Source organism: Pongo pygmaeus, chromosome 5, assembly GCF_028885625.2.
Source record: "Pongo pygmaeus isolate AG05252 chromosome 5, NHGRI_mPonPyg2-v2.0_pri, whole genome shotgun sequence".
Lineage (NCBI taxonomy): Eukaryota > Metazoa > Chordata > Mammalia > Primates > Hominidae > Pongo > Pongo pygmaeus.
This window is the reverse complement of record NC_072378.2, coordinates 87,809,222-87,881,310: the sequence shown is the minus strand read 5'-3', so window position 1 is coordinate 87,881,310 and position 72,089 is coordinate 87,809,222. Positions and strand designations below refer to the sequence as shown.

Below are 72,089 nucleotides of genomic sequence, written 5' to 3'. Positions count from 1 at the left end.
CCCTAGTTGGGTTCTTCTTCTTCTTTTATTTTTATTATTATTATTTTTTTGAGACATTGTTTAGCTCTTGTTGCCCAGGCTGGAGTGCAGTGGCACAATCTTGGCTCCTGCAACCTCTGCCTCCTGGGTTCAAGCGATTTTCCTACCTCTGCCTCCTCAGCCTCCCGCATAGCTGGGATTACAGGCGTGCACCACCAAACACCCAGCTAATTTTGTATTTTTAGCAGAGACGGGGTTTCACCATGTTGGTCTGGCTGGTCTCAAACTCCTGACCTCAGGTGATTTGCCTGCCTTGGCCTCCCAAAGTGCTGGGATTACAGGCATGAGCCACCGCGCCTGGCCGGGTCCTTCTTAAGGCTTCCTCATTCAGCATTTATTTTGGTTCTGTAAGACAGCCCAGTTTCCTTATAACATGATGGTTGTTACTAAAGTAGGATTCTGTTACTTGAACTAAAACTATCTCAACTGATACATCAGTACATTACCACGTATTTCCCCAAAACGTGAATTTTAATGGATATATGGTGGATGTCCCATATATAATCATTCCACTATAACTGATGATTGATTGCTAATGATTTTCAATAATAAAAATAATGCTTTAATAATATACTCAGACAATATATAAACTGTTTACCACATTTTAAATTATTTCCTTAAAAGTTGTTTAAACTTTTATGATATACACTGTAAAACCTAATTGCAAAAGGAGTGATACCAAATTTTCAAAAGTACTTCAAGTTTATAATACGTGTTAGTCTCATTATATCCTTATCACAGTTTACTATAATTTATGAGTCTCTACCAATTTAATAAAAGGGGGAAAGTTATGTCAAGGCAATTTCAGTTAGGGTCTTTGATTGTTAGTGATGTTGAACATTTTGAATATTTGTATATTTTATTTTGCCAATTTATATTCTTTGTTCATTTCTTATAGGGTTATAAATCTTTTTCCTGGTTTGTAAGATATCTCTCCCATGTTCTCTTCTGTAATAAATATTACAAATCTTTCTTTCTTGTTTCTTTCCCTATGTTTGTGTGTGTTTTTTAAATGTATGTATACTTTTAATTTTTAGGTAGTCAAATTTTCAATATTTTCTTTCCTACAGTTTTTACTTTGTTTTGAACATTCCTATATCCTCATTTTTATATAAATTTTCATATAATACTTTTCCTTTTTTTTTTTTTTTTAAGATGGAGTCTCGCTCATCGCCCAGGCTGGAGTGCAGTGGCACGATCTCGCCTCACTGCAAGCTCTGCCTCCCAGGTTCACGCCATTCTCCTGCCTCAACCTCCCGGGTAGCTGGGACTACAGGCGCCCACTGCCACGCCCAGCTAACTTTTATTCTTAAACATTTAAATCTCTGAAGTTTACTTGATTTTGTGATATGGAAAAGATTCATCTTTTTTCTCAAATGAGTAGCTAGATATTTCAATCCTATTTATTAAATAATCTATCACCAATGGCTTTGAAGTAGAAAAATTTATTATGTACTGCTGGGCACGGTGGCTCACGCCTGTAATTCCAGCACTTTGGAAGGCTGAGACGGGTGGATCACGAGGTCAGGAGTTTGAGACCAGCCTGACCAACATGGTGAAACCCCGTCTCTACTAAAAATACAAAAATTAGCCGGGCGTGGTGGCTCATGCCTGTAATCCCAGCTACTCAGGAGGCTGAGGCAGGAGAATTGCTTGAATCCGGGAGGTGGAGGTTGCAGTGAGCCAAGATTGCGCCACTGCACTCCAGCCTGGGTGACAGAGTGAGACTCTGTCTCAAAAAAAAAAAAAAAAAAGAAAAGAAAATTTATTATGTACTAAAATCATATGTTCTATATTGTCTGATTTTTTTTTACCCACCTCTATGCCATTTCTCCTATTATTTATAATTTTTAAATAAAGTTTATATTTATATTTTTAATCTTTTAATCTCATTAAAATTTTTTAAATTTTTATTTTGTAGGTGTAGGGGGTACAAGTGAAGTTTTGGTACATGGATATTTTGCATAATGGTGCAATCTAGTGTAGCCATTACCCAAATAGTGCACATTGCACCCATTAAGTAATTTCTCATCCCTCACCCCTCTCCTATCCTCTCACATTTCCGTGTCTCCAATGTCTGTTATTCCATACTCTATGTTCATATGTACACATTATTTAGCTCCCACTTACATGTGAGAACATGCAGTATTTGACTTTTCTGTTTCCGATTTATTTCGCTTTTTCTGAGACAGAGTCTCATTATTTTGCCCAGGCTGGACTTGATCCTGGGCTCAGGCAATCCTCCTGCCTCAGCCTCCAGAGTAGCTGGGAATACAGGTACACACCACTGAACTGGGCTTATTCATTTTTCACTCTATAATATATGTATTTTAAATTCTGACAAGACAAACCTCATTTCTTATTTTTATTTTTCAAAAATGTTGGCTCTTCTCATTAAGTAATTTTTATTTTACATAAGTTTAGAAATGTTTGGCTTTTGTCAAATTCTTTTTGTGTAAGATTTTGTTTGGAAAGAAATTGGCATTTTAATATCATTCAAGCTTTCAAGTACATGGCATCTCTACAATAATTCAAATTTCTCTTATGTCCTACAATAAAATTGATGGTAGTTTAAAAAATATATTGTGGTAGCACATTACTTGATAAGTCTATTCTTCAATATTCAATATATTTGCTTCCACTTGGAATGACTCTTTTAATTCTTTTAACTGAATTTAATGGTATATCATAAAGATATTGATTTCACTATGTTTATGGGAGCTAGCTCAGTTGACTGTCTGGTTTTACAGGAAGACAACCCTATCTTCTATACATAACAGGGATTTTATCTCTTCTCTGGTATTTATGTCTTTCATTTTCTTTTGGTCTTGTTGCATTACTCTTTGATGATACAGACAGTGGTCATTCTTTTCTTGGTTTTTATGCTTTGATGTTACATGTGATGTTGTCTTCAGGTTGAGATTTTATGAATAAATCATACATTTTATCAAATTCAAATAGTGATTGACACATATTTCTTATTTATTCAATTGGTAAAATAAATGTTATTAATTCGGTTCCCGACGTTGAAGTATTTTGGTTTCTTTTCCTGAATCTTACTAGGCCATAGTGTATTATTTTCATTAAAGGAAAAGGTCTTATTTTCCACTACTTTATTAATGATTTTTTGATTCCATATTAATAAGTGAGATCGGTTTAGCATTTTGGGCTACTGTTATTAAGTTTTAGTGTCAAAGTTATGCCACCTTCCATTGGTCATTTTGATTAGCCTTATGTTATATTTATAAATTGATTTAGAAAAAAATCCCATTTATTTATTTATTTATTATTTCTCTTCATATATTCAAGTCTTGATGTTGGATAACTTTATGTGAGGTGGGGCTCTTTCAGCTGAGAGCTGAAGAATGAATAGGAGTTAGTAGGTGAAAGGTTCCAGAGCTTTCCAGGAAGAACTTTTAAAGAGAGAAGTGGCACAATCAAATTTGCCTATTGAATGGGTCAATTGAGCTGCAGTGCAAAGAATGGATTGTAAGGAGATAAAGAGTGGATGCAGAGCAGTTGACCCCTGAAAAACTGGACAATAAAGCTGACTGTGGAAAGGAAGAAAACTGAGTGGATGCCAATAATACTTAGGGAGTAAAACAGGCCATGCTAATGGAAGATGTATGAGTATCAGGATGACACTCAGAGCTTCCTCAGGGCATGAGAAACCAGGTGGCTATTAATGCCATTTATTAAGACAGTTGAGCACTAAAAAGGATCAAGTTTTGGGGTAGGGAGAATGAATTTCATTTTGAACATGCTCTGTTTGCACAACCTGTATATATCAGTCAAGTTCCATTCAGAAAACCAGAAGCCACACAAGTTCTATTAACAGTATTATAATCTACAGAATTTATTAAATAAGTATTGGAAAATTTTAAAGAACAAAAGGGAAACACTGAAGCAATTCAGAGTTAGGAACAAGAGAAAGCAGCTACTCCTCATAAGGCTGAGTGGAAAAAGGGAAGAGGCTAGGGTTTTTAGAATCTAGAGCTTGAGGAAAGACCCTACAGAGCTGAGAGGCAGACCACCAAACCTCCAGACTAGCACTGGCTGATGCTGGACTCTTAGGGAGGAGGGGTTGGGGAATGAAGCTGGCTTTGGAGTACAGAACAAAATCTGGAACCAACTGCTGCAGCCAGGGTGAAGAACTATTAACTATCGCTGGTGATGCTGGGGCATGCCCTGGCAGAACTAAAGGCAGCCAGTTGGACAAGAAAGAATGTGAACAGCAGAGTTCCAGTCCTAGCATCACAAGAATATAAAAAAGTTGATCTGGAGCTGAAAGAATATGTTAATAACCACCACAATATGTAATATGAAAATGCAAACCTGTAAGCAGTTAGATTTTGTTATCTGGAGCTCAAACAAAAGGTCTTATCCAGAGTCATAAATTTTGAAATGGCCAATGTCTATCCAGATCAGTCCACTGCTTGATAAAAATATAATGCAGGCCACATACGTAATTAGAAATTTCTATTAGCCATACAAAATAATACATTTTATTTAATCAGTATATCCAAAATATTATTTTGACATGTAATCAACATAAAAATACCGAGATAGTTCACATTCTTTTTTATACCAAATTTTTGAAATCTGTGTATGCACTTACAGCATGTGTCAGTTCATGAGCCATATTTTAAGTTCTCAGTAGGTACATATGGCTGGTGGCTACCTCATAGGACAGCATAGCTCTCCTTTATAAGTTTCAGGTATGGATAATAAAACCTAAATAGAGATTACAAAGTGAGAACTGTTATCTGGGCACAAGTTTGAGAAATCCAAACATTTAGAAGCCAGACAAGTAGGATGAGAGACCATGAATGGAGGAATGCCAGTAGAGTGTGGTTCCCTGGAAAAACAAGGATTCAAGAAGGAAGTGATCGACAGATGTGATAAACACTGAAAAATGTTCATTACCTTTAGTGACATGGTGGTTATTGATGGTCTTTAAAACAGTTCCTTCTGAGGAGTAGTGTAGATGGAACCAGGTCAGAATGGGTTGAAGGACCAAGTAGAAGGCTAGAAAATAAGGGTGATAAATATAAATAATTTTGCCAGATTTTTGTAAAGAAGAAGGGGCCATGAAGATGAAAAACAGATAGAATTGGAAGAGAAGGAACAGGGAGTATGGAAAGATGGGAGAGACTTATCATATTTAAGAAGTAATTGAAGAGAAACAGGAGTAAGGAGAGGTTGATGTTGTTAAAGCAAGAACGGATAATTCATAATGTAAGGTTCCTGAGAAGGTGGGAAGGGATGGAAGGAGAAGGGTGAGATCACTAGGATTTTGTGGGAGAAGAAAGAGGTTGTGTTCAGATGCAGGTAGGTTGGTAGACTGAGTAGCAGGAAGTTGAGAGGGTTCCCATCTAATGAGAGAGGGGCAGATAATGTGCTTAGGCGGAGGAGGATACGTGGCTGAATGACCAGGATGGGAGAGAAAACGAATGAACCAAAGAACTGTGATAGGATTACTCAGGACTGTGTATGACACAACAGAAGTTTCTGACCTATAATCAAGTCATCAGTAAACAATAGTAAGCTGTCAACTATTTTTCATGTTTTAAAACATTTTATGTTTTGGTTGCTTTATATTTTATTTTATTATCATGAACTTAATGTATGATTTTGTAAAACAGCATTATAGTGGATATTTTTGCTTTGCCCCTGATCATAACAGACATGCCTCTAGTATTTTATCTTGAAATGTGATATTCTTTGGTGATTTAATAATGTTGAAAGTCTTCAACTTCTAGTTTTCTAATCCTTAAGAAAATAAGAATGGGCTGTATAAAAATCTCTTTCAGCATGTCTATTATCTACCCCATATTTTTTTCTTATTGAATTTATTTAATAGATCTGAATTTTGGGGATAAACTTCACTTGGGTGATTTATAACATATCCTTGAATTTAGTCTGCTAGCAATTTATTTCTGGTTTTGGGATATATCAAAAAGGGATTAGCTTTTCTTTTTGCTTGAGTATCAGAGCTGTGTTGGCTTTATAAAATAAATTATGTAGCTATCTATATCTTTTTGTTCTTAAGAGCAATTTGTGTAGCATTAGCTGTTCTTTGAACATGTGAAAAAACTCTACTTGATTTCAGAGCCACTACTTCTTTTACACCTTTTCTGTGTTAACTACAGGTGTGAGTCTATTTGATTTTGACTCCTTCTTCAGTCAATTTCAATAATTTATATTTTTTAAAAAAGGCTTATATTTCATTGAAATTTTCTAATATTAGCATTGAGTAATACAACACATTGTTTTATAATTTTAAAATTTATGTCTGTCATTACGTTCTCCATATTATTCTCACTCACATCTATTTACTCCTTGTAGTGCTCTTTTCTCTGCAGTTAAGTCGGCCAGAGCTCTGTCAACTTTATTCTGCTTCCTTTGTTGCTTACTTGTGTGACTGTTTAAAACACATCTTATTCACTTTAGTTCTTTCTTTAGGTTTTTTGATATTTTTCTCTAAAGAGTTGAATGATTTACTTGTTTTCCTTTTTTAAACATTGAGACTATTGTTTCCATTTTTATCATCTAAAACTATTATGTACCTATTGTTCTGATTTTAAAAAATAGTTTTTAAAAGTTTTTAGAGTATCTTTCTGAGGAGGATAACTATGTGTTTGTTGTTATAAAGAAGTTAAAATTTTCATTGTTTCTTAAACTTTTGTTATTTATCGTTTTAATACAAAGTAGACAGATTATATGTCTAGTTTGTTTTCTTTTTATTGGAAACTATTGAGGTTTCTGGTGGAGACTGTATGACAGTTTTTGTAAAATTTGCATGATATTGTGAAAGAAGTTTATAGAGCACAAGATGTGCTTTTAGCTTAGCACTCCAATAATTGGTTTTTGTCCATTTTTCTTGGCATATCTAATAGTTTTTAGAATTTATAATGATGCTATATTATATAGGGCTTACAGATTCACACATATAAAATCTCTTTATTATGAATTTTACCTTTCATAATATAAAATGATCTTTTTTTACTTGTTCCATGCTTTTGTCTTGAATCCTTTTGTATTATCTTTGTGATTCCCCCTTTTTCATTTACTCCAATTATGGTTAGCCTGTTTTTTCCCCTCTCAGTCTCTGTAATACGTTATTTCTGACCTTTCAGTATTATTTCCTTTATGTATATCTTTTATAAGCAGATATAATTGATTACTTTCCCCCCTTAACCTAAGCAGATTGGTTTTGTTATGTTTAAACAGGACGTCTTAACCCAATTAATTTTGGTTCTAACTAATATGATTTTGTAAAGGCTTGTCTGCTCTTACATTATAAAGATCCTGTGTCTAGTATGCAATTAAGAGTGCCAGTTTACTAATTTTCTTCTGACTTTAGTAGTATATTTGTTTCAGCGGTATGTTCTTTGTTTTTGAAATCTCTTCCCCAGGTTCTGCAACATATTTGAACTATTTTTTTTCTCCTTAGCCTCCATCAGAGAGCTCCATCCAGACCTGGACTTGGACAATAGACAGTTGTTTGCTTGCCTCTGGCTCTGCTCACTCTCCATGGGGGTCTATAGCTGGTGATCATCTTGTATACCTAATTCTGGCTTCATCTTCAGACTCAGGTAGGTGTTCATTGCACAGAGCACTGACAGAGGTGATGAGATTACCTTCTTACCTATTGGCTATTTTTCTGACACCCAAGAAGCCTCATTCCTTGCTGCTAGTCTTTTCACTGTTCTCTGCTCATTTTGTTCTTGAGGCAGCATTTGACTTGTTTGAATCACCCATGTTGGGGCACCATGCGTCATACCAGACTAAATCCTACTTTCTCGCCTTTTATTTTCTAGGATTTGAGGTACCGATATTTTGGTCTGGATAGCAGTATTTTGACCTCATCAAAAAGAGTGAACTGCTTAGTTTGTTAGCTGGCATAGACTATAATTCTGAGCCAGAGGCCATAGGTTGGGAGGGGAAAAAGTATCTTTTGTTTTATTTTTAACCATCAAATTTGCTCTGTTTCTGGCAATATGACATGCATTGAATACAAATTGTTTTATTCAACTTAGACCACAGGGCTTATATTTCATTGTCTGTTCTCTCATTATTTGCAATAGAGTATGTGTCAGTTTTAGTTTTCAGTATTGATAAGGAATTTTTGCTTTTGCATCATAGATATGTTTTGTCACTGGTGAAGAGATGCCATTGTAAACCAGAAACCACAGCAACTGTTTTTTTTTTTTCAAGGATGATCATGTTAACAATGGCCATTTATTAAGCGTGTGTTATATTCTAGGCATGGTGCCTTACTTGTAAACACCAATATTATTTGATGTTTTCCTTTCATTTAATGGACCTGTGGACATATTTTTGCCTGATTCTTATCTCAGCAATTGAATTGCCTCATTTTATGCACACTGAATTGATGTGTTATCACCCTGTTCTTTTGTCCCATACTGGAAAGACAAGAGCTTACTCATAGCAAGTTTATCAGACTGATGGTGTGCCCTTTTGGATTAATCTCAACAGTGATTTCATTTCATGCCACTATTTTTATTTATGTTGCATTTTTGTTGATGTCATTTCTAGCCTATTAAATCTGCTGTAAATACTTTTTTTATAGTATATAAGTAGCATACAGTATCTAAGTAGTAACAAGGTGAAATATTAATAAACAAGTTCAGGTTCTTACATCTGCCTCCAAAAAAGAATATTGAATCTGAAAGATATGAAACTGCATTTTATATTTGGCTACAATAAACCTTGTGATCTATAAAGCTCTGAAGATTGCATGGCTTAAACTCTTGCTTTTAGCTGATTTTTACATATTTCCTTAGGTGCTAAGTGTCCCGGATGTCAGAGATGACACCAGGCATTGTAAACTCTTTGTCCCCAGAAAGCTTCTCTTCCCTTTTCCCTCTCTCTCCTCACTGGGGACATCAATGTCAAGTGGCAAGTACATGAAATGGTATTGGACCAGGCAGCCATGCCCAGCTTGAGCTCTGGCCCTTGCTAACACCTCAAGCTTGGGCCAGTCCCTGAGCTTTGCTGAGCCTCTGTGTAGGAAGTGACACACATGGATGCCAGAGAGGTCATAAGGTTTTACGAATTTTAATACATAAAATTACTATGTCACATTCCTGAAACATCCTAGGTCCCTAATAAAAGACAGACATTGCTACTATGTGTGTGTGCTTTGTCCTCTTTGATGCCTCCCTAGGGGTTAGGGTAGGGTTCTCTTGGGGCATTCATTGCAGTTTTCCATTTGCACCTGTGCTTCCTATGCTCTGAATCCTATACTCTGACCTCCTCTCCTCTTTTCCCACATTTTGTTAGGGTCATGCTTCTTACTAATATAACATGGCAATCTATTAAACACAAATACGTTATCATCTAAAATAACATTTTTATTTAACAGAAATTTCTGGTGAACATGTCTTGGACAAAAAATCAACTGTGTTTATATATTTTTTGTCCAAGACAAAAATATAAGCATATTTGTAATTTCAAGTCAATAGGGGCAATATGTTTGTTTGGACAGCGCCTTTCAAATAACAATATTGTTAGACTTTTTGGGAATATGAGATTGCAAACCAGGGGATAGACACTTTTAAACTTTTCTGTAATTTTTTATACTTTTTCTTGCCTTTTCTATACTTTTAACCCTTTCTAAAACAAGACAGGTAGATCCAAGAAGCTCAGCCATGGAAGGAACAGCCTTCCAGGTCCTGGGTGAAAATGAGACAGGTTAAAAATGTGGAAAAGCAAATGAACTGTAGCTGTGGACACAAAAATTAAAAATACCTTTAATGATTGATAACATGGTACATCAAAGATCCAAACCAAATGAAGGAGATCAAAGCTTTGATGATTCAAATGCAATCATGTAGGATTTGGGATGTGGGAAATCTCATTTTATAGATGAAGTAAACCTTAAATCAGGCTCAACTGGGCTCAGACCATCTCACAAGAGGTACAGGGAGGAGTTGGCTGTATGTGAACATTCAAGCTGGGACTGATGAGGCAAAAAGAAATATTGCCAGCACGGTGTATGCCAAAAAGCAGCAATAGGGCTGGACTAATTTGAACTTCCTGCTGACCCCAAGAATGCAAACAAAGAGCAAAAAGATTCTCTGGTCACCCAGCAATACTGGCTGATAACAAAAAGGATCTACATTCCTTTTAAAAGCTTGGGTTTACAGTTCTTGGGATGTTCCCAGAAAAATAAATGTGCATTTGTGGCTTAGAATCCATGGAAATAAATCCAGGTATTTCAGCAGTAATTACAAAAATGTTGTATTTTGCAAAATTCTCTAGAAAATTGCACTATAACTATGCATCCTATTTTACCTATGTATGAAAGAGCCCTACAGAATTGTCCATAAGAGAGAAACTATGTTTATCCCAAAATCCAAGTGCTTATGGCCCATTGTGGTAGCTCACACCTGTAATCCTGGCACTTTGAGAGGCCGAGGTGGGTGGATCATTTGAGCTCAGGAGTTTGAGATCAGCCTGGGAAACATAGCAAAACCCTGCCTCTACAAAAAATACAAAAAATTTAGCCTACTGGGACTACTATATGCCTGTAGTCCCAGCTACCTGGGATGGGGGCTGAGGTGGGAGGCTTGCTTGAGCCCAGTAGGTCAAGGCTGCAGTGAGCCGTGATTACACCACTGCATTCCAGCCTAGGTGACAAAGTGAGACCCTGTCTCAAAAAAAAACCAAAAAACAAAAAAACAAAATCCAAGTTCTTAGATTTGGGTTTGAATACAATGGCATAGTCATGTTTGGATTCTCATCTAAAATTACCTACTACTTTTTTTGAGAGAGAGAGAGAGAGAGAGAGAGACAGTCTCACTCTGTTGCCCAGCTGGAGTGGTGCAATCAAAGCTCACTGTAGCCTTGAACTCCTGGGCTCAGGCAAACCCCCTGCCTCAAACTCCCAAGTACCTGGGACTACAGGCATGGGCCACTATGCCTGACTAATATATATATATATATATATATATATTCTTTTGTAGATGTGGGGTCTTACTAAGTTGCCCAGACTGGTCTTGAACTCCTAGCCTCGAGTGATCCTTCTGCCTTGGCACTGGGATTACAGGTGTGAGCCACTGCATCTGGCTACCTGCTACTTTGATACTTTGAATTTTACATTCCTTGAAAGTATACAGATATATATTTAGAATGGAAATATTTTGAAAATATATGATGCAACTGAGAAAAAGCTCTCTAATAAGCTCTCTGGAGATGCTATCTGTAACATGGTCTCAAGTCCCACTACAGTACCATCTGAGGTCTATGAAACCCACATCTAATTAGAAATGATGTTGTGAAATGAGTTTAAACCTGTCTATAAACCTTTTAAATATGTATGAAATATATACTTAATTTTTTTTCAAAAAGATAACTGGCAATATTGGTGAGACTGTAAGAAAAGAGGCTTGTCAACTGCTGGTGGTAGGTACGTTGGTACAACTTTTCTGAGGACACACCAGCATAAAGTTCAAAGCCAAAAATCTCAATGTCCTTTTACTTATTAACATATCTTTCAGAAATTTACCCTCGGAAAACAATCATTGATGTGCACCAAAATTTATTATAAAGATAATCAAGCAGCACTGTTTATAAATGTGAAAACTTAGAAGCAACTCTGTTAGAGGGCTGCTAAAATTAGGGACAATTTCTTCTTTGGGTAAGATCATATCTTTTTGGTAGACACAAGATGAAAATTACAGGACACTAGTAGACATAGACCCCTCTGAAAGCTTTCTACTCCCTGTAAGACACAGTGTCTGGCAATACCTAGTAACACATATTTCATCCCCATTGTCCCTGCCCTTGGCCCAAGGTGAGTCCATATTTCCCTGTGTGGTTCTGAGTCCTAGACGGCCTCATCTGATGATGGAGGTGACCTTGGCAAAATTGACTGAGTCACCTGGTCAACCTCTGGGTGGCCACTGCAAGAAGCAAAAGGAGTTTGATCTGATCCCCTTTATAGAAGACATTGTTTTCCTAGGGCAGAAATTGTGGGAAATTCTCTTATCTCATTTGGGACATTCAAGAGCAGGTTTTGCCCTCCTTTATAAATAATTTGAGGTAAACAGTCAAGCAAACAAGAAAACTTTTTGTGGACATTCTCTTGCTGTATTAGTCAGGGTTCTCTAGAGGGATAGAACTAATAGGATAGGCGTATAGATGAAGGGAGTTTATTAGAATAATTGACTGACACGATCACAAAGTGAAGTCCCACAATAGGCCGTCTGCAAGCTAAGGAGAAGGGAAACCAGTCCAAGTCCCAAAACCTCAAAAATAGGGAAGCCGACAGTGTAGCCTTCAGTCTGTGGCCAAAGGCCTGAGAGCCCCTGGCAAACAACTGGTGTAAGTTCCCAAAAGCTGAAGAACAGGGAATGCGAGGTTTGAGGACAGGAAGCATCCAGCATGGGAGAAAGATGAAGGCCAGAAGACTCAGCAAGTCTGTTCATTCCACTTTCTTCTGCCAGCTTTATTCTAGCCGTGCTGACAGCTGATTAGATGGCGTCCACCCAGATAGAGAGTGGGTCTGCCTCCCCTAGTCCGCTGACTCAACTGTTAATTTTCTTTGGCAACATCCTCACAGACACACCCAGGAACAGGTCTTTGCATCCTTCAATCCAATCAAGTTGACCCTCAGTATTAACCAGTACTTGCTTTATGGCATCTGTGCTGCTTATTTCTAGGAAGAGTTATGCGGTCTATGACACATCTTATTTAAGAAAGGAGACTTATTCTCAGTTTGTTTATTCCATATGCTTCTTATAGAGGAGAATTAGATACATGGCAGCAAAAAGGATTTTCAAAGAAGTCTCCTATAATAAAACTCAATAGTCTACTGGGCGAGGTGGCTCACGCCTGCAATCCCAGCATTTTGGGAAGCTGAGGCGGATGGATCACCTGAGGTCAAGAGTTCGAGATCAGTCTGGGCAACATGGCGAAACTCCATCTCTACTAAAAATACAAAGTTAGCCAGGCCTGCTGACCGGTACCTGTAATCCCAGGTACTCAGGAGGCTGAGGAGGGAGAATCGCTTGAACCCAGAAAGCGGAGGTTGCAGTGAGCCAAGATCGTGCCTCTGCACTCCAGCCTGGGCAATAGAGTGAAACTCAGTCTCAAAAAACAAAACAAAACAAAACAAAAAAACCCTCAATAGTTAACAAGTGACTAACTAAATACCTTATGGTATGGCTATACCATAAAATATTATGTACCCATTAAAATCATGTAGTAGAAGAAAATTTTATTATATGAGAAACTGCTTACATGTGAAAAACAGATTACAAGCCAAAATGTGCAGTGTAATCTTAATCAACGACAAATTGAGAAAAAACATTGGATATATTCATGCCACAATATTAACATTTCTGGCTGAGGGTGTTTTTCTTTTCTTCTTAGTGCTTTTCTGTAGCTTTAAAAGTTCTCATCTTTCTTGTACTATTTTTGCATTCTTCAAATGATTATGGAACAATTTTACCTATTTATTAGACTCAGTAATTACTTATTAAGTACCTATCTTGTGCCAGATATTATGCTAACGCTTGCTAGGCACGAAATAGTCAACACAAGAAAAAAATTTCTTTACTTTGAGAGCTCATTTCTACTCTGGCGAGAACATGGAAAACAAACCAATAAATAAATAAAACATATAATATGTCAGATGGTGAAACATGTTTTGAGAAAAAAAAAGAAAAGTAAATAAGAGAAGGGAGGTGGGAGTGCTTGGGACTGGAAGCAAGTGCAATTTTAAGTAAAGGAAGAGAAGGCTCTGTGCTGGATAAGTGTGCCACTTTCAACTGAGTGCATTTGAATTTCAAATCTGTATTGGTGGCCGCAGGTGACTAAAATAAATTACTATTATTTATAGAGTAACTCAACTATCATCATACAATCACAGAAAAGGCAGAGTCTCTGGTGCACATGGGAAGCAGCTTAGATGGGGACCTCAGTGCCAAGACAGCCAGTAACACCAGCAGACACCCTGTGGTGGGCCTGGATAGTCCAGCTGTGACTCTGTAAAGTAGCAGTCTAATTAAGATTTTTGCACAAGGATCTGTGACAAAAGCAGAAAATTGCACCTTAGCATATATCTCTTGATAAGAATATATATATTTTCCACACATGCACACACACACACAGAGGGGGAGAGAGGGTTCGGGGGGAGAGAGAGAGAGAGAGAGCGAGAGAGAGAGATTGAGAGAGAACCAAATAATCCTCCATTTGTAATACTTGCTCTTCCTGGGAGAGTGTGAACATCTCCCATCTTTCTCTTCCCACCCTGACCTCGCCTAGCCAGGAATCCAGGAATGTGCAGCATGGATGCCCAAGTCTGAGTAGAGGTTGTATCAGTTTCAAAGACATTGTGCTCTTCCCTGCCATGGTGGAGTGGTGAGCCGGTTGGCATCCAGAAAAAGCTTGTTAGGGGGTGGAGGTGGGTGGAAGGTGAGCAATTATTTAATGGGTACAATATATGTTATTTGAGAGATGGATGCCTCAAAGCTCTGACTTAACCACTATGCAATCTATGCCTGAAACAAAATTGCACTTGCACCCCATAAATTTATACAAATAAAAAAGAAGGTTGTTTAGAACCCAGACAGTTTCCCATCCAATAGAGACTTTCAGAGAGTGCAGTGCTATCATTTTGTTTAGAAGTAATCTTGAATTCCCAGAATAATGGGCACACTTACATTTAAACAAAAGCACAAGCACAATGTACATTTCAACCCCAAATATAAGCTATTTTGTGCTAATGTAAGGAACTGGACACTTAGAAGTTGACCAGAGAAAAACAACCTACTTGACTTGAAGAATTTTGCTAAATAATTTAAAATCGTCTTCCCCATGTATAACTGCTACGAATGATTTTAAATTTGTGTTTAAGCTTCTGTGTATTTACCACTTCTATCCCAGAAATGGCATGCCTGGAATAAAACAGGCACTCAATAAGCGATGGCTGTGAATGACGATGATGATGATAATGATGATGATGATGGTGAGAGGGATATTGACAAACCAATTCTTGCTAAAGTGTAACAGTATTCAGCAACGTTTTGTCTCCCGAAGCCATTTGTGTTTAAAAGGAGAATTACAAAGACAAGATATGCAGAACTCAAAAGAATAAATGTTGAATGGTGTCATTCGAGGCCCTGGCATTTAAGGATTTCAAGGTTGGCTCTAAAGCCCTCAAAACTTGATACATAGTCATCTATAAACTCTGATTGGATATAAACTCAATGCAGATTTTATAATCTTGGCATCAATCACCAAAATAGTCAGCCTTGTTCCTCATTCCCCAGAGCATAAACCTCTGGGAAGAACCTCTCTTCCCACCCTTACAGGCGGAGAAGATTCACCTCTCTCCAAAGGACATAGTGCAGGAAGCTAACTCTCCTCTACTGACCCAGGCACTTCCTCACTTTTGCCTACATAAAAGGAAGGGGAGGATAGGGGTGAGGGTAATTACATCTGATGCCTTTTAAGGGACATCAAGGCTACTGATTTCAAACCTCTGGACTGGATATTCCTGTGGCTTTTACTACATATTAAAGATGAAAGAGAAATGGACTCAGCACCATTCCACATTAATTTATCTGTGGCCTTTTGGCTCCCAGCGCAGTGTCAGAAGTTTAGAGAGCCTCAAACTATATTCTGCTGATTTTAAAAAGAAAAATATAGCAAGTGGGATAATAACATTTGTCAGTTTCATTTACAGCTCTTTTAGCTTGGCTGAATTAATGAGTATCTATCTATTAGGCAGACTTGCAAGGATCCCTTTACACGTTCTTAAAGAATCCCATACAATTAAATATCACTGTGGTAGAATCATAAATAGTAGAAGCAAAAAACATCCCTTAAATTACTCAGATTAGCATTTTTTTTAAGAGCAGCTACTTTTTACCAGTTCAGAACATTGCGGGTAAGGGACAGAAAACCAGGCATTTATGGGACACCTTTTATGTGCACATCATTGCACTGAGCAGGAATGTGCAAGAATGTGCAGCATGGATGCCCAGGGCTCCTCCTCTCTGAGACCTGTGTGTTCCCCCTCCATCCACTAAACTCTCAAAGTATTTTGTATATGCTTCTCCCGGGTCACTTCGTATTTTCTGTCATTGGGTCAGTTTTTGGTCCATGACTTATCCCTCCTTTGAATTACAAACTTTAGTCCACAGACACTGCATTTTACAGCTTCATATTCCCCAAAATAATTAGTTCAGTGTTTCACACATAATAAGGTGTTCAATAAACAGTTTTTGATTAATAAATTACAAGAAAAAAAGAGATGTTGCTTCTCCTACAAGCTGATAATAGCTAATAATGATAAGCAAATACTTTTTTTATAAGTACTTTCTATGTGCCTGACATTATGCTTGACACTTTAAATCATTTAATCATGTCCTCATAGTAAGAGGACAAAACTCACCATTATGGAACTTTAGTGAGTATTAGCCTAACATTACACAGCCAGATCCAGGATTTAATCACAAGTGTGACTCTAGATCATGTGATCTTAACTTTTATACCATACATTCCTATATTTTTTAATGGTTGTTATTTTAGCATGACTATTTTATCATTATCACTGTAATACCCAGGATGCCATAATTCATTATGAAAATTGCTGAATGCTCTAGAGCCAAAGATCAAAGACATGCACTGAAGTAGGTTGGAAGAATTCAGTATTGTCCTTGAGTCTGGTACTACTGTGGCCTGAAGAATATTGGCATCATTCTGAATATTCAAGACAAATTTAGATGGAGTAAAATAGTGGGGTCTTGTTACTTTTTCCTGCATATCATGGCGCTTAGTAGAGGGAGAGAATTTTGTGGTACAAGATTACTAATCAACAAAGTGTCTCTCAGGTCTTCTGAGTAACTGGGGATGGTAATATATTGTTTAGTAGAGAAATTTTTTAAGTATTATTGTACCTCAGCTTTACTATTATACACATTGACTGACTATCTATCTATGAAGGTTCAGAAGTATTCATAAGCACTTAGAATGTAAGATGAATAGAATTCTGTGCCTGAATTCAAGGGGCTCACAGTCTAGCAGGTAAGCCAGCTGGGTAAACAATTTTAATGGAATTTGTTAAATGCAGCAGGGAGGTGAGGCTGGGACTGCATGCTCTGTGGAGCTGGGGACAAGTGGGAGCCCTGCCCCTTATGAGTTGGGGTGGGAGCTCCTGGGGTGCTGCTGAGCCACCAAAATTGTGGCTGCAGACCCAGGCCTCCTGCTCCATGGAGCAGGTAGGAGCCCCACCCCTACCCCAGGTACAGCTGCAGCTGCTGAAACTGCAGCGGCAGACTCAGAGATCCCTTCACTCTTGGAGGTCCAGGAAGGCCCCCCTGACCTGGCAAGCTTGGAAGTGCCTCCTCCTGCTGCCTGGCTTCTCCCTGCTCTCTGAGCCCACTCAGATCTCAGAACATCAGGCAGAGCCCGGGGCACCATGAATAGCAGCAGGAGGCAGACAGACTCCTGGGTGGAAGAGGGTGGGTTCCCATTAGGTCCCACCTTCAGGCCATGGAGGGCCTGAAGGCTGGGGGCCGGGTTGCAGTCTCACAGACCAGAGTGGGAACTTGTGGTGCCTTTCCCGGTGCCTTTCCCATGGCCCAATCCTTTCACACTCCCTCCCCTCTGAGGCCCATAAAAACCCCAGGCTCAGCCAGAGCTGAGGAGACAATGGGATGACCAGCTGCAGAGAGGAGCAACACTTTCTGCTGATAGCAAGAGACATGGGGACAACTGGCAGCAGAGAGGAGCAATCCACTCCAGGGCCTCCTCTCTGCTAGGAGCTGGGAGGTGACAAGACAGCCTACCTGTAGACCCACTCCACGGCCTCCTTTCTGCGGAGAGCTGGGAAGACAACAGGACAACCTGCCTGCAGAGAGGAGCTTCCAACTCCAGATCTCCTCTGTGCTAGATGCTGAACACTTGTTGCGACACTCTGGCTGTGTAAAGGAGCTACCCACTGTGGGTAGAAGAAGCTCCTCTTCATCTTCCATTTATCTGCCTACCTCACTCTTCCTGGTTGCAGGACAAGAACTCGGAACTCACTGAATGGTGGAGCTAAAAGAGCTGTAACACAAACAGGGCTTAAATATGCCCCTTGCTCACCATGTTGTGGGCGAAGAGAAGGAGAGAAGAGCTGCAGCCCCCTGGGGAGCCCAGACCTGGGAGCTCCCTGAGCCAGGGCTGTGACTCTCTCTTTGGAGGTGTGCGGTGCCTGGCATTTCCAAGCTTTCGGGTTCCACTGTGTTCCCTGGTGCCACCAAGGGAAGCTGCTTGTGGTGTGCCTGGTCCATCCACACCCTCACAGCCTGGCAAATAGCTGGCGCTCATGCTGGCCCACCCAGCTGCAGCAGCCAGTGTGTCTGACTGTGCAGTGGCTGGATCCCATGCTCACTCACACACCCCTCACCACTCCATGACTGATTCACCCTTTGCAGGCATGCGATCTAGGCCAGTAGTGTAAGCTGAGTACAGCCTGCCAGGCCAAGTGGGCAGAATGAGCCCAATGGGCCTGAGCAAAACTTGGGCAAAGGCACCACAGGCCAGAGGTTTCAGGCCAGAAAAGCGACATCCCAAAGGTCCCATAACAATAGGGCCCAGATGCAACTACCAGGGTTCAGGGACAAGGCTCTGGATCCAAGACCTATGGGATTAGGTGGGTTCCTCATCCTCAAGGGCCATGGAACTTTACTGGACCCTTGACAGGTAGAGAGCTGAGCCTCAAATAAGAAACAAGATTAGGGCAAGAATAACCTTAAAGCTGACTTAACCATAAACCATGATTCTGCTGGTGAGGGGCTTTTAAATTCCCCTTAAACTAGAGCAAGAATAGGGTTGGCTTCAGAGTCTGAGTGAATGTGGATTTAAGATGAGGAAGATATTTTAGGAGAAAATAACAAGACCTAGTTATGTAGATTTGAGCAAAAGGGGCTAATGAACATTCATATATTATTACAGGTAATTCACTGGGCTCTTCTTTGCCATCCTAAAGCATTAACTGCTAAAGGTTTTCTTAGCATTTTTTTTAGAGTAATGACATTGCTGTAATGATGGTATCACTAGTAAGTCATTTGGCAGTCTGATCTGTTACTATTGAAATGCTTGTAAGACTTTTCATATTCTAGAAAATCTCTGGTTTCTAATTATGGTAGCTTATTCTAGCACCTGAAAAAATTTACTACTTAATTAATACATAATTTTAGGTAATTTGACAGAGGCTAGCCTGAAGTTTATCTTTGATGGACTCATATTAACTGTAATTTACTAGGCTAATTAAGTTGGGCAAGATTGCACGGAAAATGTTTAAACAACTTTCGAAACTAGTTTTCAAGTACCTTAAATACTTTAAAAGCTATCATTTACATAGCAATACTGAGTTGATTATAATAATAATCATCATTATCTATTCATGAAAGTAGTGTCTCTAGTAATATTTACTTGGCAGCCTACAGATAATCCTCTTTGAATCATTAGGGACATTTATGATAGTTAGATCTTTTTTGGGTTTTAAATGACAAAAATCCAGCTTGATAAACATAGCAAAAAAGGACAATTTTGTCACCCTGTTAACTGCAGGAAGAGCAAGTGTCTTAGTCTGTTTAGGCTGCTATCGCAAAATACCGTAAACTGGGTAGCTTATAAACAATAGAAATTTATTTCTCACTGTTCTAGAGGCTGGGGAGTCCAAGATCAAGACATCAGCAGATTCAATGTCAGGTGACAGCCCCACTTTCTGGTTTGTAGAGGTCCCTTCTCACGTGTTCTCACATGACAGAAGGGGCTAGCTGGCTCTCTGCTTCTTCCTGTCTATGAAACAGAGCCATGACTGCCCTCAGTAGCAGAGCCCTACATCTTACTGCATCCAGCACCTCAGAGAAACTACAACTATTTCTCTCTTTTCTTGAATTTTCAAGTTCTTATAAGAGCTATGATTGTCACAGCTTGAGTTAAGTGTGCATCCCTGAACAAATCAGTTATGGTCAAGGGAGTCACAGTGTCATTATGGTTGGCTCAATTGAAACCACTCATGTGTAGATTAATTACCATGACATAAGACTAGACTAAATATTTTTTAAAAGAAAACTTAAAATATGTAAGTAAATAGAAAGGCATAACATCTTCCACTATGGGAACTCTCAATAGTACAAATTTCTCATTCACCCAATAATTATTTACTAGATGCCAGGCATTTTATTTAGCAGTGGTCATTCTCCCCCAAATATTTATAACTTTATTGAAATCCAATCAAACCCCAGATGAATGTTTTAAGGACACAGACAAACTGATTATAAGGTTGATAAATAAGTAAATGTACATAAAAACGTTTGAACATTTATTATAAGATGATGTTTTCAACATATGTAAGTATAATTTATAAAGTACAACATAAAATGGAGGAGGGACCTATAAAATGGTAAGATTTCCACATTCCATTTGAAGTGGTAAATCACTAATTCTAAGTAGATTGTAAAAAGTCAAGTGTGTATATTGTAGAGTAACCACTAAAAAAGCTATTGTCCTAGTTTGGGCTACTATAATAAGACACAATACACTGGGTGGCTTATAAATGACAGAATTTCATTTTTCACAGTTCTGAAGACTAGAAGTTTGAGATTAGGGTGCCATCATGGCCAAATTTTGGTGAGGGCCCTTTTCCAGGTTGCAGGCTGCTGACTTCTCACAGTATGGTGTAGAGGTGAAAGAGGAAGGACGCTCTCTCATGATTTTTATGAGGACACTAATCCCATCTGAGGGCTTCACCCTTCTGACTTCATCTACTCCTAATTACCTCTCAAAGGTAATTTCCTCCCAATACCACCACAGTGGAGGATAGGGTTTCTACATATGAATTTTGGCAGACACAAACATTTACTTCATAACAAAGATACAAAAAATATAGTTAATAGATAAATTAAATGGAATAAGAAACGTGTTCAAATAACCCCACAGAAGGTAGAAAGGGGGAAACAGACGAATGAAATACTGAGGACACAAAAAATGCATAATAAAATGGTAGTTCAAAATACAAGGAAATCAATAATTAAATTAAATGCACATGGTATGAACACATCAATTAAAAGACAGATTATCAGAATGAATTTTTTAAAATGTGACCCATCTATATGCTGGCTACAAGAAACACACTTTGGATATATGATGTAGGTAGATAAGAAATATGTTTGTAATAGTGTTATGCAAAAATATAATAATATATGGTGAAAAGGTTAAAAAATAATCATGCAAACACTGATAAAAAAATTGTAGTGGATATATTAATATTTGGCAAATAAATATTCCAGACATAAAGAGGGAAATAATGTAATGAAACAATAGTCAATTTAATAAGAAGACATAATGATCCTAAATATGATTACATTTGGCATCAGTGTTGTAAAGCAGATGAAACAAAAACAACAGAACTGAAAGAAGAATAAACAAATCCACAATTATATTTTGAAACTCAAGTACTCCTTTCTCAATAATCAATAGAACCAATAGACAGAAGTCAGTTAAGATATAGGGGTGCAGGCTGGGCATGGTGGCTCACGCCTGTAATCCCAACACTTTGGGAGGCCGAGGTAGATGAATCACTTGAGGTCAGGAGTTTGAGACCACCCTGGCCAACATGATGAGGGTTAAAATACAAAAATTAGCCAGGCATGGTGGCGTATGGCTGTAATCCCAGCTATTTGAGAGGCTGAGGCAGGAGAATCACTTGAACCCAAGAGGCAGAGGTTGCAGTGAACTGAGATCACATCACTGCACTCCAGCCTGGGCAACAGAGTGAGACCCTGTCACACTAAAATTTGTAGGTAAAGTCAAAGTAACTAGAAAAGTCAAACAATTTTGGAAAAAAAATGAAATTGGAGGAATCACACTACCTAATTTTAAGATTTGCTATAAAGCTATGCTAATCAAGACAGTGTGGTATTGGTGAAAAGATAAACACATAGATAAACAGGAGAAAATAAAAAAAGAGATCCAACAATTATGGCCAATTGATTTGGATAAATGGTCAAGGCAATCCAGTGAAACAAAGACAGTCTTTTCAACAAAACAGAAATATTGAACATCCATGTGCAAAATACATAAAACTTGAGCCAAACTTCACAACTTACAGCAAAAGTTAACTCGAAATGGTTCATAGATTTAAGTGTAAAAGTCAAAATTATAAACCTTAGGTAGAAAACATAGGAGAAAATCATTGTAAGCAGGGGTTAAGTAAAGAGTTCTTGGAGATGGCAATAAAAGCAAAATCCATAAAAGAAAAAAACTGATAGATTGGATTATGTCAAAATTAAAAATGTCTGTTTATTTTCACACAACCTGTGCATGAATATTTATAATCATTCTATTCATAATCAACAAAAACTGGAAGCAATCCAAATGACCTTCAGTGAATGAATACTGTAACTATATCCACACAATGGAATATTGCTCAGCAATGAAAATGAAAGAGTTATCAATACATGCAATGTCTTAAATTAATTTCAAAGACATTATGCCCAGTAAAAGAATCAATCTCGAAAAGTTATATACTCAATGAGTTCATTTAAATGAAATTCTGGAAAAGATACAAAAATAGTAATGAACAGATCAGAGGTGCCACGGGTTTGGGGTTAGGGAAAAATGTAACTAAATAGGAATAGCACAAGGATATTTTTGGAGTGATGAAGCTTTTCCTTATCCTGAATGAAGTGATGGGTATGCAAATCTACACATTTATGAAAATTCATAGCACTGTATACCAAGGAAAACAGTCAATTTTAAATTATGCTAATTTAAAAAAAACACACACAAGAGGATTAGGAGACTTTACCTCTTTAATTTTTTTTTTTTTTAATTTTACTTGGGGTTAGAAAGAGAGAGAAAAAAGGTACTGATTTTACTTTACAAAATCGGTAAATTCTGTATGCCAGAAAATAACATAAATAATATTAAAAGATAAGTGACACACTAGGAGAAAATATTTGCAACATATTTAATAAGCAAAAGATTAATGTATAAGACATACAAAAACTCCTTTATATCAAAAAGAAAAGACAAACAAACCAATAGAAAAAATACACAGAAGATCTGAAGAGCCAATTCCCAGAAGAAAAAATCCAAAAGGCCAATAAACATATGAAAAGATGCCCAACCACAATAGTAATCAGGAAAATGTGCATCAAAACAACGAGATATTTTTCACCCACTAGAATGCCCAAATTGAAAAAGATGAATAATGTAAGCAAGAATAAAGAAACTGGCCCACTCTTCCACTCTTCCATGTTGGTGAGAGTGGAAATCAGTGACACTCTTTTGGAAGGCAATTTGCTGGTTTCAGTAAAAATTTGAAAGCAATGCCCTTGGACCCAACAATTCCATTTCTAGGAATTTTTCCTCTTAAAGAAATATTTACACATATGCATAAAGATGTATGTGTAAGGATGTATATTGTGACTTTTTTGTATAATAATAAATTATAAATAAAGCTAAATATTTACCGATAAGCAGTTAATGAATTATGGTAATTCATATTCACAAATAATATTTAGCCACTATAAAGAGTAAGATAAACCAAAACACATTGACATGAAAATATTTACTAACAGAGTAGGAGTAAAAAGGCAAATAACAGAACTATATATATATATAAAACATGATAATTTATTAAAATCAAAACAATTACATGTTTACATATATACATATACGTGTGTACATGTATATGTATACACATATATAGATGTGTAAAGGTAAGAAAAACAGTCTGGAAGGCTATTGATGTCTATAGTTTTCCCTGTGGTAGATAGCTGTAGTACAAGTGAGCCGTATGAATGGGCACAGTATCAGCTTTCTAACAGGAAATTATTACATAGCCTTAAATCAGAATAATTTAAGGAGTGTTGAATAATTTATAAAGCTGTGGGCTGGCTGTATGGAAAGAGATGGGGCAATGCCATGGGGTTAGAAACTGCTGAAGCCATCCACAGACCTGAGAAATAAGAGCAGAGAGTAGTTTCTGGAACCCAGTAGAAGAGAGTGGTGGGAAAATGACTGTTTTGAGAGGAGTCACAACGTTTGGTCAAGAGATACAGTCTCTGATGACTGCTCAGGGAAGAAGTCAGACCAATAAAGGAGAATCTTACCCACTTGCCATAAGAATCTAAATAGTTCATGTTCAGTGGAGTGTGCTAGAGACTTTTGGTTACCCACCTAGAATCAATTGCCTCTTCATCGTTCTTAAAGGACCCTGTTTTTGTTTAGGCATTCTCCAGTCTCCCATGTAGCTGAACAATGCCTCCAGGGCAGCTGCCTATCCTGGTGCTGGTGAGAATGGTCTAAGGGTTATCCAAGTGCCCTTTCCAGTGACATAGAATAGTCAGGTGGCCCAATCCAGCCAACAAGGCAAGAGGGAAAGCCCATTGGAGAGCCTCTGAGAAAGTCTTTCTCATTACAGAACCACAGAGTCAGATAGTCTGTTCTTCTCTGAGGGTGTCACTTCTGGATAGAGTGGCTGGAGGTACTGCAGCCAGCTTGCTACAAGCACAGGGGATGGCAGAGTTCAGAGATGGGATGACCCTGTGTTCTTGACAGAATCAACCAGTCATGCGGATCCTGCTTTCTGGACTGGCTGTTAGGTGAGATAATGAATTATTTCCACAATGCATGCTTCTTGGAGCACAGGGAGACTCTTACTTGAGGACCTCATTACTTCTCACTGGAGCCATGCTGACAGCGTTCAAGTCAGGCTGCTCTCAGGCTTCTCCAGAAGGACCTCACACCTCATGGCCACTCTTCTGACCCTATCCTTAACAAGTAGGCCTACTTTATAGGTACTGACTATATATTTTCTATATTAATCTGAAAAACATGATGGTTTTGAGGTGTCACATTTCCCAAGATATACCTTAGAATTGAAGCTAAGCTTTAATGAATAAAAAAATTAACACTTATTTTTGAGGATAACATATTCTATATATTTTTATAAAATATAGAACATGGAGGAAAGTGAAAAGAAGGAAATAAATATTTTGTATTCATAGATAATTTGTGTGTAGACGTATACTTTTAGGTTTTTTTCCAGAAAGCTATCGGAAAATCAAACCCTGCTTACCACTTTATAAGATACTGTTCTCATTTAGTCTGTAGCATCACAAACAGCTCACCTTTGGTTGCACAGTGCCCAGTTGAATGGATGCAGCGCAATATGCTCACCTACTTCTGTATTGCTCAGGATTTGGGTTGGTTCTAATTCTTGAAGTCTCTTTGATAACAAAGGAAAGGGAGAACAAAGAGAGGGGAGAAACTGGGAATTTAGTATTCAAATATTAAATTTGAACACCTCTAAACTTGAATAGTAAATTGGAATTGCTCCTCAGAGTAAAGTACCCAAAGAACTAATAACTTACTCTTTTCTGCAAATGGTGTCTCTCTATTGGTTTATCACATTAGCTTGCCTTTGAGTTCACGCAGGCAAGGCACAGAGGCAGGTCCCTGAACCACAGCACTCTAATTTTACATGTCAGAGTTAATACCAGTATCAATGTCAATGTGGGAAGCTGGGCTTTAAAGTAATCACCTCTTACTTCTGGTTTGTTGAATAGGATTGAAAACCCAATGTTTTCTAAAGGCTCGCCACTAAGACTGGATTGGCATTCCTAAAAGTAGGAGGCTCAAAGACATTTCAAGCATGTTTCTGCCATAGTGATTTGTTGTGGTGATTCATTAGCAAAATCTCTCTTCTGCCTCACTCTAATAATAACAGTATAACCTATGATATCTCTAGAGAACTTTACAGTTCACAAAAGGGATTTCACCTCACTGTCTGACCTGATTACCACCATAGACCTTTGAAATCAGTTGGTAGCAGGGAAACCTCCTACCCCTCCATCTCCTGCCTCTGTCTCCAAATTCCATTCTGACTGGACTGTGCTTACTGGCGATCAGGATAACCGTGTTTTAAAAGACATGTGCATTACATGAATCCTCTGTCTTTGACCTGTTGCATCCAGCCTTGTGTGGCAAGCTTGCCCAGTGTCTGGATTGGGAAAGTGGGCTGGCATTTCTCTAGCTTTCTTTTCTGTGTGTGTGAACTCTGAATGCTCTGGTCTCCAGGGACTGGCTGGCAGTAAGAGTTGGATTTCAAGCAGAAGGAGAAGATCCATTAAGCTTACCTGAACTTAAGCAACAAGCAGTAGTCCAGATTACTACAGGGTACAGGCACTAGTTCAGCTAGTCATAAAATGGTTTCTGCTCCCATTTTGACACTGTCATTTATGTGTGTGTGTCCCTGCAAATCTGCATCACCCCAATATCACCAATACTTCTAGTCTAGTGGTTTATGCTCATATTATAGAGAAGGAAACCAAGACTCAGACCCCAGTGTGACTTGCCCAAGGTCACAGGGCTGGTAATAATGGAGCCTGACCTAGCTCTCAGAATTTCTGATCTTCAGTCACCACACCAGGCTTCCAACACTTTACCTTTCCCCAGGAATGACCCACATCTTGGCCACTCTTCATTTTGTCAATAATAAGCAATGGGCAAGCTCTTCCTCTGGAGAGACAGCTTTTCCTGTTATCACCCAGTCACATGCAGGCCTCCCTGTTATCATGTCTTTTCTCCTGCAACAGGAACAAACAATAATGCTACTATAGCTCCCTCTTTTCTAGGAGAAGGAAGTTTTGGTAACTATTGTTCAGCCTCTGTGTTCGGGAGTGACATGGACAATAGGTAGATTTCTGCAGCCTTAGGGAAGTATCAGAATGAATCTGTTGAAAAAACCGTGGTTCCAGAGACTCTTTCCTGTAATTCTCCCCAGCACAGTCTTTTATATTTTATTGCCTTGCATGACTTCTTCTGCTTTCATTACCACTGAGACAAAGGTATTTTTTTGTACTTACTGAATTTTTTCCGTAAGTATTATATGAGTGGTGTACAAACTCAACTTTCAACCTCCTGCTATTCAACTTGAGAGCTGTTTTATATGTTTTGCCGTAAGTATTATATGAGTGGTGTACAAACTCAACTTTCAACCTCCTGCTATTCAACTTGAGAGCTGTTTTATATGTTTTGCCAATTTCAAGTTACTTTCTAACTGACCACAGAAAAAGTTCTTTATGTCATTCTGGAGAAGCAACCAATTTTCACTGAATGGTAATACAATGGAGTCCTTCTTATTTGCTTTCAGTCTTATCACAAATAGTTAGCATTTTGTTCCTTTTGCCAGAAATAATGGCCTTATGTTTATAATAAAAACAAAATGTATGTGTTGCAATATAGATTTAAAAGTCAACACTGAAATATGCTTTCTTCTCTTAGTAATATTATTTTTTATTACTTCTCTCTAGGTATTTTTTAAACCCACATGATACAGACATCTGACTCATGAAAAGAAAAATAGAAGTGAAAATTGCCATTTTTCTCAAGAAATAGCACTTTCTTCCCACAATTATAAGGAAGACCGTTTGACTTTTATTACTAAGCTTTCCAAACCACTGAGCATGCACCTCCACATGCCTGCAGAGTGCACTTGTTGCCATTGGGTTGAGTGAATTCCAGTTACACATTACTATCACAGACAGGTAAGGGGTCAATGAAATACATATTCATGACCCCACAAATAATCCTTTCAGTAGTCTGTTTCCTAGTTACATGATTTCCCTTTTCTTAAATCCTTGAATTATTTGATAAAAGTCTCCACAGTGGTGTTTTTACTGTGGCTGAGCGTTGGTGGGTAAAGAGAAAAGAAAAACTTCAATCTATGGCCTTGGGACACACATGAGAAATTTGCTACCCAGGTGAGGCACGCTTGTGGAAGCCAAAGATCTTCATGCATATCAAATCCATGAATGTTCTGGCTTCTGAACATGGCCCAAGTACGGGAGGGTTATGTGCAGTAGTAAACAGATGACTAACTACATCTGATGCCTAAGCAGTGACTTTGTGGTGGACACACAACTTTTTCACCATGCTATCATGCAATCTTTTTTAAAACTTGGGATGTCATCTTCTTCCCTTGTAAGTTCAAGCCCCCAGATATGGCTTATCAGGCCACTTATAATATGTGTGCTTTCAAGTTCACGATATACATTGCATTACATTTATAATATCAGGTGAGGTGACACAGCAAATGATACCTTCAACTATCTCTAGCCCCAATCTTGGGAAATGTTTCTGGTAGTCCCAGTAGCAGGGACAGCAAGCTAAAATAAGGAGGCTATCGTTTAAGATCTCTAAGAGCTGATACCATTGGGGCAAACTCCCTCAACAATGAGGTTTTCTCCAACCTCAAGAGAAAGGCCAGTGAACAGTCATCTGGTACAGGTGGCATTGCCGGTGGGAGAAGCGGGTTCTCCACGGCTGTACTACACATTTTGGGAGCCATCAACAGCTGGCGCAGTGGATTCAACACCCTCTTGATTGTCAGCAGAAGCAAATCACTAGAAGCCCTGGAACCCTAATAAAACCCCCAAAAGAAAACATGGAATTAAATATCACTTTGTCACCCCTGCTGCTTAGGTCCAGAAGAGGTACAGCTCTATTCTGGAAGGATTTGGAGTCATTTGAGAGAACAGCTTTACATCAGAAGTTTTGACAAGTATTCTTATTTTAGGGACAGATAGTGACTCTCATTTGAGGACAGCTGGAAAAAAAAAAAAAACCAGCTGAATTATCACCAACTAGTTTAGGTTATGTCTTGGGTTGAATTGTGTCTTACAAAAAGATTCATTGAAGCACTAACCCCCAGAACCTCAGAATGTGACCCTTATTTGGAATTAGGGTCTTTACAGAGTTAATCAAATTAAAATAAGATAGGGTTGGCACTAACCCAATATGAGTTTTTAGAAAAAGGGGAAATTTCAACCCAGAGACATGCATTGAGGGAGAACTATAAGAAAAGATACAGGCAGAATGCCATAAGAAGACGAATGCACAGACTAGAGGGATGCAACTACAAGCCAAAGAATGGCAAAGACTTCCAGCAAACCACCAGATGCTAGGAGAAGCATGAAACAGAGTCTCCCTCACAGTCATCAGAAGGAGCCAACCCTGGCGACACCTTCAGCTGAGACTTCTAGCTTCCAGAACTTTGAGACAATAAATTTCTGTTGTTGAAGCCATCAGTTTGTGGTACTTTGTGATGGCAGCCCTGGGAAACTACTGCAAGTGTCAAGTGAATCACAGAAAAATAATTCAGTGCTAAACAAGACCAGTTACTGGAGAGATTTCTGGCATTGTACAATTGATGGGTGATATTAGGAAGATAGACCCATTTTTAGGGTCATAATCACAGTTTTATGCACAGTTTATAATTGCATCATGTTCAGATAGGATACCAAAGGCCAGCCTGTGAGCACAAGGCATCTTTAGTTCCATGAGTATAATAAGCAAATGTTTCCTCTGCTGAAACTACAGCCCTGCACTTGGGTGGTGCCTGCCCCTTGATTTATTATTTTTTTTTTTAGTCATCTCTATAGCTTTTCTCTCCTTGGAAAGATTCCATCTGCTTTACAATGATAGTGTTTACTTAGCTGGCTTCCTAGGTTGGAGTAACAGGAGGGAAGAAGAGAAATTATTGTAATTTTTTAGTCTTAAGCTAAATCTTGATATTACTGTCATAACCCTGGCAAGCAGTTTTCCTGTGATAGTGTTATAAGAAATCTCAACCATTAAGTAGCAACCACAATTGTATTCTCATTCCCGCTATCTTTCTTTTCCTTCTTGTTTTGGGTGTTTCTCTGCTGGAGGCAAACTGAGCTCCTGAATCATTAGGATGGATGCGCCATCAACAGAATCTGCTTTTAGTGGAATGGGTCTTTGGATAATCTGTTTTCATCACATCAAGAGCTAAGCCAGTCAGTTAACACAGAGGAAATATTAAAGGCAGTATTTTTTCATTAAGGTAAGGCACCAGATAAACCACGTGCTATTTTTTTCACTTAAACACTAAAGTGAAAACATTCAGCAGTCTTATTGAGGAAGAAATAAGAAGAAAATTGATTTAAAAACAAACAGGTGCTGCCAATACGATCTCTGGGAGGCTGGGAATCGGGTCCACTTTGGTCTCATCTTTTTCACCTTCCACTGAAGTACTATGCACTTTTTTTTCCATTCGTTTCAGCCTGTCTCCCAATATACCACCTGTCCACCTCATCTGAGAAAGCTCACAGACAAAGAAGAAAATAGGGTAACATACAGGAGGCCAAATTATGCTAGATGGTTATATAGAGATCGCATAACCCTCGCCCCTTTGCTTTTCCACTGTGAACCATTTCAAACTGATAGGACAAGAGTGCCGCCATCTTCACAACACCCCACCATCTTAAGCTTTGAGTTTCTATTTGGCCAACTGGCCAGAACCCTGAATGTCACCCCTGCCCATAGCTTCAACAGAGCATAATGGCCCTAACAGAACAGCCAGCACTTCTCCAATCCCTCCCTAATAGAATCTTGCTTCAAAGCACAGTTCCCCACCGGGCCCTTTAAAAAAGCCTCAGGCTGTAAGAGAAGTTTGCTCCTGACCCTGCTGGCCAGAAGCCCTTTTGAGGTTTACTCTCGAAAACCTGTCTCAACTGTTGAGCCACCCTCTCGCCTCCTCTTTTCTCATTCTTTCTATTCCCGCTTCCATGCCAATTTGGTTTTTAGATGTAGATAATACCAACACAGCCAAAGACAGCCAGTCCAGAATAATGATCTCCACAATTCTGAGGACACAGACTTCAGGTTAGAAATTCAACTGAACATGACCAGAGTTTCTCAACGTAATGCAGAGAAAAATAAGTAACGCTGTGCATGCAAAGGTCATAAAATTGTCAGGGACTGTAAAAATGTCTTGAATGTTCAGATTTCCCTCCTACTCTTTTTGGGGATGGGTGAGGGAGTGATGCTAACTGTAATAGCAAGAGACCATTGCACAAATGTGGCTATCAAGCTGTGGTAGAAATGACTGGTCCTTTTCATTCCTCTATTTCAGTGATTTTAGTAGCTACTTCATTCTACTTCTTTCTATTTCCTCATATTTTCATTGTTACTCACCTCACTCTTATCTAAACAGAAGTTTTCATGATCTAATTTCATCTACTGGGGGCAAAATTAATCCATCCTCATTTAGAAACCTCCTTTTATGTATTTCCACAACAGAATGATTTGCTTTATTATCCTAACCTTGAAGGGTTTCATTCCTTTACCACTCACAACCCCTCCCCTCTAAGTCTTTTGGCAAAGAATTTGACATGTTTCTTCCATCCTACAAAACTTGTCATCTGTCTGTGAATTTAGCCATAAATAAATCAAGGAAAGGATCTTTTCTTAGATGCCTAATGACTGGAATTATGCCTTTTGGAGACACATTTACATTTCCAATCATAATGACATCACATTGAATATTCATCTTTGTTTTTTCCTCAGCTATCAATACAGTCTTTTGATGCACGGCTGGGGTCTAGCCTCTGGTTTTTAATATCAAGCAGTAATTGAGACTTTCACATCCTCCTTGAATTATTCTGTACCTACTTTTACAAATTCCTTTTTTTTCCTACATCTAATCTTTAATTTAGGCTGATCAAATTGCCTTGTCACAAATATCTTTTAAAAATATTACCTATCTTTTTGTTATACTTTGCACATTCGATCAATGCTTTAAAAAAAAAAAATCTCCCTTTAGAGTTTCTTGTAAATGCATAAAATAGCATCAGGCATGGGAGACAGACTTCTCAATCTCCATGATTTATTTGTGAAATGTCCTGGAGTAGAGGAATCCATAATGGTCCTGAAACAGTGTATTGAAGTAAAGAGCACACAGGGAGACATTTAGCAAACAGTAATGACAATTATAAAAACAAAGAGAGGAGAAGAGAGAGGCATCACCTGAGGCTGGGAATTAATTGAAAGTGGGAAGTCATCAGAATGGACAGGTTAGCCCTTCACAGGCCCCAACTTCCATCATGGACAAATCTCTCCTTTCTGACAGTAAAGTCAAGGCAGAGAGAGGCAAGAATAGCAGGCGGTTTTTTTTTGTTTTGTTTTGTTTTGTTTGTCAGAATGTCTTGTTTTTGGTTAAAAAAAAAAATAAAGAAAACTGCTAACACATTTGGTGCTGCTCGTTCATAAGGAAAGTGGCTGTGTAACATTTAGATATCTTTTGAAATCTATACACGCTCTTCCTACCTGCTGTGCTCAATTTCAGAACCCAGAGCTGTCATTAAGAAAAAAATAGCAACCTTTGTTCTCTTCTCCAGGCACATGTTGCACCAGTTTTTTGTTTCCAGGAAAAAAAAAAAGTCTCCATTATTTTCTTAGACCAGAGAAGCCAGACTCAAGCTTTCCCTTTCTCTGACCCTTGTTGTGCACTGGTACTGGATACACCATTACTGTGGTTCAGTGGGCAAGATTTTCTTTCATGTATTTTAAAGTCCCTCATGAAGACATCAGGCCACTTACTATAACTGATGGTTTTCATTCTCAGTGTAATAAAGGCACATTCCTGAAGCAGACGTTTCCATCAGAGATGGCAAACAACAGAAGTTTCAAAGGCTTAGTTCAGATGCGTATCTAAACTTTCAAAGCTTAGCTGCATCTCTGGGATTTGAAAACTGGATTGGAAATCTGAATTGTATATACTTTATACTTCTTAACTTAGCCTGAATTTTATACACTTAGTTTTTATGTCTTTAAACATATCAGAGAGACGAGCATTATGAAAAAATGTACATATTATACAAATAAGAAATAAAAATCAAGCTTTGTCTGCTTATTGAGATGTGATAAGCATTTTGGTTGTGGAATGTGAAATTTTGTTTTTTCTTTTGCTTGTTGTTCAGTGCAGGAGTAGTTTAGACTCATAGAGATCGTCTTTCAAAATCTTAGATGTGTGAAAGATGACACAAGTTTTGTCAGAGGCGTTTGAACCAGAGCAACTCCATCTTGAATAGGGGCTAGGTAAAATGAGGCTGAGACATACTGGGTTGCATTCCCAGATGGTTAAGGCATTCTAAGTCATAGGATGAGATAGGAGGATATCACAAGATACAGGTCATAAAGACCTTGCTGATAAAACAGGTTGTAGTAAAGAAGGCAGCCAAAACCCACAAAAACCAAGATGGCCACAAGAGTGACCTCTGGTCGTCCTCACTGCTACAATCCCACCAGTGCCATGACAGTTTACAAATGCCACAGCAACATCGGGAAGTTACCCTATATGGTCTACAAAGGGGAGGCATGAATAATCCACCCCTTGTTTAGCATATAATCAAGAACTAACCATAAAAATGGGAAACCAGCAGCCCTCGGGGTTTACTTTTATTCCTTTACTTTCTTAATAAACTTGCTTTCACTTTATGGACTGGCCCTGAATTATTTCTTGTGCAAGATCCAAGAACCCTCTCTTGGGGTCTGGATCTCGACCACTTTCTGGTAACAGTTTCATCTGTCTGCAAACTAAATACAGGGCTGAAAACCATGTAAGGTCCCACCCTGGGTCAACAGAACAGAAGGGCGTCGTTGTTCCACCACGAAATCTGTAGGCCCACCTGCATGTGCCTCGTCTTTCCCTCTTTCCTTTTACTGTGGGACTGTTGTCTCTCCTCCTATGTTCTGCATCTCAGGTCCTACCACCTTCTCAAGAACTATACTAGTATATACTAAAAATACGCTCCACACTCCCATTTCTCTCATCAGCTACCATCCAGCCTTTCCCTTCCTTTTATATCCAAATTTTGTAACTTAGCTATATTTCTTATCTCAATTTCATTACCTCCCACGACATATTGTTTTTTGTGTCAAGATGATGTTTCTTTTTGTTCCTTATGGTTTATATTTCTCTTGAATTCTATTTCATCACATACGAAACTTGCTAGCTTTCATAATTGCTAGGTATATCTTTCACATCCTTTTCAACTTTTCTATGTTCTTTTTATAAAAGTACATCTCTTATAGACAGTGTATTACTGGATTTTATTTTTAAATCCAATCTGAGAGTCACTGTTTCAGAATGAGCTTAACATATTTGTGTTTATTTAATTATAGTTATAATGTTTATTTCTTATGAATTTTCTTCATATTTTATATTTACTATATGTTATTATTTTCTCCATTCCTGAAGCCTGCCATTGGATAGTTCTGCTTTCGTTCTTTTGGGCTGAAAGTTTATACATTTCATTTTGTCATTCTGACATTTGTGCCTACTTAAGATTTATCTTAATTTCTTAATTGTATCATTCAATCTATCTATTTATCTATCTATCTATCTACCTATCTATCTATCAATCAATCATATCTCTGTCCCCAAGCAGGGTAAGTGCTTTAGCACATTATCATCTTCTTTGGCGTCTCCATCAACCCCAATTCCCAGATGTTATCAAGTAAAATGCAAGTTCTGGGTTATGCACATTCTTTTTCTTTTCTTTTTTTGTTCATTTGTGTTTTATTTTTTATTTTTCTGATTTGATCCTTTCTGTTTTAGACAATATATTTTCTAAGTTACTTGATCCCTTTGAGCCCCATATCTCTTATAGCATCTTTTTTTATTTATTTCTTTTCTTATTCATGTAGTTCTTCAAGATATTTTCAGGATGGGCATGGTGGCTCACGCCTGTTATCCCAGCACTTTGGGATCCCAAGGCAGATGGATCACCTCAGGTTAGGAGTTCTAGCCTGGCCAACATGGTGAAACCCTGTCCCTAATAAAAATACAAAAGTTAGCTGGGCATGGTGGCAGGCACCGGTAATCCCAGCTACTCAGGAGGCTGAGGCATGAGAATCACTTGAACCCGGGAGGTGGAGGTTGCAGTGAGTTGAGATCATGGCCCTGGGTGACAGAAAAAAAAAAGGAATGTTTTTGAAGAAAGTTTTTATGTAGCAATGTTTGAAGCTTTATGCCTGATATGCCTGATAACTTTTTTATTTATTCTTGCATTTAAATGATAGTCAGGCTAAATATTAATTCTAGGTTCAAAGTTCTTTCTCATTAATATTTTTAAAATATTTGTTCATTGTCTTTTCATATTCACTGTTGCTGTCCAGAAGTCAGGTATCCATCTAATTCTTGTTCTTTTAGAAGTGTAATAGTAACAATGGACAGTAATATAAAACACCCAAATTTTAAAAATGATTAAATAAAATTTGATACTCCATGATGAGGTGCTCTGAGGGCATTAAAATGGTGTTTATGAAATAATTAAAGGCATGAGGACATGATATTATATCATATTAGGTGAATGAAATGATGTACAAAATTGTATCTGCAATCGTTTCATTTTTGTTATATGTAAATGAAAAACAGGATGCTAACACATTAAATTGTTAAGAATTATTATCTTCTGGAAAAAAAAAAGAAGTGATCTACTCTTTCTGGAAGCTTTTAGGTATTACTAAACTTAACTCTAAAGTGAGAGTACAAAATTTTATTGTAACGAGGCTAGTTATGGGTATATCTTTATCCTGTTTGAAATTCTATGGAAACTTCCAATTTGAGATTTCCATCTTTGTTTCTGACAGGTTTATCACTGTCTATTTTCTCCCTCTTGTTTGTGTTTTTCTTTATCGTTCTTCCTTTTGAGACTTCTTTAAATTGGCTATTGGTATTTCTACTTCTATCTTCTATATCTCTTTAACTTAAAAAACAATCCATTTTGCATCTCTCTCTGCTGTCTTCTAGGGTTAGTTCTTCAGTCTGATCATTTGGCACCAATTGTAATCATAATGCTATTTAGCTCATCTATTGTCTTTCTAATTTTATCTATTAATTTTTTCATATTTAATATTTTTATGTTCATCTTTATGACTTCTTGTCATAAATTTGTCTATTTTATACATCAATTTGGACATGACTTCAGTATGTCATTGTCCAAACTGATTACCAATTGATTACCAAAATTCTTCCTTATCTTTTTGAAGATAAAAATGATGTTTCGTTTAAATTACTGATCGTCCTGTTTTTTATTTTATTTGTTATGGAAGCGTTTACTCACTATACTATTTTTTCCTTTTTATATTGGCTATACTCTTCCAGTGTTTAATTATTTTTGTTCATGAACTTTTCCTTCCTTCCTCTGGTGACATCAGCTAATCTTCTGAATAATGTGTCTCAGTGTATGTCATTGTTGGTATAGTCCAAGCCCTAGCCTGTGTCTCTCCTTTTAAGGTTAAGAAGGAAGGAATGGATATACTTCCAGAGAAAGAGCTTTAGGTAGTAAGGACTCATATTGGGTACTATCTTACCTAGCAACCATGTCTTTCATAAAATGCCTTATAGGAAAAAAAAGCACACTGTTAGGTGGTCAACTCCTTTGATTGTAATCGGCTAGCACAGGTGATATGGAGGAGGATATGACAATGCTGGATGTCCTACAGATAATTTTACCATCAGCTTCTCACCTGAAGCAGTCTGAAATGATATAAGTCCCCCTCCACTCCAGCACTAAATGATTTGAACTGCTGCTGCTGTTGCTGGCTCTTTCACAGAAGTGATGGAGCTGGGACCCACTCCAGGTCATATGCAATATAAAAAGGAACAGAACTCAAAAGCTTGCCTGCAATCTATTTTCCTCACCTACCAGAGTATCTCTGGGCTCCAGGTGGACATTTCTTCCATATACTTCATTCTTAATGCCATCTGGCCCTCAGGGATTTCTCGCATATTCTGTGGTTAATTTATACTATCCTCTTTATCTCTTTGTTTTGTTCCTACTGTTACATGCTTCCATAGAACTTATCCATGTCCTTAGGCACCACTGCATCACTACTACCATAAAATAGGTAATCCATAATTTATTGGCAAATAAATAAAAGGTAAAAACTGGCAGTATCTGGTATGGCCATGGGAAATGACTGGGCAACACTTGGGGTTAGCATATTCCATTCCTTGTCAAGTCCAAATCATAATTGCTGTCTAACTCTACAGATGAGGAAGCTGAAGGCTTGTTAAGTCTTCCATGGCCGTAGATGAAATTGCAATTTATCATTACTGCATTATTTTCTAATAAGGATAAAAATTCAAATAACAGCCATTCATGTGCCATGTGTGCTTTTCTTTCATCTCTATAAGTTTTTTCTTCCTGCATTTTGAAGCTCTGTTGTTGATGAATACATATTTAGTGTTTACAAGTCTTCATGGTGGGTTAATCTTTTCATTATTATGTGTATTCCTTGCTCCTACTAATTTCCTTCACTCTAAAATCGACTTTATCTAATATTAATATAGACACTCCTGCTGCTTTTTTATTACTTTGCATGATATATTGTTTTTTATTCTTTTACTTTCAAATAACCCATGTATTCACTTTGAAGTGAATTTCACATAGGCAGGGTATAGTTGGGTCATGTTTTAAAAATCTGCATTATTTTTTATCCCATACGAATTAAAAAAAAACACTACCCAACTTTGTTTTCATTGGCGTATTAGATCATGCACAATTTAAAGTAATTATTGATATTTTAGGATTTCAGTATGTCATTTTATTATTTATTTTCTGTTTATTCATTCTGATTCTTGTTCCTCTGGCTTCTAGTGAATTACTTGAAAATTTTTTGACTTACATTTTGATCTGTGGTGCTTTTGTATATACTTATTTGTGTAGTTTTTTAGAGGTTGTTCTAAGTATTACAGTGTACATACGTAACACATCACAGTAAACTGGTATTTTGCCACTACAAGCAAAGTGTGCAACCTTACTTTCATGTAGGTCTTTTTACCTTCCCTGCTTAAAAAATATGTCTTAAGTATTTTTTATACATATATAAGTACCACATCAGATGTTACAATTTTTTCTTCAATTATTAAACATAATTTGAAAAATCTCATGAGGAGAAGGGTAGTTTATTGTATTTACATCTATTTTGTCTATTTCATTGTTATTTCTTTCCCAAGTCACAGTCTCCATCTGTTATTTTCTGTTTAGAGAAACTCCTTTAGACACTCTTTAAGGGCAAGCCTGCTGGCAACACATGATCTTTGTTTTCCTTTCTCTGAAAATGCCTTGATTTTCCCTTCATCTCTGAAGGATATTTTTTCTGGGTATAGAATTTATGGTTACTTGTTATTTTCTTTCAGCACTTGAAAAATGCTGTGCCAATTCTTTCCAGAGGAATCAGAGTACTAACTATTCTGTTTTCTTTCCATCTTGGAGTAGGGGATGAGGCTCAACTCCTCATTGTGCCTGGCTGACTCTGCTGAAAAAGAGTATAGTGCAAATTATCTCCATCTTATGCTACCTTGTTCCATTTCATTGATACAAGATGAGAAGGAAGGCTCAGCTGCCCCTTGAACCTTTGTGAAACTACCCTGGCAAAGGAATTAGAGCACCACCTGTTTCCACTGAGTAACCATGGGCATTCTTCTGCTCCTGGCCTGCCTAGATGCCTTATGGTAAATTTGCTGCAGATTAGTACATTGACCTGAGAGTAATAGAAGAAGTGAAACAATACTTTACAGACCTAATTAGGGAAGACTGAACTAAATAGATACAATAGCAACAAATTAACTTCCCTTGTTTCTCTCTCTTTTAGAGCTAGATTTAGGCAAAGTGACTAAGTAAGTGAAATTTGACTATAACATGTCTTCCCTATTTACTGCCTTTTACTGTTTTCTCACTTGCCACAGGACACTCAGCTGTCTTCTGGATGTGCCACACATTTCTCCAAAGATCTCAGTCAAAATTTAGCTGCTCTTCTCAGTCCAAGCCTTTCTGCACTGTTGATTGTTTTTTAACCACATCATGGATTATTTTGATAAGTTTTTTTACATGTAAATTTTTCTCTTTAGGGCTTCATTCCTTCAGGTCCTTGCTAAATGAATGACTAGCAATAAGTTAAAAAGTTAAAGGAAAAAAATTTTTTTTCTTTTTCTTTCTTTTTTTATTTTTTTATTTTTAAGATAGGGTCTCACTCTATCACCCAAGGTGGAGTGCAGTGGTCCAATCATGGCTCACTGCAGCCTCAACCTCATGATCTCAAGCAATCATCCCACCTGACTACAGGCATACATCACCATGCCTGGCTAATTTTTAAGAAAAAATTTTATAGAGATGGGATCTTGCCATGTTGCCAAGGCTGATCTCAAACTCCTGGGCTCAAGTGATCCTCCTGCCTCGGTCTCCCAAAGTGCCAAAATTACAGGCGTAAGCCACTGTGGCCAGCCCAGGAAGAACATTTTTGATTCCTACATTGTTATCCTTGCTAGGGAATAACTGGAAAGGAGTATGGAATGGAGTTAGAAAATTTTTAAATTTTTTCTATATAATTGCATTTAAACAGAAGCCTTAAGAACCTTAAGTAGGATTATTAACATTTTGGGAACATTTTCTTTTTTTTTTTTTTTTTTGAGACAGAGTCTCGTTCTGTCACCCAGACTGGAGTGCAGTGGCACGATCTCAGCTCACCGCAACCTCTGCCTCCTGGGTTCACGCAGTTCTCCTGCCTCAGCCTCCCGAGTAGCTGGCATTACAGGCACACACCACCATGCTCGGCTAACTTTTTTTGTATTTTTAGTAGAGACGGGGTTTCACTATGTTGGCCAGACTGGTCTGGAACTCCTGACCTCGTGATCTACCTGCCTCGGCCTCCCAAAGTGCTGGCATTACAGGCGTGAACCACCGCGCCTGACCATCCATTTGGGGAACATTTAAGGCACAGAGTTGAGACAGAAGCAGAGGCACTTGGGATAAAAGATCTTCGGAAATACTTAAATAACATTTTTTACTAACAGGTGGACTGGCCCACCTCTCCTTAATTTTCACAGAAAATCAAGAGCTGTCTTCTGGGTGTTAATTAAACAGCATGCATGATTACTACACTTCTGTATCTTATTGATTTGATCTTGTTTCTCAACTGTCAGAGCTCTTGAATAAAAGCAATTGCTTTCCGAGAGTGTCATTTCATCTTCCAGTCTGCATTTTTGGATGAATTATTTTAGGTTTTGTGGCTGTTATAGTTTATTGTTGCTGTTTGATTTTCAAAATTTATGATTTTGGTTCCACAGGACAAAAATTTAAGATTTTCAAAGGGAAAAAGTCCCTGATACATTAGGGTTATGTAACTTTTTTCTCCCATCAGGATGGATGCCTGATTTTTCTTTTATTGTATTTCTATGTAAGCAGCATATTGTGGAGTTAAATGCTCATTAGAAGTTGGTATTGCTCTTTAAAAAAACCACAGACTTCTTGAAATGGGTAGATGTAACTTGTAGCTTACTTAAAAATTAGCCTTAGAAATTTGTTGGTGAGCACCAGGATATTGACTATAAAAGTCAGAAGAGCTCCTCTTAGCTTTTCTTAGGACAAGAATATTCAGAGAAAAGAATCTAAAACCAAGACATATAGGGGTAAATTTTTGTAATGCTAAGAATAAATTATGGCATGTGAATATGTTTGGATATTAATAACAAATTGGAAATGTTTCTACTATAATGTTAAGTGAGAAAAAAGAATGCGATATTGTACATACAGTATATCTTAGCCATATAAAAACATGCGTTGGAGGGAGCTACTTAAAAATGTTAGTTAACAGAATTTATCTTTGAGTGGTGAGATTGTGCATGATATTTTTCTTCTTTCTGAATCATAGATGTCAGCCTAAACCCCCTCAGGTTTTATTGACTAGACTGTACCACCCTGAGCTCCAGACTTATATGTCCAACCCTCTCTTTAGCACCCTTAACTGGTATCTGATAAGCAACTCAAACTTAACATATCTGAAACAAAACTACTGATTTTTCTTTTCATTTCTCTTCTCTCATTTTCCTGTATCTTCACTCAATTACTAACGTTAAAATATTGAGGAGTTAGGTACACTTGCTTTCATTATATTGTTTTTTATATTATAAATATTCTGTATGTTGTTATTTATATGTCTATATTTCATAATTTTAAAGAGAAGTCTAAGGGCTTATGAAAAATACTTTAGCCAACCTAAAGGAGCTCCTAATAGCCAGAGTTGGAATAATTTGAGCAATTAAATACATAGTAATAGAGTGAATCAGCAAGATGGCCAAGGAGAATATCATTATTCTCCTGCAGAAGCATAGATTTTGGCAACTACTTATGGATGAGGCTAGCTCTGTGGGAGTCTGTGAATATAGTGGAAAGGTTTCAGCACATCATTGGACAAATAATTTGAGAATAAATGCTTTGGAGAGTATAAAAATGAAAGTATCACTTATGCAGATTATCCCTCCCCCAAGTCAGTCCAGCTCAGTGCCAAGAGAAATCCCCTAGGATCAAGATTTTTCTCACAAGGGGAGATGATACCATAGTGAGTGTCCAGCTTCCTCAGCTGTGCAGAATACTGCCAAAGAAGCCCACATTTTTCCTGACCTTACCCAGATTACTAAGGTAATCAGCACAACTGAGAAGCTAGAAGAGGCTGGGAACAGGTAAGAAAGGTCTTGGACCCTATTAACTGCTCTGTGGCTTCATTAGGAAGCCTGCTTACAAGCAGCTTGGGACAACTTGCCTGTGGGCCCTCCCCTAACTGGTCCACAGAAATTCCAAAAGTTCTGCATGTTTCATTACCTTCAGGCCTACTTCCTGAGCATGTTCCCTTAGACAGTGTAAGTGTCTTGTGAAGACAGCTGAATCAACTCTGTCAGATTGAGAGAAGGCATATAAACTTGAGCATTTCAGGGCACTGCCCTAGAAAAAACAAACAGTAGCATCTCAGCACCTAGCCTGGCTTTGTGGGATCAAGTGAATGAATGCATACAATCCTGAGACTTTCCCTTCATGAAGGAATAGAATGTGCATAGTGGGCACATTCATAGAAGTCTGAGAGAGCCTGAGAATCCCTAGATAGGCTGATTGATGAGGGTGTTTCTCTCCTAAAGCCAGTAAATAAAGACTGAAGGAAATGACTATTTCTTCAAATGTGAAGACAGCAACACAAGACTTCAAGCAACCTAAAAAACCAAGGAAACATGGCACCACCAAAGGATCACAATTAATATTCCAGTAAATAACCTCAAAGAAATAGAGAGCTATGAATTGCCTGACAAAGAATTCAAAACAATTGTTTTAAGGAAACTCAGCAAACTACAAAAGAACAGAGATAACACAATCAGAAAACCAATACATGAACAAAATAAGAAGCTCAATAAAGAAATAGAAATCATAAAAAAGAACACAACAGAAATTCTAGAGCTGAAGAATACAATGAGTGAAAGTTTTTAATGCAACAGAAAGTGTCAGCAACATACTTGATCAAGAAGAAAAAAAAATCTGTGAACTCAAAGACAGGTTATTCAAAATTATACAGAGGAGAAAAATAAACAATCAAAAAGTGAATAAAGCCTATGGAATTTATGGGACATCAATATGAGAGCTAGCATTTGTATTATGGTAATTTAAGAGAAATGAGAAGGAAGCTTATTTAAAGAAATAGTGGTTGAAAACTTCCCAAACCTGGGGAGAGACAGGGACTTCCAGGTAAATGAACCTTGAAGTTTCCGAACAGGTTTAATCCAAAGAAGGTTTCATTGAGACATTACAATAACTTTCAAAAATCAGACAAAGAAAAATTTGAAAACAGCACATACGTGGGAACCTCCATAAGGCTACCAGTGGATTTCCCAGTAGAAACTTTCCAGGGCAGAAAAGAGTCAGATGATATATTCAAAGTGCTGAAAGAAAAATAAACACCAACAAAGAATACTTTACCCAGCAAATCTATCCTTCATAAATACCTTACAAGAAATTGTAAAGAAAATTCTTCAGAGTGAAACAAAAGGATTCTAACTAGTAGCATGAAAACATCTGAAAGCATAAAACTCATTGTTAAGGTAAGTATATGTCAAATTTAGAATACTCTAATACTGTAATAGTGGTTTGTAAATCCTTTATAACTCCAGTATAAAAGTTAAAAAATAAAAGTATTAAAAATAACTATAACTAAAATAATTTTTAATGACTATACAATATACAAAGAGGTAAATTGTGACATCAAAAACATAAAATGGGAGGAATGAAAGTGTAGAGTTTTTGTATGCAATCAAAATTGTTACCAGTTTAAAATGGTCTGTTGTAACTATAAGATGTTTTAAGCAAGCCTCAGGGAAAGCACAAAGCAAAAACCTATAGTAGATACACAAAAGTTAAATAGAATCAAAATATATCACTATAGAAATGAATGAACCACAAAGGAAGACTGCAAGAGAGGTAGAAAGAAACAAAGAATCTATAAAACAACTAAAAAACAGTTAACATATGGTAGTGATAAATCCTTACCTATCAACAATTAGTTTAAATGTAAACAAATTCTCCCATCAAGTGACGTAAAGTGGTTAAATGATCAAAATGAAAATATATGTAGAGAGATATATCAACCCTCAGCCGCCTGAAGACCTGGGACTAAGGATTGTGCCACCACACTCAGCTAATTTAAAAAAGTCTTTTTTTTTTTTTGGTAGAGACAGTCTCCCTATGTTCCCAAGGCTGGTCTCAAACTCCTGGCCTCAGGCATTCCTCCCACCATAGCCTCCCAAAGTGTTGGGGTTACAGGCATGACCACCGTGCCTGGCCTATAATTTTTTAGATATGATACCAGAAGCACAGGCATCAAAAGCAAAAATAAACAAGTGGGACTACATCAAACTTAAAAGCTTCTGCATAGCAAAGGAAACAATCAACAAAATGAGAAGGCAACCTATAGAATGAGAGAAAATATTTGCAAACCACATGTCCATTAACGGACCCATACAACTCAATAGCAAAAAAAAACAAATAACTTGATTTTAAAATGGCCAAAGGACTTGAATAGACATTTTTTTGAAAAAGTATATACAAATACCTAACAAGTATATAAAAAAGTGCTAAATATCATTAGTCAACAGAGAAAGGCAAATCAAAACCATAATAAGTTGTCATTTCACAGCTATTAAAATGGCTATTGTTAAAAAGTAAAGAAATAACAAGTGTTATATTTTGTGTGTGGAGAAAAGAAAACCCTTATACACTATTAGTGGGAATGCAAATTTGTACAACCACTATGGAAAACTGCATGGAGGTATCTAACAAAAATTTAAAATAGGGTTACTATATGACCCAGCAATCCCACTTCTAGGTGTGTATATACAAAGAAAATACAATCACTATCCCACAGAGAAAATACAATCACTATCCCAAAGAGATATGTACAACCACATGTTCATTGCAGTGTTATTCACCACAGCCAGATATGGGAACAACCTAAGTATCTCTTGAAGGATGGATGGGTAAAGAAGATACAATGGAATATTATTTAGGCTTAAAAAATAATAAAATCCTGCCATATGTGACAACATGGGTGACCCTAGAGGACATTATGCTAAATGAAAAATCCAGGCACAAAAGGACGAATACTACATGCCACCACATGTAGGAGGAATCCAAAAATAGTCTAATTCATAGAAACCAATAATAGATTGATAATTGCCAGGGGATGGGAATTGGGGGAAATGGGAGGATTTTGGTCAGAGGGTGCAAACTCTCTGTTATAATATGAATAAGTCCTGGAGAGTTAATGTAGGAGATGGTGACTATAGTTAATAATAATGCATTGTATACTTGAAATTTGCTAAGAAAGTAGATCTTAAGTATTCTCACCACACACACACACACACACACACACACACACACACACTATGGTAACTATGTGAGGTGATGGATATGTTAAGCAGCTTGATTGTGGTAATCATTTCACAATGTATACATGTATCAGAACAAAATGTTGTACACCTAGAATACACACTATTTTTTTTGTCAGTTATACCTCAATAAATTTCATGAAAATAATGACAGTATTGGATTTTAACCACTATAATAAAATAAATATCCATGAATCTATACTGATTTAAATGAATAATCAAATGAATACATAAATGAGGGGAAAAGAAGAGCTCTTCCTTACAGAATAATTTCAATTAATAAATATAGCAGAAAGTAAGAAAACAGAAAATCACAGTAGACATGGAAATCACCACAAATTAGTAAACACCACAGTAATAATTTTTTCAGACATAATCCACTGACAGAATCTAAAATTGCTGGGTGAAAATTTGAGGAGAAACAGTTTTTGCATAGTCTCAAACTGTCACCCCTAAGATGTATTTTAACCACAAAGGGGAGAATAGTAACTTTATAGTAGAGAAAGCCAGAAGACACCACTTTCACTATGTGTTCAAATTCAACATCATGGATATCATATCAATATCAATATCGTATCAATATGATGAACCTATGATGTGTGCTGAGAAGGACACAGCAGCATTTGTGCCAGAAACGCACAACCTCATTTCAATTATGGGAAAATACAAACCCCAAATCAAGTAACATCTACAAAAAACTGATCAATACTCTTCAAGTGCCATGCACAAGGAAAAACAGGAACTCTCACAGATGGGAGAAGTTTAAGGAAAAATAACAATAAAATCAATGTGGAATCCTGGAACAGAAAAAAAGGGCATTAGTGGAAAACACTGATGAAATTTGAATAAGACCTGTAGTGTAGTTAGTAGCATTATACTAGTGTTAATTTCCTAGTTTTGATCATTGTAGTATGTAAGATGTTAATGTTCTGAAAAGCTAGGTGAAATGGGAACTAGGAATATGGGAACTACAGTATTTTTGCAATTTTTAATATTGTAAGTCTAAAATAGTTTAAAATAAAATGTTTTAAAAAGCAATCTATAAAATAATACACTCAAAATATATTCTAACTACAAGTATAGTTGGAAAATTCAGATAATCCATCCATCCATATATATGTACATCCATATATATATTTTTTTATATGTATATATATATTTTTATATATATATATACTGACACACACACACGCAGACACTTACACAGACACACACACACAATGTTGTATACTAAAACGTCTACAATTCTGGAATTATGAGTAATTTATTTTTCTCTTTAAATTTTTCTGCATTATTTAAATTTTCTGCAGTGAACATATGTTGCTCTTAAAATTATAATTTAAATCACAAATTATTTCTTTAAAAAAATAAGCAAACAAGCCTAGGTGTCATTTTTATCCTTTTCTTTCTCTCATATCTCATATCTAATCCATCTGCAAGTCTTGTCAATTTCTCATTCAGAATAAATCCACTCCCACCACCTTCTCTGCCTTCATCCTAATCCGTGCCAGCCTCATCATTTTATCATCTCATCTGGTTCTCCTGCTTCCACCCATGTCACCTAAGCCCCTTCTCCACACAATACCAGTTATCTTCTGAAACAGGAAATCAAATCCTGTTGCGTCTCTCCTCAAATGCCTCCATTACTCTCAGAATAAAATCCAATGGCCGTATTCTTCCCAGGAGGCCCTCATGACCTGGCCCCTGCCTCTCTCTGGCCTTGTCTCCCATCACTCTCCCCTCCCCACGTCACTCAGGCACAACATCTGGCAGACTTTCCTCTACACACATTAGGTGGTTTCTGCCACAGGGCCTTTGTACTTGCTGTCCATGCCTAAAATACTTCCCCAAACAGGCATTCACTCTCACCCCTATCAATCTCTACTCTTATCCTACCTTATTTTTCCTCATAGCAGCTGTGAAAATAGAACATTAGATCACAGTTATTGTCTGTCTCTGCTTATGATCTGACTCATAGAAATTAGATCCTTTGTTTACATTCCTTCCTTCCTGCTACTCAGAATGATGCCTAGCACATAGTAGATGATCAGTAAGTATTGAACAAATAAACTGCCCTCCTGCCCAATGCACAGCCTGCAGGAGAGCAAAGCCATCCCCACCAGTTTCTGCAGGTTTTCCAGGAAGGGGTTGGGGCAGGACTGGGGCAGGGGGTGCTCTCATCTGGCACCTGGTTTACAGCGTGGCAATTCTTCATGTCCTAGGGCTCTTTACCCATTTCCTCAAAAGCTATAATAAAAAAAGATCACTTATAGAAAATATTGGTGAGTTTAGCTGACTTTAGTGAAGATTTCCTGGAGAAAATGGAGGGGAAAGGGAGACAACTTGGGACAAACAAAAGTTGTGGACATTCTCAAAGTGCTGTGTTCTCCTCCCCACCATGAAGTTTCTTGCGTCCTTGCAGCTTTCCATCTCACTGGCTTTCCTCCCTTACTCCCCACTTGTCTCTCTTCTGCCACTTTCTTCCTTCCCTTAGAAGTAAAACATCCCTCTCCTTGCCTCACAAAGAGTAGCTTTCCCTCCCTTCAAAGCCATGGTGCCTGCCAACACCCAGGTCCTGGGGTGAGGGTAGAGAACACCTTCTGTTACAAACATCTCTCAGAGCACCTTTCCAAAGATTGTTCTCTCCCTGAGAATCCTAGTGCCAGTTGTTAATATTTTCTCTACCTCATTACCTCTACTTTTCTGTATTTTTCTATTACAGCAAGAAATTCAGGTTAAAGAAATTACTCTGTTGGATATCCAGGAAAAAAGATAGTAAGGCGGGCCTCAGATCTTCCTTCTATAAAAATTAGTACTTGCAGAAAATGAGAATGTCTGTTTCTCTTTTTCTGCACCAAATTGAATCTTTTTCATTTTCTGAGTCTTTGTTAATTTAGTACAAGAAAAAAAAAGGTATCTTTCTTTAAACTGTTTTTATTCTATCACTTACCTATATTCGTTTTATACATTTTTATACAATTAGTTGAATCTTCTCTCTCAAAAAGTGGACAATAGAAAAACTTGAATATATCCCTGTTACTTGCCTCTTTCATCTCTACCATAGTCATTTCATAAATACCCTGTTTTAATTCTAAGACACACGTTTTTACATTTGACATCTTACTGCTGATAGTGTGCGGTTTTTACTGCTCATGTTGAGTTTGTGGTTTCTAAATGTATTTTAAAAGATTATAGCATAATTTGACATTGAAATAAAAAGATTTTGTATACAGAGAAATGAATAGAAACAAAACAGTGGGGCATAAATTTGATATTGATAAAGCAAATATTCACTGCTGGAGAAATAACCATAATTCCATCCATTTTCAAAGCAAACAGCAAGCACTTTATGGAACTTAAGAAAGGAAGACCCCACAAGTGGACGAAGCTGGGTTACGTTCTGCTTCCCCCACACAGATACATATAACAGGACTGCCTATCACATGCCAACCAGTGCAGCTGAAGGAGGTATTGCCAAGTCCCCTGGAATACATGGGAAAAAAGTCAAAGTCAAAAGATGACAAATGCACAATGTTAAGGCATAGTTTAATTTTTAATTGGCAGCATGTTTTTTCTTTCTTAATAGAGGGCCTTACAATTGACAGAATCTTGGATTTGAGGAAACACTTAATAGTTTTGTATGTGTGTGTGTGTGTGTGTGTATGTATGTGTGTGTGTGTGTGTGTGTGTGTGTTTTGAGATGAAGTCTTGCTCTGTTACCTAGGCTGGAGTGCAGTGGCATGATCTCTGCTCACTGCAGCCTCTGCCTCCCAGGTTCCAGCAATTCTCCTGCCTCAGCCTCCCAGGTAGCTGGGATTACAGGTGCACGCCACCACGCCTGAACACCATGCCAAAACTGGGGCTCAGAGACGTCAAGTGATTTGCCCAAGTAACATAGCCCATAGGTAACAGAGTGTGAGTCTTGTGGTCTTACCTTGAAAAAGTGTGAAAACTCTATTCTCTGCAAGCTTTGTGATATGCCAGATTCAGTTCATGGGCTCTATGAACCTTAAAAGAAAAAGGGTGCCTGTACATTTCTCCAGACTGAGCCTACATTCTCTGTCCCTGTGTGGAAAGAAGCTGATTTAGTAAGGTGCTTTGGTTTGTAATACAGAGGAATCCCAACTCAAAACTGGTTCCAGCAAGAAGAAGATGTATTGTCACACAGGAAATCTAGAAGTAGGATAGACTTCAGGGTTGATTGATTCAATGTCTGAATGACATCGACAAAGACCCAGGTTATTTTCATGTCCCCATTCTGTTATTCTCAGTATTGGCTTCATCTGCAAATTGCCAGTGAATTAACTACAGCCATATTAGGCATAATATCCAGACATGACAGCACACAGAGAAAAAGAGAGAAAGTTCTTCCCTCTGGCTCACTGTCAGGAAGAAGGAAATTCTTTCTGGAAGTCCCTCTGCATGACTTCCCTTTTGTCTTGTTAGTCAGAATTAGGACACAGCTCATTCTTGAACAAAAAATAGATAAGAAAGATGGAATTACCCTTACACCAAGTAAGGTGATACCTGGAGTTAGAGGTAGAGTCATCTTTCCCCGAGTCACAACCAACCTCTTTAGGCCATGAAAAGGAAATAGTCACAGACGCTATTTATCAAAGAAAGATTTACTTAGGAGGCATGCTATTAGAAATGTACTTACTTTTTAAAAATGGTACCTGTATAATTATTTACTCTAGTGTTTTGTTCTAACCAATAATTAGAAAATCGGGTTCATCTTATAATATACCTGGAATTACACACACACACACACAAAATTATAAAAACATATCGTAGCTCCCTCTGTTTTTACCTTCTGCAATATTACTGCAATGAGTGTACATCCCTTGAAACTCCAGGCACTTAATCCTTTATAATCACAATGGAAGTAGCAGAAAAGAACAAAAGTTCAGTTTGTAAAACAAGGGATAAAACCAAGAAGACCTTGGTTGGTTGATAGCTGAATGACAAGATTGTATGTGGCAGTTGCACTATTAGATCTGAAGTGAAATCATGAGCAGGTTACAGAAAAGTCCTTGTTTTCTTTCAGAAGCCATTTAACAAGTAGCAAATGAGAATGAAGTTGAACTATGACAGGATAAAAGACTTCTCTGCAAGGAAGAAAAGAGACTATGCAATCATTATCCCAAGGAATAAAATAGGAAAGGACAAGCTTAAAGTGTGACTTTGTTCTAGAAAGCATTTGTAAGTAAATGCATTCACAATTAAATAAAAAACCATATGTGCTACTACCTATGGAATATTGTGCTCTGAGTCTAATACTGAAAAAAATAGTAATTTTGCTAATATAAAGAACATGTATGTGACTAACTACTGTCTTCAGTTCACACTAAGTGCTAGAAATTGGGCAAGTGGAAAACAGCATATTCATATTTTAGATTATTAAGGAGAGTATTTACAAAACTTCATGAACATGAACTTCACAAAGTAGTCTTCTCTGTTTAATTAAAAAAAGCCTTAAAGAACCCCTAATAGAAAAAAAGTCAAAGAATATAGTAGACAATTCACAAGACAAAATATAAAGGCTAATAAACATTTGCAAAGATATTCAACCTCAGTAGCACAGAAATGCACAACAGAAGAAAACACTTCCAATATTTACCCACCATATTGGCAAAAGTTATTGAGAAGATCCACTGTTGTTAAAGAAAAGAAAGAAGACACTTTTGCATGATTGATGAAAGTGTAAATTGGTATAGTTTTGTGAGACAGGTTGTTAGTGTATCTGAAATCTTTTATGTACCACTTCAGATCTCCTTGACAACACTTGTGTCTTATTCCAGTCATGACTGCAGTGATTTAATGTGGACTCAGGTGGACTTCACACAAAAGCAAGTGGACTTATCTCCTGCTCCACCCCCAGGCTTCTTGGATGACCCACAATGAAGGACTCCAAAGGAACGTGCTCAAGGGCCGACACATGTGCAAACCAGAGTGTTGGAGAATGAACAACTCATGGGCAAACCTTTGACAAGTGGGAGACAGACTTGATGGATAAAGGCTTCTCCCTTTCCCACTCTCCCCTCCTCACCACAATGGATGGTCCTGAAATACATTTCATACGGCTTCTCTGACAGTCTTGAGACATATTTCCTTTGGCTTCACAAAACTTTCTGTGGGATTAAGCAACCAGCCAACTAAAAGGAACAGCCATCCTTGCCTGAGCCTGGACATGGGAGCCTGGCTGGAAGCTCACCCATGGCCCCTCCTTGCGTTGTCAATTTATCAACCAATAACCAGCAAAATAACCAATTAAAGACTATGAAAACTTTATTTAAAAAAATAGCAATAAAATAAAATAAAAGCAGCAGCCTGCTCAATAAGGCATTTTAGTATTGGCTCTCCCTCCTTCCCCGCTTCACTCTTATCTCTCATTCCCGCTCCCTGGGATCATGCTCCTCAGAAAGTACTAACGCATAAGCCCTCATCACAAGCCCTGTGGAAACAGGGCTAAGGCAGGTAATAGCTGACATGCTTTAAAGTGCGTGTGCCTGGCCTGGCCATCTCACTCTCTGAAATCTATCCTGCAGACAAGCTTGCTAAAGTGTGTCAGAAACACGTGTACAAGGATGTTCACCTGTATTTTATGTAACAGGTAGAGAGGATCACACTACTATAGTATTAAATGAAAAGAAGGCCGAGCACTGTGGCTCACGCCTATAATCCCAGGACTTTGGGAGCCTAAGGCAGGTGAGTCACCTGAGGTCAGGAGTTCGAGACCAGCCTGGCCAACAAGGTGAAACCCCGTCTCTACTAATAATACAAAAATTAGCCAGGCTTGGTGGTGCACGCCTGTAATTCCAGCTCCTAGCGAGGCTGAGGCAGGATAATCACTTGAACCTGGGAGGCGGAGGCTACAGTGAGCCGAGGTCATGCCATTGCACTCCAATCTGGGTGACAAGAGCAAAACTCGGTCAAAAGAAAGAAAGAAAGAGACAAAGAGAGAGAGAAAGAAAGAAAAAGAAAGGAAGGAAGGAAGAAAAGAAAGAAGGAAGGAAGGAAAGAAAGAAAGAAAAAGAAAGAAAGAAAGAGAAAGAAAGAAAGAAAAAGAGAAAGAAAGAAAGGGAGCAAGTTACTGTAGCGGTAGGGGAGATGTTGTAGAAATATATATAAACCTCCTTACACCGCGGAGACCGCGTCCCCCCAGCGAGCACAGAACCTTGCCCTTGCCGCTGCGCCTTGCGTCCACATCCGCCGCCAGCTCACCATGGATGATGCTATCACTGCGCTCGTCATCGTCGACAACTGCTCCAGCATGAGCAAGGCCCCCCGGGCCGTCTTCCCCTCCATTGTGGGGCACCCCAGGCACCAGGGTGTGATGGTGGGCATGGGTCAGAAGGACTCCTATGTGGGCAAGGAGGCCCAGAGCAAGAGAGGCATCCTGACTCTGAAGTACCCCATCAAGCATGGCAACGTCACCAACTGGGACGACATGGAGAAGATCTGGCACCACACCCACAACAAGGTGCGTGTGACTGCCGAGGAGCACCCCGTGCTGCTGACCGAGGCCCCCCTGAACCCCAAACCCAACCATGAGAAGATGACCCAGTTCATCATGTTTGAGACCTCCAACACCCCAGCCATGTATGTGGCCATCCAGGCCGTGCTGTCCCTGTATGCCTCTGGTGGTACCACTGGCATCATGATGCACCTGGTAACAGGGTCACCCACACTCTGTCCATCTAGGAGGGGTACGCCCTCCCCACGCCATCCTGCGTCTGAACCTGGCTGGCGGGGACCTGACTGACTACTTCAAGAAGACCCTCACCCAGCACCGCTACAGCTTCACCACCACACCGAGCGGGAAATCATGTGTGACATCAAGGAGAAGCTGTGCTACGTCGCCCTGGAATTCGAGCAGGAGATGGCCTCGGTGGCCTCCAGCTCCTCCCTGGAGAAGAGCTATGAACTGCCAGACGGCCAGGTCATCACCATCGGCAATGAGCGGTTCCGCTGCCCCGAGGCACTCTTCCAGCCTTCCTTTCTGGGCATGGAATCCTGTGGCATCCATGACACTACCTTCAACTCCATCATGAAGTGTGACATTCACAAAGACCTGTATGCCAACACAGTGCTGTCTGGTGGCACCACCATGTACCCTGGCATCACAGACAGGATGCAGAGGAGATCACCAGCCTGGCGCCCAGCACGATGAAGATCAAGATCATTGCTCCTCCCCAGTGCAAGCGCTTCGTGTGGATTGGCTGCTCCATCCTAGCCTCCACTTCCACCTTCCAGCAGATGTGGATCAGCAAGCAGGAGTAGGACTAGTCCAGGGCCTCCATCGTCCACAGCAAATGCTTCTAGGCTGACTGTGACTTAGTTGCGTTACACCCTGTCTTGACAAAACCTAACTTGCACAGAAAGCAAGATGAGATTGGCATGGCTTTATTTGTTTTTGTTTTTGTTTGTTTGTTTGTTTTGGCTTGACTCAGGATTTAAAAACTGGAACGGTGAAGGTGACAGCAGTTGGTTGGAGTGAGCATCCCCCAAAGTTCTACAATGTGGCGGAGGACTTTGATTGTACATTGTTCTTTTTTTAATGGTCATTCCAAATATCGTGAGATGCATTGTTACAGGAAGTCCCTTGCCTCCTAAAAGCCACCCCACTTCTCTCTAAGGAGAATGGCCCAGTCCTCTCCCGAGTCCACACACGGGAGGTAATAGCATTGCTTTCGGGTAAATTATGTAATACAAAAATCTTTTAATCTTTGCCTTAATACTTTTTTATTTCTTTTTATTTTGAATGATCAGCCTTTGTGGCTCCCCTTTTTTGTCCCCCAACTTGAGATGTATGAAGGCTTTTGGTCTCCCTCAGAGTGGGTGGAGGCAGCCAGGGCTTACCTGTACACTAACTTGAGACCAGTTAAATAGAAGTGCATACCAAAAAAAAAAAAAAAAAGGAAAAAAGACCTCCTTGCATATGGTAATAGGTATGAAAAAAAAAAAGTCTGCAAGAAGAAACTCCAAATTATTAACAATAGTTATCTTATAGGAGATACAATAATCAGGTTGGGGGCATGCAGTTTCTTTATTTTTATAATAATACTAATGAATCCAAGCCAATAAAGGTTTTTTCAAAAGAAAATCAAATCCAATATTTTTAGTATTATACAATATTTCAAAAATATATGACTCAGGTATAGAATCAGAAGTTTGTTTTCTTCCCCAATTTTAATTTTTTCAATGCTTGTATCTCTTCCCTAACAAATCTCTACTCACTTTTGGCCTGGGAATGACTTACCTCCTATCTTCCTTCTCTCATTCCCAAATCCATCAAAATTTTGCTTCTTTTTTCCATTCCTTCAGGGTGCTAAGTTAAAAGGGTAATAATCTAGTCACAAAGTGAGAATTTCCTAACTAGGAGAGATCTTTACTATCATCTCATCAGTTTAAAGATGAAGACACTAAGACTAAAGGAGAGAAGTGATTTGCCTGGAGGTGCACAGCCACGGAGCAGAGACTAGAACTCAACTCCCCATTCCTAGTTTGCCTCCCTTTCCATTAAATGGTAATCAGGTAAAATAATTAGGTTATAGGATAGGCTGATACTGGATGAGTACTTGATTTTATTCCTCCAGGTAACAGAATTCATTAATCCACTTCAAAAGCACACATCATCAAAAGGAATTGAAGGATAAAATTTCATGAATGTCAGTGAGGAAATATTTGGAAGTGAGGTCTTCTGCTACTGCACAAGTCATACCTCACATGAGCTCAGCTGGTCCACCTTCAGCTCTACAAAGAAGATGGTTACCAATGTGCAGTAGCCATCACAGAGGACCAAATGATGGCAGATGCTTTGATATGACTGCAGAATTTTACTTCTTCTATTAGGCTTGAAATAGCTGTTATAATAACCAGAATAGGCCAAGGTTCAATGCCCCTTAATGCCCAAATGTGTACAATTCGGGAGGATTGCCATCAGGTTCTCTCTGATCATTTTTCTTTGATTTTGCTAGCCTTTCTTGATGCAATTTATCTTATTTTTTTCCCTTTTGGGTAATGTCTTTCTAAACATCCATGTTATAATCAGTGCTGGAACTCACCAATTGTGCATGACAGAAAGGAACTTAAAGAAAATAATGCATTCTCTGATCTAGCCTAGGGCACACAAATCAAAGCTTCCTTTGTAGACAAGACATAGTAAAATTGAAAGTAGCTACACTTTATATGGAAATTAGCTGCTCCTAGAATGCAATATAGTTATGCATATATCAAAGCAGAGACAATGAACATATGAAATATATTTCCGCACTTGTAATGCTCCCTTCCTTCTTGTTTCGTGTATAGAACAATTCTCAGTGTATTATATTACATCAAAAATTAAAAAGTTTATTTTCTTAGCATTAACTTATGCATAGTTGGTATATTTGACAGAATTTAGAAATCTTCCTTCTTTAAATAATATTTCATGAAGACTTCAAAAATAATCAGGACCTGAAGCACTAATTTGAAAGAGCTGTGTTCTAAATGCCTTTTGCTGATGTAATCAAGAAAGAAATGAAAAAAGAGTATATTTTTCCTCCAGAGCAGACATATGCAAATGAAGATCTTACTTTATTTTTCTCTTGATTGCTTTTTCTTTTTAAACTACAAAAGAAAAAATCTAAAATAAGGTAATGTGTATTTAAAGAAAAATTTAAAGGAAGGAAATTATTTTGTGCAAAAGAGCCGTCCTGATTATAGATCAATCTCCGCCTAGGGTCTGGCACTCAACAGCTGCCATAGGCCAACTCTTTATGTTGAAAAAAGAGGAAAGAAAGATACCAGTCTTTGAGATTTGGTTACTGCCGTGCAGATCGTTACAGATCACAAAATTTGCTGGTGATCAAAATTCTTGGTTTAAATGGGATGAGAACCTGACTTTTTTTTTTTTTTTTTCGAGATGGAGTCTCGCTCTGTTGCCCAGACTGGAGTGCAGTGGCGCAATCTCGGCTCACTGCAAGCTCCGCCTCCTGAGTTCATGCCATTCTCCCGCCTCAGCCTTCCGAGTAGCTGGGACTACAGGCGCCCGCCACCGCGCCCAGCTAATTATTTTTTATTTTTTAGTAGAGACGGGGTTTCACCGTGTTAGCCAGGATGGTCCCGATCTCCTGACCTCGTGATCCGCCTGCCTCGGCCTCCCAAAGTACTGGGATTACAGGCGTGAGCCACCGCACCCGGCTGAGAACGTTTTAATTCTTTTTATATTCCATTGTTGTTTCTGCTTGCAAAAAAAAAAAACTACTCTGGCTAGTTTAAATAAAAAAGGGAATTTATTAAAGCATATCATGTGTCTTACAGAAAAATCTTGGAGAGTCAGAGTAAAACTCGGAGGCCATGTAGCTGTGGCCAGACACTGAGGTGCAGCTCCCACCACCATGCCAGGCCTCCCGCACCTCTGCTGGGTCTGGTTAAATGTAATATGTCACACCACTCAACCCAGCTGCTTAGTACTGACAACCGTTCTGATTAGCTGCTACCCCATCACACTGATTGTTTAATATTTTTAATATCACTCGTTTATAGATACAGTGTTCAAAGATAGAATTAATCCATTATATTAAAAGTTATGTATATATATATGTTTGCATGTGCCTAGAAAATATGGTGTCTCTGGGGACTGAGATTAGGATGAGGTAGAGGTGAAAGAGAGGACTTAATTTTGACTTTATATGTTTCTGCATTGCTTAAATTTACAATGAGCACAGATTCCTTCTACAACAAGCAGCCAAAAATAAAGAAGTAAGTTATTTAGTTCTTTAACATCAAGTTATTTTTATGTTCATGGACTATAGTTTATGAGCTTTAATCATTGACTATTAGAATTGGAAGAGGCTTAGAGCTCAAGTGCAACCTTCCTAGCCAAAATCCGTAAAGGACACTCTACATTTACTGTCTTCAATGCTTCATCTCGTGGTTATACTTAAAATAATTTAGACTTCATTTTTTTGTTAAAAAGCATCTTTATTTCATTTAATTTAATCTCACTATGTTCTATTTACTCTCGGTTATTTTTCTCCCTTGTGTTGTCGTAGGAAAACCAGTGAGCTGGGCTTTGCCCTTTGGGGTGGGATAAACCAGCTTCAGCCTGGGCACTAGCCAGAGTGGCACCCCATTTACTCTTGACTCCCTGGACTGACTCCTGCCATTACCACAGCACAAAAACTGTTATTGGAAAAGGTCACCATGGCCTTGCAATTGGAAGTTCCATGGAACCTTTCTGTTTCTCAACTTACTTGATGGTTTAGCAGTAAATAATCAAATTGGCTGCTCCTTTCCTCTTTTTTGGTCTCCATAATGGCATTCCCTCCTAGAGCTTCTCCCTCTCCAGCTGTTCCCTTTCAGTCCCTTTTGTTGGTTCCTCTCTTCAGCTGGTTCTTCTTCATTCTCTTCTGTGGTTCCTCTTTACACAACTCTTACACTCTCCCCTCCTCTCCACGTTTATAACCGTGATCTCACTCATTCACATAGGACTTCAACAGTCTTCTCTCATCTTTTGATCCCTGAGTCTGTGTCTCTAGTACTGACCTCTACCCCCATCCCCACCGCTGGGTTATTCAGCACTTCTCCTTTGGATAGTTATAGCAATATCCTGACAGGTATCTCTGACTGTGGTCACGTCCCTGGTACTTCTTTTTTTTTTTTTTTAATATGGATTGCTTTGAGTGCAGGAACAGAGAACTATTCAAAAGCTACAAAACGGTTGGACTTCAAGAAAATGGGAGCTAAAGGGTGTTTCTTCATTTAAAAAGGTTCAGCAGACTAGAAGCAAGAATTTGCAAATTTGCAGATCTTCATCCTGATATCAAAAATGTGACTTAGCCACACCCCTTTCTAACTCATTAGAAATGCAAACTTTTGCCTTGTTTCTTAGTTTTTAAAGAGAGAATATGGCTCTGTAAACTCACATTTTAATTTTCCTTCCTGACCACAGGTGTATGGAATTGCATTCATTCTACTCAGACACACTATAATTTGTTTATACAAGGCCATATTAATTATTTGGTTTTTTTTCTCTCTTATCCTGACTCCTTCCCGCTTCCATTTCCATCAAAAGCATTGACCCTCATATGTGTGATATATATCCTTGGCTAGTATATGTCTTCGAAAAATATATAGTGTTGCTTTGTGTAGGTGTCCATTTAAAATCTATATAAATGATGTTATATTATAGCTCTATTTACTTTTTTACTCAACACTGTTTTTACACTTCATGTTTCCCTGTACACATCTAGTTCTGCTTGCTACGGTTCTTTTGGTGTATGCATCCATCATATTTAACTTATCTTTCTCATAGTGATAGATGTCTGTGTGGCCTCCAATTCCCTGTTCTCAAAACAATACTGCAACAAACAACCTTGTATGTGTCCATTTATGGACTTGTTAAGGGAGAATGTCACAATTAGTCACATTCATCTTCTGCTTTACATATGCAGAAACAAGATTGGATTGCTGGATATATGCATAATTAATTATACTAAATATAGCCAACTTAATCTCCAGAATGGCTTACCAATTTACATTTCTACCCGCAGTGCCTGACGATTCCCATTTCTCTAGATCCTTATCAATACTCATGATACTGCTGTCTGAGTTTTGCCCAAGTGGACTCTGAATATAGCTCATCTTTTTAAGTCACTTCATCCAGAGCTAAGGTTTGCCATGCTTGCATTAGGTACCTGTACCTGACCCAATCATGTGTAGTGAAGGGTAATGTCACATGGTAGATAATATAGCTTATTTGCTTTCAGCAGTGGCAGTGGGTGGGGCAGCTTCTCCTAGAAGGGTTTGTGGATAAGGTAAGACAATGCCCCCTTTTAATTCTCCCTTTCAGTATCCTCCATATTTTTTGCAAGAGTGATCATATAAATCTGCTCTGCTTGACCATGTCAAAAGGTCATGCCCACAGACTAAAGGTTACCCTCTTACATTAAAGGCCATGCCTCTAGTCTATGCCCAGAGACTAAAGGTTATGGCCATAGATTAAAGCTTATGCCATAGACTAAAGGTCATGCCTATGTACTAAAGGTCATACCTGTGCCAAACTCCTTAGTATGCTCCACCATCTGGCTCCTAACTTCTCTGTCCACCCTGAACCCTGTGGTTTTCCTATCACGCCAGACTGTTCTATACCCCTGTGTTTTTCATCTACTGATTCTTGTTCTTGGAAATTCCTTTGGTATCCTCCAACTCACTGTTCTTCTGAGGTCCTCTTGACAAATTTTTTTTTTAAGCCCTGACTTGAGACTCACAAACCTTAGAAATTACTTTCTGCCCACTCCAACCGATACGCCTCCTTTGCTTGTCCTGGGTCTCTTCAACTTTCCCATGACAGCATCTACCCTTTCCTGCCCTTGTTTATGCTTCTGTCCCTTGCTTCTTGGCTGCATGCTCTGTGAAGGCAAGGACAGCATCTTATTTGGCTTTTTATTTCCAGAGCCTAGCACGGTGCCTCAGTCTACTGAGTGCTTAACAAATGTTTTCAAATGAATAAATAAGCCACTTATTTTATTTTATACAGTAATACATTAGAATCTGGGGAGGTTATATGACTTTCCCAATGGCATACAGATGGTTAGTAATGAGCTAAAAGCAGACCCAGGTCTCTTGATTTCTACTTCTTTCTATATAGCAGGGAATGCTATGGAGAATTCCCTGCACTTATCCTAACTAATTGCTTCCATTCTGCAGGGTAAGAAGCTGAAAAATTGAGAAAATCTCCTTCTTAATGCCAGAAAACATTGGAGCATATAGTGCTATCCAAACTTTCCTTTGGATTTCCCCTTTCCTACTAAATTATGTTGGGCTATATAGAAGCAGAACGGCAAATATCAGTTTGGATTATAAATTATAGGAAGAAATTCACCAGGGATCCTCAAACTAAGAGTAGATATTCCTTAAATCAAATATTATATACAATAATTTTCTAAAAGCTGACATCAATGATGAAATATTTTTCTCTTTTATTTTACCCTTTTTCCTACTGTGTCTTGATAATTTATCTGAGCTATAGCAATCAAAATCATTATTTCTGTCAAGAAACTTTGCAGAGGAGTTTACAATATGGCATGTACTATTATAAAAGTATGTCCCTTTCAGTTTTCAAAGGGCCTTGAAGTGTTCTGCAGAAATTCTCCACCCACTTCAGTTCTTTCCTTGACCTTGAGAAAGTACCATAGACCTCCTGTGAGAACTGAGGAAGAGAGAAATCACTTCTTCATTTTTCCGTCCGTTCCAAGTTATTCAGCTGGAGCTGGCAATGAGTGTGGCCCTTAACTCCAGGCATTTTCCCTGCAACTTTAGAAATAGGATAGACAGGTGTCAGAGAGAGTGTGGGAGTGTGGAAGCTTCAGCAGCAAGACAAAGGGACTGCTTTGTGGCTTGCCGCTTATGCCTTCTCAATTTACACAGGTCTGCGGAAGGGTCATAGCTCTCCACAGCCCTCAGAATGGAATTTATTATCTCTGTGATGAGAACCAGGGACAGGAATAACAATGATTCATGACAATTGAGGGAACTCAGATGCAGAGAGGCTATCTATCCGATCATGCAAATCCTGCAATAGAATTGGGGACTTCTGATTCTCCAATGAGATTTTGTGCACTCAGGGTGGCATGGCCAGAGACCACTTCTGATCCTCAGCTTGTTGTTTCCTGTCACTAGGAAAACAATTTCCCATCGATCAAGAGTGACACACGGGCTGGTAGCACTAACATTTATAACCGTCAGAGAATAGTACTGTTTGTTCACATCAGAGGCAAACTAGAATGGCATTATTCATGTGTATCATTTAAATACATAGCAAAGCTCTTTCTGATAATGTCCACAGAGAGCTTTGGTAAGAAGGGCCAAAGGCAGAGGAAGTAAGAGTTGGTGGTGGCAGTGGGACATGTGCTCATTGTTTTGTTTTTAACCTTTAATAAAATGATTCCCAAAGCAAAACATTCGAAAACCACTACATTAAAAGCATCACATTTCCAGAAGCAATTAATGTGCTACTTCATCATGAAAGAATGATCAAAACTATTGAAAGTCTAAAAGATAGACTCTGGAACTCCAACTTTAGGCAAATATTAATGTTTAATTAAATATGTGTTATGTAATAAATTATATATGTAATTTATTTATATCACTTAACATATATTAATTAACTAGCTAATTGGCACTACAGTTATCATACATAAAGAAGAATCTTGCCCTTTGCCCCAAATGTAGTATATATAGTTTAAGATATTTGGTAAGGTTTGTTTGTGGAGAAGAACTATTTGTGGATTCATAGACTAATTTAAGTGGGCCAGTTAGCTCTATCCAAACAAAATATTAATAACTATTCAAAACTAATAAAAATATTTCCTCAATTTTATAAAAATCAGTTTCAACCATGGAAATATGTGATAACCATACACACATAAACATAATCTTTAAACATAACAATAAACATAATCTTTAAATTCAGTTACAATCTCTTTTGCGTTATGCAGGATTTGGTGATTTATAAAGGCAGAGAAAAATGGAAAAAGCAGTTTCCACTTAACCAATATTTTAGTTGTTCTGTTTAGTTACTGGCTGAACCAATAAATCTAATGTAGACATTTTATTTTTGTCTGAACACGGGCAGTTTCCATTTAAGTGGAATCTTTATATATAAAGAAATGTTCAGAAAACTTTTAATAAAAGTTGGTTATTTCCCAACCCAAATGTCCATCAATGATAGACTGGATTAAGAAAATGTGGCACATATACACTGTGGGATACTATGCAGCCATTAAAAAGGATGAGTTCATGTCCTTTTTAGAGACATGGATGAAGCTGGAAACCATCATTCTCAGCAAACTATCGCAAGGACAAAAAACCAAAAACCACATGTTCTCACTCATAGGTGGGAATTGAACAATGAGAACACTTGGACACAGGAAGGGGAACATCATACATTGGGGCCTATTGTGGGGTCGGGGGAGTGGGGAGGGATAGCATTAGGAGATATACCTAATGTAAATGACGAGTTAATGGGTGCAGCACACCAACATGGCGCATGTGTACATATGTAACAACCCTGCACGTTGTTGTTACATATACCCTAGAGTGCACATGTACCCTAGAACTTAAAGCATAATAAAAAAAAGAAAAAATAAAAATAAAAATAAAGGTTAGTTATTTCAACTTTCATTTATGTCCTTAATTCCTAGATTACATAAAAGTTGAAAAGATATATTAGGCTCTTCATTTTGGAACCATCTGAGGATTGCAAAGTGTCTACTCTCGATTGAAATGCATTTCAAAAGAGGGAGTTCATTTTTATCTCAGCTGAGAAAAAGGAGGCCTTGATAAGATTCTCCACATAAATCTCCAGTTTCTTAATCATAGATTAATTATGGAATAAGGCAGATTTTGAAAAGGTATTTTATGCAGTTCAGTCCAGCACATTCTGGACAGTATTTCATCGAAATCACCTCTAAATCCTAAGTCCTTTTCAATCCTTAAAATTTGCCAAAGAAGGAAACATTTTCAGTTTGGTTGGTAATTTATCCCAAAAGACGAGATCATCTCTGTGACATGGTAAATCTTCCAATGTACAAATGCTGCCATGCCAGCTCCCAAAGCCAGCCCCTGGGAGCACTCCAGGCCCTTGTAGACTCTGCTATATCTGTCAGGATCATGACATCCTCAATAGGTAGAGTGATCATGTTTCAGTTCTGGGGTCTCCTTCCTGAGAATTAAAGAAGCAGCTCTTTAGCCTCCATTTTCTCCATGAGCCATTTGGAATCTTTCAGTCTGGAGTCTGCCAGAATGTTCTACTTTTTATTTCTCCTCCTTCTTGGATGATGACTGTGGGCCCCAGGTGCCAAGCTGTGGAACATAATTGTCTACTGATGGTGACATCTGGTTCGTTGGCAAGCCTCTTCCTGAGTTTTTTTTTTTTTTTTCCCAGTGAATAAATGATAGCTTAGAGCTGGGTTATAATAGAGCTTTTTCTCCTAACATGTTTGGGCCAGGTTTATTTCAAATTCATTAGCTTATGCTAAGAGTAAACTATGAACCAATGATAACCCTGGCTCCAAGTTACTCTTCAGAAAATCTTGTATCTTTAACTAGCTTGAAATATATTCTGCAGCTGATTTTTAAAAAAACATTTTTCTATTTCCAGAGACAGAAAAGTAAGGAAGATTTTTCACTCTTTACAAGTGAGGGATCAACATTTACAATTATTAAGTGCTAATCCAAAGTAGAAAGAGGGTGCTTTTGTGAAATTTTCCCCAGAGAAAAAATTTACAAAAAGACTTCTGAATTTACATAATATGGGCACAATCCAGGCATTCTTTGTACAATCTAGCCATTTTTGTACTTATTAAGATGCTGTATTCACTATCCATATCATACTTTTAATATTTCAAGGTTGTCTATGTCTAATTATCATTATCTGTGTCTTGGTCAAATTGACCAAAACCTGAAGAAAAATCATGGGTGCTTATAAAAGACAAAATAGTAATCAAAGTTACTATTTAAAAACAAAATTCAAATATTCCTTTTAAAGAAGAGAAAATCAAAGTGCTAACTACTTCAGTAGTAGAAATATTAATCCCAATCTTCCTGGTACTATAATACACAATGCATCCCTTTTTTAGTTTACATAAAGGCCATTTATTAACAGAGAACAATAATTTGAGGAGTCCTGTTCACAGATGGTGACCATGGTGATCCTCCTTGCTGCAAGTGCTGTCGGAGGGGTTGGGGGTGACATCTTCAATTTGCCCGATCATCATACCCAAGCAGGCAGGGACTCTGAGGGCTGTCTGGGCCCCAGGTCCAGGAGTTTTGGTTCTATTTCCTCCTGCACCCTGGAGTTTGAGCTGTAGGGCAGTGATGCCCAGCTCGTTGCACCTCTGGGCCACATCCTGGGCAGCCAACATGGTGACTCATGGCAAGGGTTCATCTTGGTCAGCCTTCGCCTTCATCCCACCAGTCATGCTGCAGATGATTTTCTTGCCAACAAGATTGGTGACATGGACAAAGGTGTCACTGAAGGATGAAAAGATGTGAAAGGATGTAAAGAGTGCATTACATGTGTCTTTTAAAGAAGCAAAGCTATATGCTACAAAGCTCAATACTAATAGATTGTCACATTTCTGTTTTCCAAAATGGCATGTTTGCTATTTATTCTTTTATTAAAGAATGGATAAAAATTACACTAAAAACTAGATAATATTACTTTGTGGTATTATTTGTCTACAAACAATTCTTAAGGAGATAAAGTTAGCTGATTTAGAAAATGTGCAGTGCCACAAAGCTTACTACTTGCATCTGTAAGGTTATATTTGCCTAAACTTTATTCCTAGTAAATATCAATTATGCTGGTTCTGTAAAGTCTAAAAAGCAAATGCAACAACTAGAAGGGTGAATAATAAATTTTATTACCTTTTAGAGCTTTTAGGCTAAACTGTGAAGGGCTAAAACGATTTAGTATACAAACTAACCAGACTTAAATAGGGGTATAGTTGTAAGTGGAATCCATCTCCAAAGAGGTAAGCAGAAAGTCATATGAAATAGTCTAGAGCAGAAGAAAATAGTAGATAAAATGTTCAATATTCAAAATGTTGCAATATTCAAGGGAGGAAATAATAACTACAGAAAAATATCTTGAGGAGGAAGAAAGGAACTTTAGAAATACTACAGGAAAAGAATAGTAAATGTGGCAATTGCCCAGACACAGAATGGAAGAACGGGAGATTTAAAGGGATTATAAAAGACTTTTCAAAAAGATTAGAGAAAGGCCGGGCGCAGTGGCTCACGCCTGTAATCCCAGCACTTTGGGAGGCCAAGGCGGGTGGATCACGAGGTCAAGAGATAGACCATCCTGGCCAACATGGTGAAACACCGTCTCTACTAAAAATACAAAAATTAGCTGGGCGTGGTGGTACACGCCTGTAGTCACAGCTACTCGGATGGCTGAAGCAGGAGAATCGCTTGAACCCAGGAGGTGGAGGTTGCGGTGAGCCGAGATTGCACCACTGCATTCCAGCCTGGCAACAGAGCAAGACTCTGTCTCAAAAAAAAAAAAAATTGTTAAAGAAAAGAAGATAGCAAACCTTCAGAACGATGAATGTGACTCAGGATTCTGTAATAATATCTTTTGAGATATTATTTGAGATAGGCCTCAGCTCTTTCCAGGAACCTCTGAACAATTCAAGAGCCCAGTCTACACATGGTCCTTTCACCTCCTCACCTTCGATTTTCTTGCTTCTCCTTTAGCTTCCATCATCTCCTGAGACGGCTCTGCAGAGGCCACCTGGGTCTCCTTCCCAGTGGCATTTTCTCACTCACTTGCCTGTCAGCTGGCTCCTAGCAACTCCTGGGCATGCTTGTCTCCCTCTGGCTTCCACACCCCTCAGCTCTGCTGCTTCTCCTCCTGCCTCTCATATTGCTCCTTCCCTGGCCCTCGTCCCTCCTTCTGCCCTGCAGCATCAGTGTCACTACCTCTCTTCCCTCTGTGCTCTTTCCCACGGCCATCTTATGCAATTTCAGGATTGCAGACACCTCAGTAAATATAGGCCTCACCACATCATCGCCTCACTCTGCCTCCTTCCCTGAGCTCCGCTTTCACGTTTAAAGTCCACTGCCAGACTTTCACCCGGATGTCCCACTAGTACCTCAAGCTTAAAGGGTCTGAAAAATAATTACCTCTTCATCATAAAAGCTGCTTCTCATCCTATGTTTGCTAACCTAACACTTTTCCCTATCGCGGTCACTGAAGCTCAAAAAGATTGATTATCTTAGATTGCTCCCTCTTTTTTAGGCCCTAGAGTTCATTGTCAAGCTAATTCTGCTTTTGCAATATCTCTTTCCTTCATTGGCTATCATTGTCACCACTTTGTCAGGGCTTCTGTAACAATAACTTCCTTATTGTTTTTTCTGACTCCAATGTCTCTTGTAGTATGAACTGATAGTATGATATGAATAAATACTTACTGAATTAATAAGTAATGTCAACATTCATTCCATCAAAAAATATTTATCAAATGTCTGCTATGTGCTAGACAACAGACAATGAAGATGAAGGGAGGATAATAAAAAGTTCTCACATTTAAAAAAAGGAATATCAAGTATTTATTTAAAGATGAATTCTGAATTTCTAATCTTGTAGTCTCATAGATAAAAAGATTAAGAAATATGGTTTTATTTGTAGAAATATAAATATAATGAAAAAGAGCTTGTTGATGGTAATATTAAATAATGTTAAATAATGGAATAGGATATTATAATTGCTTATAGATTCTCCTTACTTGAACATTTTTTAAAAAGCAATTGATTACTCATGAAATAAACACTAGATTCAGGAGTAAAACAAAACCGTGCTAATAAGACTCAGTGTCCCTACTGATCCATTTACTCTAGTCTGTTTTGTTTCATTTGGTTTCCACACTGGGATCTATGTCTGTGGGCGACCTCTTAGTACATTTGCTGAAGGCAAATGTTTCTATTTTCTTTGTCTATTGGTAATTGTAGAAGAATGTGGATATTGCTCAAAGGGAAGTAAATGGCTTTAAGACTCTGTTTAAAAACCCGAAGTTCTTGGTTTAAATGCTGTTTTGAATAGTTCATTATCAAAACACACTTCTGTTTTCAGAAAATGCCCAAGCTCTGCATCAAAGGCACACTGCTGATTGCAAAGGGAAGGAGGTGGTGCAAGAGTGAGCTAAGTGTTGATTATAAGGAAAGGGGAAGGCTTCCAGTTAGTTAATGAAGCAACCTGCTAACAGTCTCCTGGTTGGAAAAAGTCATCAAGGACTTCCCTTTAGTAAGACAGAGCTATTTGGTTTCTCTCGCTCTGTCATGATCAGAAGGTTTTTACGATACAGTGGGATGTTGCAGAAAGAGCCTCATGGCATTTGCCATCGGGCCTGGGATGACTTCCAGTTCTATTTGCTTAATCCTATATTATCCCAAGTAAGCCAAACTCATTGAGCCTCAGTTTCCTCACTTACGACATGGGAAAAAACAACAGTCACTCAGTTCTCACTGTTATTGTGAAGACTTCAAATATGTCAAAGGGCTCCATGAACTAAAATACTGTAAATTATCAATGCAAATATTAACTCATATTAATTAGAAGGAAAGTGATGAGAACCAAAAGTTAGCATTTTTGGTTAAACATGTCTAAAAGCAAGTTTGACAGACAAAATGTGTAAGGAATAGCAAGAGAGTTTGTAATCATATTTAAGTGTTTATTTAATTCCACCGTGAATGGAAATTATTTTTAAAAATAAATTCTGATCTACACCTGTGCTGTGCTCTGAAATCCACTCATAAATTAGTTTTTGAAATGCACAGCATGTTTTCCCATAGAAACAATGCTATAAATTGTGGTTAAGTTGCCCCAGCACAACCTGTAAAGACTGCTTTACCCAAAAGTAACTGAAATGCCAAGTTTTTGCAGGTTAGTCTGTGACCCTAACCACTCCATACAGTGTCTCTATGCAGAGGTTTGGGGACCATTTGTGCTTCTGCTGTTGTTCCTTGGAACATCGGAAGAAGGAATTGTGGAGACTCAGACAGTGGCTGTGTTGTCTCCACGTCCCCAGGACATGCTCAAAAGGAACTATCCATCTTTGGGAATATCTGCACACCTGCCTACCCTTCATCTAGCATACATCAGCACGAAGAGTCCACATCTCCTGTCTATTCAACCTAGATTTCCTGCTTGGGTTATGGTGAATCCTTGAAAAAGGTAAGCCTTGTGGTGGAATCACATTCATTCCTGCTGCTCCTATAGCAACTATCTTTTTCCATAAGGAGATATGACCATTTAAGGAATGTTTCACTCTGCTATAGATCCAAGAAACTTCAGATCACGTGGGGAAGGGCAAGAGGAAGTAATTAAAGGGCTTGGATGGATATCTCCTTTCACCCAGAAACTTATTCCCCGGCACAGACCAAACACACATGAGTTAGTATTTTCAGCGGGAAGTTTGTAAATTAGAAGTCCCCATGTAATGTTCCTTCTCTGCAAATTCTTGTGTTATTTTAATAGAGGGAATATTTTTGCTTTTCATAAGAACAATCAAGTGAAAAGCACACTTGTTAATCTCAGCTAATTCTGGCTCAATTGTAAGGCACCATTTTGATGGCTGTAGTAGTATAAAATGAAAAGAAAAATATCTTAAAAGATACAGTTGCATGATGAGGCAAACGAGCTTGTCTTACAAGACTAATATATATGAGTCTCATGGTTTCAAGTCAACAGATGTAGAAAAGAAGAGGCTGTGAAAAATCATATGATTGGATATAGCTGGGCCAATATTTTCAGCATGAATGATATGACTGTGATAGCTAAATGACAGAAGCTTCCAATCTCCCATTTCTAGAGTGGTTACAGGGCTGCCTTCTGTGGTTGTGCAGTTAGTGCACTGAACAAACCGGACTCATCTAAGTGCTAGTGATGCCCAAATCCTGTCAAGCACCCTAGTGCAGGGCTGAGCTGGGAGAATGAGACCTCTTGATATTTACACTGAGGTGCTGTATGTGCTAGCTACTACCCTGCTTAGCTAAAACCAAACACCGTATTTATCCACCTGCCTGCCAGGAGAAAAACAATTGCAGCCAGGGGATGTACTAAGGGAATTAGTAAAACCATTAATCTCTGTTTATTCTAAACTCAAGTTGACACTTTAAATTTTTATTAGGGAGGGAGGAGAGAAGTTAATATTTTTGAGTACCTGGGATGTGGCAGGCACTGTGCTACTCCATCAAAGGCTGAATTGTTTTAACCAAAGTGGGCAAAGGCAGTGGAAAGAAATACAATCAGCTGATAATTACATTTTAAATTCTTAAATTAGCATATTACTTTCATAGCATTAGAATAGACTTTACCTTATTTATCATGATAGCTCTGTGAAAGAATTGATATTATCTACATTTGACAGATGAGGTATAGAGAGGTAAGCGACTAATAAACATTTACTAGTGGAATTGCTAATAGATTTGACCCAAGAATCCAGATCCTGAATCCTGAGCTCGTTCCAACATGCCATTAAAAGATACATATAAGTAAACTGGAATCTACAGGCTGAATCCTAGAGTGGGAAGTAATGTGTAAGGTTTGGGGTTGGTGGGAGAGAGGCTGCAATTGGAAAAACATTAGTCTTAAAAAATTTCTTAAGTTAACATAAACAAAGGTGAACTATAGCTTGGACTTACAAACAATAAGAGTAAAATGGTCAGAAATGTTCTTAAATCTTAGGGAGAGAAAAAAGCTCTCTCAAAACTTTTTGTGTATCAAGCGCCTCAAAAAAAAGTCTTCTGAAGGCAAGGTGGAAAAAGCCAGAAAATGACCCAGATTCAGTCTCAAGGAGAAAAGAAGGGTCAGACATTAAAAGCAATATGTGCATTTAACAATTTAGACTATATTTCCATATACAATAACACTATTTTTGTTCCATAACAATATATTTTTTATTATACTTTAAGTTCTAGGGTACATGTGCACAACATGCGGGTTTGTTACATATGTATACATGTGCCATGTTGGTGTGTTGTGCCCATTAACTCGTCATTTACATTAGGTATTTCTCCTAATGCTATCCCTCCCCTCTTCCCCCTCCCCCCACCCCATGACAGGCCCCGGTGTGTGATGTTCCTCGCCCTGTGTCCAAGTGTTCTCATTGTTCAATTCCCACCTATGAGTGAGAACATGCAGTGTCTGGTTTTCTGTCCTTGTGATAATTTGCTCAGAGTGATGGTTTCCAGCTTCATCCATGTCCCTAAAAAGGACATGAACTCATCCTTTTTTATGGCTGCATAGTATCCTGTGGTGTATATGTGCCACATTTTCTTAATCCAGTCTGTCATTGATGGACATTTCGGTTGGTTCCAAGTCTTTGCTATTATGAATAGTGCCACAATAAACATACGTGTGCATGTGTCTTTATAGCAGCATGATTTATAATCCTTTGGGTATATACCCAGTAATGGGATCTCTGAGTCAAATGGTATTTCTAGTTCTAGATCCTTGAGGAATCGCCACACTGTCTTCCACAATGGTTGAACCAGCTTACAGTCTCACCAACAGTGTAAAAGTGTTCCTATTTCTCCACATCCTCTCCAGCACCTGTTGTTTCCTGACTTTTTAATGATCGCCCTTCTAACTCGTGTGAGATGGTATCTCATTGTGGTTTTGATTTGCATTTCTCTGATGCCCAGTGATGATGAGCATGTTTCCATGTGTCTGCTGGCTGCATAAATGTCTTCTCTTGAGAAGTGTTTGTTCATATCCTTTGCCCACTTTTTGATGGGGTTGTTTGATTTTTTTTTTTTTTTTTTGTAAATTTGTTTAAGTTCTTTGTAGATTCTGGATATTAACCCTTTGTCAGATGGGTAGATTGCAAAAATTTTCTCCCATTCTGTAGGTTGCCTGTTCACTCTGATGGTAGTTTCTTTTGCTGTGCAGAAGCTCTTTAGTTTAACTAGATCCCATTTGTCCATTTTGGCTTTTGTTGCCATTGCTTTTGGTGTTTTAGTCATGAAGTCCTTGCCCATGCCTATGTCCTGAATGGTATTGCCTAGGTTTTCTTCTAGGGTTTTTATGGTTTTAGGTCTAACATTTAAGTCTTTAATCCATCTTGAATTAATTTTTGTATAAGGTGTAAGGAAGGGATCCAGTTTCAGCTTTCTACGTATGGCTAGCCAGTTTTCCCAGCACCATTTATTAAATAGGGAATCCTTTCCCCATTGCTTGTTTTTCTCAGGTTTGTCAAAGACCAGATAGTTGTAGATGTGTGGTGTTATTTCTGAGGGCTCTGTTCTGTTCCATTGGTCTATATCTCCGTTTTGGTACCAGTACCATGCTGTTTTGGTTACTGTAGCCTTGTAGTATAGTTTGAAGTCAGGTGGCGTGATGCCTCCAGCTTTGTTCTTTTTGCTTAGGATTGTCTTGGCAATGTGGGCTCTTTTTTGGTTCCATATGAACTTTAAAATAGTTTCATCCAATTCTGTGAAGAAAGTCATTGGTAGCTTGATGGGGATGGCATTGAATCTATAAATTACCTTGGGCAGCATGGCCATTTTCACAGTATTGATTCTTCCTACCCATGAGCATGGGATGTTCTTCCATTTGTCTGCGTCCTCTTTTATTTCCTTGAGCAGTGGTTTGTAGTTCTCTTTGAAGAGGTCCTTCACATCCCTTGTAAGTTGGATTCCTAGGTACTTTATTCTCTTTGAAGCAATTGTAAATGGGAGTTCACTCATGATTTGGCTGTTTGTTTGTCTGTTATTGGTGTATAGGAATGCTTGTGATTTTTGTACATTGATTTTGTATCCTGAGATTTTGCTGAAGTTGCTTATCAGCTTAAGGAGATTTTGGACTGAGATGATGGGGTGTTCTAAATGTACAATCATGTCATCTGCAAACAGGGACAATTTGACTTCCTATTTTCTTAATTGAATACTCTTTATTTCTTTCTCCCACGTGATTGCCCTGGCCAGAACTTCCAACACTATGTTGAATAGGAGTGGTGAGAGAGGGCATCCCTGTCTTGTGCCAGTTTTCAAACGGAATGCTTCCAGTTTTTGCCCATTCAGTATGATATTGGCTATGGGTTTGTCATTAATAGCTCTTATTATTTTGAGATACGTGCCATCAATACCTAGTTTATTGAGAGTTTTTAGCATGGAGGGCTGTTGAATTTTGTCGAAGGCCTTTTCTTCATCTATTGAGATAATCATGTGGTTTTTGTCTTTGGTTCTGTTTATATGTTGGATTATGTTTATTGATTTGCGTGTGTTGAACCAGCCTTGCATCCCAGGGATGAAGCCCACTTGATCATGGTGGATACGCTTTTCGATGTGCTGCTGGATTCAGTTTCCCAGTATTTTATTGAGGATTTTTGCATCAGTGTTCATCAGGGATATTGGTGTAAAATTCTCTTTTTTTGTTGGGTCTCTGCCAGGCTTTGGTATCAGGATGATGCTGGCCTCATAAAATGAGTTAGGGAGGATTCCCTCTTTTTTTATTGATTGGAATAGTTTCAGAAGGAATGTTACCAGATCCTCTTTGTACCTCTGGTAGAATTCGGCTGTGAATCGGTCTGGTCCTGGACTTTTTTTGGTTGGTAGGCTATTCATTATTGCCTCAATCTCAGAGCCCATTATTGGTCTATTCAGGGATTCAACTTCTTCCTGGTTTAGTCTTGGGAGAGGGTATGTGTCCAGGAATTTATCCATTTCTTCTAGATTTTCTAGTTTATTTGCATAGAGGTGTTTATGGTATTCTATGATGGTAGTTTGTATTTCTGTGGGATCAGTGGTGATATCCCTTTTATCATTTTTTATTGCATCTGTTTGATTCTTCTCTCTTTTCTTCTTTATTAGTCTTGCTAGCAGTCTATCAATTTTGTTGATCTTTTTAGAAAACCCAGCTCCTGGATTCATTGATTTTTTGAAG

At 38.2% G+C, this 72,089-nt stretch overlaps 1 pseudogene; it reads left to right on the top strand.

Annotated features, from left to right (window-relative positions):
• The first annotated feature begins 14,997 nt into the window (after positions 1-14,997).
• Positions 14,998-53,058, top strand: LOC129039085 (actin, clone 302-like; annotated as a pseudogene).
• Positions 53,059-72,089: the final 19,031 nt, after the last annotated feature.